Consider the following 54410-nt stretch of genomic DNA (forward strand, 5'->3'; position numbering starts at 1 on the left):
TGTATCTGTATCTGTATCTGTATCTGTAGTGTATCTGTATCTGTATCTGTATCTGTAGTGTATCTGTATCTGTAGTGTATCTGTATCTGTGTCTGTATCTGTATCTGTAGTGTATCTGTATCTGTATCTGTAGTGTATCTGTATCCGTATCTGTAGTGTATCTGTATCTGTATCTGTAGTGTATCTGTATCTGTATCTGTAGTGTATCTATATCTGTATCTGTATCTGTAGTGTATCTGTATCTATATCTGTATCTGTATCTGTATCTGTAGTGTATCTATATCTTTATCTTTATCTTTATCTTTATCTGTATCTGTATCTGTAGTGTATCTGTATCTGTAGTGTATCTATATCTTTATCTGTATCTGTATCTGTAGTGTATCCGTATCTGTATCTGTATCTGTATCTGTAGTGTATCCGTATCTGTATCTGTATCTATCTGCCACTCACCTTAGTACACCAACATTACAAAAACAAAATATACATCTGCAGTGCATTACAAGTACTGATGTGAATCTGGTTTCATGATTCAATTCTGACATCTGCATTATAATACATCATTGTATTAAGAAAATTCTCACACCTCCAACAAGCACTGTGCTGTATATCTGAACATTAACGGACAAATGGTAAAGTACAGGAAAAGCTTCATGAGAGTGGTCTCAAATGATGACAATGCTTGAGTGATTGATAATGAGTTAGCCTACGTCAAAAGTTTTATTTTTAAGCAATTTGCTGTTGTTTATTATCTAATTTAGCTTTTCCAAACTTTGCACACAGGTATGGTAATAATAATATTTCAACCTTGTGTTAAATTGTGTTTCTTTAATTTAATGTTCATAATTTTCATGTGTGATGATCCCCAAACCTCCACCCTGTTACCTAACATGCTAGATTTTGAGCTAATGTGGTAGATAGCACTCTCCACCATCATCAAACCAAAAGAGGTATTAACTTGTAGAACAAATTGTGTTAATACTTCTCTTTTTTCTTTTGTTCAGACAAGGTATACCTTTTTTTTTTTTTTTTTTTTTTTTTTTTAGATGTTACCTGCTTTCTTGGTTGGGATAGGGCTTTTTATGTTGAGGCTTGCTGGTGTTATATCCTCATCTCTGCATCGCAGGTTGAATTGTAGGTGGTTATTTTGGCGGGTTTGTGCTTTTTCCAACTTTTCCAGTCGGTGGAGAGCCTTGACACCGTCATGTCCAAAACTTTCCTGGATAAGGCTAAAGACGTTCATTTTGTCTTCTGTTTATGTAATTATACGTCTCTTTTTTCTTTTGTTCAGACAAGGTATAGCTTTTTTTTGGGGTGTTTTTTTCTAAAAAAAAAAAAAAAAAAGCTTTTTTGTTAAATTTGAGATTTGAAGGGTTTTTTTTTTTGCTTAATTGAAGATTTTTTTTACTTCATTGATTTTTTTTTTTTTTTTTTTTTGGCTCAATTGAAGTTTTTTTTTTTTTTTTTACTTAATTGAAGATTTTTTTTTTTTTTTTTTTGGCTCAATTGAAGATTTTTTTTTTTTACTTAATTGAAGATTTTTTTTTTTTTTTTTGGCTTAATTCAAGATTTTTTTCCTTAATTCAAGCTAAATTATTTTTTCCTTCATTCAGTTCAAGACTGTGGAATTTTTGCACTTGGCAAAAACATCCCAGGGGCTGGACTGGACCCTTTGGCGGGACGCATTTGGCCCCCGGGCCTCATATTTGACATCCCTGGTGTAGATCATTAGAATAATTTTTTTTTGACCAGATGTTAACCCTCCCTTGACTTCGCTGACTTCTTGAAGTTACTGAAACTGAACATGAGTCATTGATGAAGGAGCAGGAATCAGATACAGTCGTTGTGTCAGAATCCTGAAATCTTAGAGCTCTGCCATTGACTGACAATATTTGAGGTTTATTAATATACAGTAGTCCTTGTTTTCACATGTGAGTCTTGTTCATTGATAGTTATAGATTAGAACTGTAATCTAATCAGTCATTTGTCAGCCTGTGCAATTATACACAGTTGTCAGTAAAGTTGGAATAATAAAAAAAACCCTCTTCTCATGATGATAATGTGATTTACTCTTGATAGATAAAGTGTAACTGGGACTCGGTATGTAAACACTGAACCAGGTCAAAGGTGATTATTGATGTAAAAAGAAGAATGTGTCTGAAAACAAAATTATTCTAACCTTACAGCCACAGTGTACAATCACAAAAGACAGTTAAATAAAACAGAATCCAAATTAGTTTAGACTTTGAATGGAAATTTTAAAGCTGAGAAGGTAGAAAAAAATATAGGTAAGAACATAATTTAGAACAGGGGTGTCAAACTCATTTTAGTTCAGGGGCCACATTCAGCCCAATATGATCTCCAGTGGGTTGGACCACTGAAATAATAACAGAGGAAAAAAGTAAAATTAAATTATGATCATGTTAGCATCTACAAAAATCTGAATAACACGAACAACTGGAAGCATCTTAAGAAAAACAAGTCCAATTTTAACAATATATAATTATTATTAGATTTTTTTTGCTTGACTCAAGATTTTTTTTTTTTTTTTTTTTTTTTTTGCTTAATTCAAGATTTTTTTTTGCTTGATTCAAGATTTTTTTTTTGCTTAATTCAAGATTTTTTTGCTTAATTCAAGATTTTTTTTTTGGCTCAATTCAGGATTTTTTTTTGCTTTATTCAAGATTTTTTTGCTTAATTCAAGATTTAATTTTTTTTTTTTTGCTTAATTCAAGATTTTTTTTTGCTTAATTCAAGATTTTTTTTTTTTTGCTTAATTCAAGATTTTTTTTTTTTTTTGCTTCATTCAAGATTTTTTTGCTTCATTCAAGATTTTTTTGCTTAATTCAAGAATTTTTTGCTTAATTCAACTTTTTTTTTTCTTAATTCAAGAATTTTTTTGGCTTAATTCAAGATTTTTTTGTTTAATTCAAGGATTTTTTTTTTTTTTTTTTGCTTTATTCAAGATTTTTTTGCTTAATTCAAGATTTTTTTTTTGCTTAATTCAAGATTTTTTTTTTTTTTTTTGCTTAATTCAAGATTTGTTTGTTTTTTTGCTTAATTCAAGATTTGTTTTTTTTTGCTTTATTCAAGATTTTTTTTTGCTTAATTCCACTTTTTTTCTTAATTCAAGAAGTTTTTTGGCTTAATTCAAGATTTTTTTGGTTTAATTCAAGATTTTTTTTTTTTTCTGCTTAATTCAAGATTTTTTTTTACATCTACAAAAATCTGAATAACATGAACAACTGGAAACATCTTAAGAAAAACCATCCAGTTTTAACAATATTCTGCCTCACATTATCAGTTTATTATTTACACATGTGCATTACAACTTACATCACAATTACAAATGCATGAAACATTTAAGAACAGGCAGAATATTGGTAAAATTGCATTTCCTTATCTTAAGACATTTCAGGTTTTTCACATTTTTTTGTAAAATAACAGTTTTTAATACATGCATTTTCATATAATTTTACTTTTTTACACTAAAACAAAGGTAAAATTGGCTGTTTTCATTATTTATAGGTTTAGTATGATAGTGTTTTACTGGTTCTGACCCACTTGATATCTAATTGGTCTGTATGTGGAATCTGAATTAAAATGATTTTGACATCCTCAATTGTTAATATCTTCAGTGTAATTTTTGTATTTCACAAATTCATCCCACGGGCCAGATTGGATCTTTTGGCGGGCTGGATTTGGCCCCCGGGCCTCATGTTTGATACCTGTGATTTAGAACAACTAGTTTTTTGACCAAATCAGTTTAATATTATGATTATGTTGGTTTTTTTTGCCCTTAACATAGCCTGCACCCTGTGTATTCATTCAGGGTACTAAATATTGTATGCTATTGTATATTATTGAACAGATTTCATCATATACCCTGTATTTGTAACAAATACTCACTGTGTCCAGTCCCCTCATTTGCCGACTTAAACATTGAGAAATGGGACCACTATGCTTAGTCCTCTGTTTCAGTCTGATATTATAGTATCTGTTACAACTGACATCTCTTTAATGATTTACATGAGTTGGTGCCATAAATCCACAACCATAGTGAACAATATAGTAAACATGTTTACAGCTTGCCACTGTTTGTTGAAGAAGTACAGGATTCAGTGTTGATAATGAAGATGTTTTTCATTTTTCATCAGACAATTTTCCATTGTCGAAAAGATGGTGGCAGTATGACAAATAAGAGAGCAGTTTTATGAAAATGAGTAGTTATTGACTGCCAACAACTAAATATAGGTTTAACACCACCTAATTATGGGTTTTTAAGAAATTGTTTATTTTATACAGAAGAAAAGGGGACATTTTTATGGATTTTAGTAAATGTTAATGGTGTTGGAGCATGGACACAGACCCTAATATGATGTGAATTTATTTAAATGTAATTGTTTTTGGTCAGTGGCGTGCACAGACTTTTTGAAGGACAGGGGCGAAAAGAAAAACAGGTGCCTTTTGGCTCCCAAGAGGGCATTTTAGCATGCATTTCAACTCCCAAGAGGGCACTTTAGCACGCATTTTGGCTCCCAAGAAAGCATCTTAGCATGCATTTTGGCTCCCAAGAGAGCATTTTAGCATGCATTTTGGCTCCCAAGAGGGCACTTTAGCACACATTTTGGCTCCCAAGAGGGCACTTTAGGACACGTTTCAACTCCCAAGACGGCACTTTAGCACACATTTTGGCTCCCAAGAGGGCACTTTAGCACACATTTCGGCTCCCAAGAGGGCACTTTAGCACACATTTTGGCTCCCAAGAGGGCACTTCAGCATGGCTGTTGGCTCCCAAGAGGGCACTAGCATGCGTTTTGGCTCCCAAAAGGGCACTTTAGCATACATTTTGGCTCCCAAGAGGGCACTTTAGCATGCATTTTGACTCCCAAGAGGGCACTTTAGCATATATTTTGGCTCTCAAGAGGGCATTTCAGCATGCATTTTGACTCCCAAGAGGGTACTAGCATGCGTTTGGCACCCAAAAGGGCACTTTAGCATATGTTTTGACTCCCAAGAGGGCATTTTAGCTAGGGTTTTTCAACAATTGGGCCACAAGGGGGGGAAACCACCCCCCTGCCCCCCTCCTGTGCACACCACTGCTTTTGGTTAATTTTGACCTCACCAGGTTGTTTGTAAATGTAATGATCTTTTTTTTTTCCATTGTCCATGTTTTGTTGTGAAATTAGTTGTATAACTCTGCAGTTAGAATACAGTAAAAAAAAAAACAAAAAAAAAAAAACTGCATCTATAAATGTAGTTAGTGTTGGTGTTCTTGTAGTTCAGTGTTATGTAAGTGTTTTTGTGTTTAGATGTATTGAATAGTCAAAGTCCTCTGCGTTTTTTTCTTATCTGGGAATCAATTGTTATGTGAGGAGGTAACTGATACAGAAAACTGGATCACATTGTCAGAATAAATAATGTGATATCACTGTCAGTAAGCAAAAGTAAAGTTTAAAGTATATACCAATAATCGGTTCTCAAGATCTAATCAGTAAGTTTCCAGTTCCAGTTGTCAAAAAAGTTCTTAATAACTTCTAAAAAAAAATCTCTTAATAATTCTTTGAAATTATGGTCTATATTTTACTGTAGCATAACTTTTAGTTAAGTAGTTGAAGTAATAAATGAGTGAAGAAGAAAATCAAACATTAGCAGATTGTGTTCTCGTGTTTTATTGATGCTGTTAACTCTTCACAGACAAATAGATGACAGTAAAATGTTACAATTGCAAGGTTTACATACAATAACAGATGTACTTTAAGTAGAAACAATTGCTTCTAAGTTCTCATAAATATGGCAAAAGAGCAAATTGTTCATAGTCTTTCCAGTGAAGAGATGTTTAACAGATGGTAGTGTTTCATATGGACTTAGACTTCAGTCTGTGGGGGGGTCCTTATTGTTGGAAGGGAAATGGAAGGTCGATCTCAAGCCTTCCTTCATTAACCTTCACAAAGGCTTGGGCTTCCTCTGAAGCTTGCTGCAGGACACCGTAAACAGCGGTATTGAACTGGTCCACCATGTAAATGAACATGTCCATAATGTACTCAAATCTATTGTTAATCTGCTCCATATCAATTTCAGAGATCTTGTCAGCAACATTCTTAAGTACAGTGACAAATCTAAGGTAGAAGTTATTGAAGTTGACAAACATTGCATCTAAATAGTCTGACTTGAGAGAGTCAACAAACTCCTGAGTTTTCTCAACAACAGCCTTGAAGGTCTCACCTATTTTAACCAGCATTGTGTCAAGACTCTCCATATTTTTCACAAAGTCCACAACTTCATCAAAGATGGTCTTGAAAGTTGCTTTGATGTTCTCGATGATCTGGCCTCCATTAATTGCATCACCAATTGGCATGCGCACTTGGACATTTCTGAAGAACTCAACAAGGGAATCATAGAATGCTTCCATGTTCTCATACACATTCTGGATGGTTTTATCAAGCACAGCGGCAATGCTGCTAGTCAGCTTCTTAAGAACCTCAGGGAGAGTGGTCATCTCATCAGACCCAGGCAGTCTGAACTGGGTCTCCCTCAAGAGCTTAATGATAGCATCCAGGAAGACCTGAACAGTCTTCTGGTACTGGACAAAGATGTTCCTGAAGAAGATGGACAACTGGCTCATTTGAATATCATAGCTGATGGCAGCGTCGTAGGCCTCACCGATGCGAGTGACAACAGCATTCTTCAGCTCCTCCATGTTGCTTGTAATCTCATACTTGTCAGCAAACATTTTGAGGGTGGACATCATGGAGGGGAATTTCATCTTAATTTCAGACAGCATTGCCTTGGGTGCCTCCATGTTGTATGCGAACTGCAGGTTCATCTTGTCAGCATCCTTAGGAGTTGATTTTACCATCAAGATGTCAACATCAACCTCTGGTGCAGACTGTTGGATAGGAAGAACAAAAGAAAAAACAAAATAAATGTTTGACCTATGCTTTGATATTGTTGGTTTGTTCTTTTTTAATGAGGTTGAAAAGGTAATGACACTTACAGGATAACGACCGTAGAGTCTTGCACTCATCTGAGCTGGCATTCTGCCGTTGATCTGAAGACCCAGGAAGCCAGCAGATGGGGAAGATACTGAGGCACTGATACCATTTCTGCTAGCAGCATAACGCAGGTTCATGTCAGTGAAGGTAGGACTGTTGATATCCACATTCAGGGTGTGGCGAGAGATGCTGGAAGAAAAAGAAAGTATTTAAAATTATGCTTTTTTATCTGCAACTTGATATGAACAAGAAGTTATCTCTTACATGATTAAAAGCTAATGTTTAAAAAGTAAAGATTCAATATTTACCTATCATCAGCCTGGCGCTTTCTCCTGAAATGTGAAGAAATCAGATAAATTATTTATTACCTTAGACATGATAGGAAAATATTAAGCAAAGTATTAATTGTAAATCAAACCAAAAATGTTACCTTAAAGCTTGAGAAATAACATGGTTGACATCCATGTTCATGTCGGCATGTGTCAGGGTCATTTTGTTGATCATGTTCAGAGCATCATTCTCAAAGTTTGTGGTGGTAGTAGCTATTGAAAGAAACAGATTGTATAAGATTTAGTGTTCAATATTGCCAACAATAAACAAAATCATACATCTTTAAAAATTTCATCAACTCACCATCCATATCATATTCCAGGAAGGTCATGAAAGAGGTGGCAGAGGACTTAACGTTGACTTTGAAGACAGGGACAATACCTTCGACTTCAGTTACAAGGTTTGTTGTGTACACTGGGCTGACAAACTTGGTGTTGGTGGAGATCATTTGCTTGGCCGGTGTCACTTCAGCAACAGCCTTCTCAAAGATGGTGATGTCACCCATGTTGGTTGGCTGAGACATATCAATTTCAATATCAGCTGTCAAGGACTGCATTGGTACAATGTCAATGGTTGCCTGAGCAATATGCTTTCCCTTGGTGTTAAAATCGAACAGATCTGCTTCGTTGTTGCCAGTATACTTCAGCAGTGCGTAGACACGGCTCATGGAGGCTTCAACTGCAAGATTCTCATTTACATCCATGCCGAAGACTTTGACGGTACCACGGTTAAGCTTGGCATCTGCAATAACTTTGGAGGTGGAGCGCAGGCCATTTTCATTCAGGTACATATTAACCTCATTGTCCAGGACTCCCAGAACCAGATAATCTTCAAACACTGTGCCATCCATGTTTCCCCTGGTTGATGACTCCATAGAAACATACTCAAAGGTTCCCTCCATCTTCAGACTGTGATCTGCCTCAGCCTTTACAATTGCCTTGATCACTGGGATGTTAATGTCACCAGTCATTCTGAAAGTGGATACAGCATTGGGCTTGGTTTTGGTGTCTGCAACCAAATTTTGGTTTGCTTCCAGGTTGATGATAGGCAGTGCAATCTTTGCAACAGTAGCAACAGAGACTGCTGTTTCAAAAGTCTCAGGATTCACGCTGAAGCTGCTGTCATGAGTGCCTTCAATATGATTATTTTCAAGGGACAGGGAGTTGGCCAACTTGAGTCCTCTGCTGGTTGTCAGGCTGGTAGTGCCATCAAGTTTGGCTTTGAGGGCTTCAAATACTGATGCAGTGGTAGCTCCCAAACGGAAAACAATATCATCCTCAGTATACAGTCCAGCATTAATATTCAAATTGATGATGGCAGATTTCATGGACAGCTCTGTAACAAAGTCACCCAAACTGGGAATCTGGATCAGACCCATCTCAACAACGGGAGCATCCTTGCTCTTCTTGTACATAAGCTTGGCATCCACATCAACAGACTGTTCAGTGGTAGTCAAAATGTCCTTCAGTCCAGTTTGCTCATATAAGTTAAGATCACTGATAGCAGGAGTACGGAAGTCAATAAAAGGGAAATCAAGCTCAGGGATGCTGATGGGGGATGTCAGGAAGTCGAGATTGGCCTCACTTTCCATGGCAACAAAGACTCCAGCCTCATCTTCATTATTGTCAGCAGTGAAGTTGTAGAACACTTTGTACTGATTGAGACGAGCCATGGTCACGGTGTTCATCTTTTGGGTGTCAGGCTTGAAAAGGGCTGAGTAATCACTCTGCAAATCTATCTTGGCATTAAGAGTTTCAAAAACATTGACTCTGGTATTTCCTTTGTTTTGGAAGTCAAAGACAAACTCCATTGGACGGGCCAAAATGTTGATTCTGTTGGACAGGACTCCAGTGATGGCACCATGCAGTTCTGTGTCATGGTTGGCAGTGATGTCAATTTTCAGATCAAAAAGATTAGCATTTCCAGAAACCACAATAACACTGTTCTTTATCATTGGGGCTCCTGCCTCATTGCGGACGTTGAATTTGAAGTAAGTTAGAGTGCCAATTTCAGCATTAATTACCTGTTTCATCTTCAGCATGGCGGAGTCAGTGTCACCAGTGAAGGCGAGCGTGGTAATGCTGGGAGTGACTGTCATCTGCAGATTGCTCTTGTGAGTGCCCTCGTTCTCATTAAACTTGGTCTGGCCGTTATTGTCAACTGTTAGAGTGAGCTGGAGGCCATCTTGGCGAGCAATGACTTTCTGGCTTACACTGACTTCAGACCTGACATCAAAGACTTCACAGTTCAACAGATGATTGTAAGTTGTGTCAAGAGTGGCAGACATTCCTCCTTCCATTGCAATAAATGCAGTGTTTGTAAAGTCAGCAGTGTAAGGTGTAGTGGTAACCTTCAATCCAGTCTTGGCTTGGGCCTGGGCTGATAGGCCATAGAGATTCAAAGATGCTTGATGGTCAATTCCAACAATCATATGGTTAAGCTTCAGTGACTCTGCAACAACAACACGGCTCATCTTTGGGACTGCAATACGAGCAGTGGAGTCAAGTTTGTAATTAAGAATTTCAAACCTTGGAGATGTGGCCATGGAAGACAAGAATCCTGTGAACTGTGGTGTCATTTCATTTTCAGTAGAATTCTGGAACTCAGCGCTTGTCTTGACAGTGTAGATTGGAGACTGGAATTTAACTTCTCCATAGAGTTTGCCAAAGCATGGAATCATGAACTCACTTGGAATGGTTGGCAGCTTGATCTCAGGAATTTCCAGAGTCTTCACAAGCTTTTCAACAGGAACTTGAGGGATGGTAGGGAATGAGATCTCAGGAAGAGTGAATTCTGGGAAGGCTATCTCAGGCATTGCAGGAAGGTAGTTCATCCTCAGGTCTCCAAAGAAAGCATCCAGATCAATCATGCTGAACCTAAAGTTTACAATAAACTCAATAAGATCCATGATTTTCTGCTTCATTTCCATGTATGAAATTGTGGTGGCTGGAACAGTGTAGAAGTTCAGGATTGTAAACTCTGGGATTTCCACTTGTTCTGGGATTTCAATTGCTTGGACCTTATCCATGCTAAACTTCATGGAGGGCACAACAAGATCAGTCAGAGGAACAGTGAAGGATGGAATGTTAAGCTCAACTCTGCTCAGTTCAGTCATCAGCCCGGTGATCATCTGGTCAAGCTCGTCAATGATCTTTTGCTCAGGTACAAACCTCTTCATCATATTTACCAGTCTGCTGAACATAAATTTGGCACTGTCAATGGCTTCATTATAGCAGTCTTTCACCATGTCCAGAAAAGAGGTCATTTTTTCTTTGACGTCGAAATTGGCAATTTCCTGAAGTATAAATTCAGCAAACACCTTAGCATCATTCAGAACAAACTGGTCCAAGGTATCCTTGACAGACTTCAGAATGTCTGCAACTTTGACTTCTCTTAGCTGTTCAGTGAAGTCTCTTACAGAGGATAAAGCCAGATTGACAAATTCCCTTGTTGCCTCAAGTTTCTGGGGGATTTCAAGTGTCTTGATCATTTCATTCATGGAAGTTGTGTATTCAGCAATAACTTCATTGATGTAATTTACAAAGTCATTATATTCCATGGCCTTAAGCTTCTGAACAATGGTCTCAATGAAATTGTTCAAGTGTTCAATTATATCCTTAACTTCAGTTGCTTTTAAGTAATCAATAGCCTGCTGGAAGGTTTGCATGAATTTCACTGGGATGTCTGCATCTCTCACCATCTGGACAACAGAAGTGATGGTTTCATCAATTTTAAATTGCTTGATGAGTTCCACTGCTTTTTCCACAACAGCTTGGAGTTTTGTGTCAAGTTCAAACTTTACAATCATCTCTCTCATTTTAGCATAGAATGTGTTGATTTTACCAACAATGTCGAGGTCCTGGATCTTTTCCTTCAAGTAATCGGTTACTTTGGTGAACATATCTGTGGGAATGTTCATCATCAGCTCCTCAATTGCACGTTGAAAGTTAAAGCTAAGAAGGAACTCCTTCAAATCAACAACAATTCTGTGGATGTCAATGCTCTCAATAATGGACTTCACCTCATCCAAGTACTCCTGCATTTGAAGACGGATGTTGAATTTGTTGTCAATGTCAACAAGGAAAGCCATGCTGGTGCCCTTCAGTTTTTCCAGATCAATGCTCTCAAAGGCCATCTTCATGGTATCAACCACATAGATAAACATATTCTTGATGTCATACTCTTCACACACTTCCTGGATCTTCTGAATGATTGTTTCAGGCAAGGTGAAATTTTCCATCATATTTTTTGTCATTTCAGCAAACTTTTGAATGTAAAATGTGAGCTCTTTCAGCAGTTTTTGAACCTCATCTCTTGCAAGCCCTAAAAAGCCTTCCACGTCTTCCATGGAGATGGAGAAGTCTTGGGTAAAATCACTGACGAGCTGCTTCAGCTGAGTCACTTTACCTTCGATATTCATTTGAGAAACAAAGTTGCTTACATGCTGGGGAATAGCTTCAAGTCTAGCCTTCATTTCTTCATTGTTCATGATGTCCTGCAGGGCCTCAGCCATTTTCACAACAAAGCCCTTCATACTTTCCAAGACGGCAGGCACACTTTCAATCAGAGGGAACTGAATCACATGGGAATCTGTGTTCTTGTCATACTTGAGGAAACCAGCCATGGTAAATTCCTGATTCTCTGTGGTTTCTGCGTTGAGCATGTTTGTAAATACAGTGCTAGAGACCTCCATTCCGATTCTCTCAGCAGTGTTGTAAACACTCATGTCTTGATTGAAAGCATGTTCGTTCATCTTAGACTTCATTCTGAAGCTGGTCCTCTGCTCATCAAGAGACAGAGTTGTATCCATCTTGTTGTCGAAGGTGGTCTCAAGAGAAAAGCCATTTTCCAGCTGCTGTGTCACTGATGCTCTGCATTCATGGGAGCTAGCAAAAGCCAGGGGTTGTGCTTTAAGAAGGAGCTTGCCGTAGAGTTGAGCACTGTGCTTTCCATACATGGTCAGGTCTCCATCAGCATTGAAAATGGCATCAAGGTTGAAGTCAAATGGAACAATGCTGCAACGGATGCTGTGGTCAAAGCGCATTGGCTGTGAGTTGAAACGAGCATCATTTGTGAATCTGGCTGCAAGACCAATAACTTCAAGCTCAGTGTTGTGGTTCATGTGGGTTCCGAAAAGTTTTCCAGTGGTGCTGCACTTTGCATTAGCAGTCATATCAGCATAAGTTATCTGATAGATGTGCTTCATCTCTTCCTCACCGTAGATGGCTTTCATGCTTCCAGTCAGGTCAATCTTGTAAAGCTCTCCCTGCAGCTTAGCCTCATTAATGAAGTTGGCCATCAGGAGTTTCAGGTTGTTATTAACATTTGCAGTGACTGTGTAGGGTTTCATGTCAACAATGATGTCATGAGTGTAAGTGACATATTCACTGGCCACGGCTTCAGCCTTTGAGTTGAAATCAAGGCCAGAGGCAGAAATGGTAAGAGAGTTAGAATTATCAACCTTCATGTCATACATTGCAGCCTTGTTGGTAACGGACAGAGCAGCTCTGGAGAAATCAAATCCAGCATCAAAGGTGTTTTCAAGGGACAGAGGACTCTGGAGTGTGGTTGTTCCACTTGTGGTCAGACCATCCTTGTTCATTTTCATAGTAGCCTTGTGGGTAGCTTCATTGTCAAGGAACTTCATGTTGGCATCACTGTTTACAGCCAGACCATTGACATCAAGAGTGGCAGTCATCAGAGAATAAACACGGTTATCAGAGTAATCTGCGTTTGTTTCCATTCTCATGACAACTTCACCAGCACCAGCAGAAGCTTCAGCCTGGTTACGGATCTTCATGCCAAGAGCAAGGGCATTTGCATCGTATTTGACTGCCAGCTTTTGGTCTTTGAAAGAAAGCTCAATAACATGGGTCAAGGCGTCTTCAAAGGCATTGGTGTTAGACAGAACTGAGATTTCGCCATTAAGAAGAGATCCTGTAATTGTGTTCTGGGCTTTAACAAATGTGGAGTCAAGCTGAACAGAAGAATCAAGCTTCGCCTCTGGTCTGAATGGGAAGACGCTGAAAGACTGGGTTGAAAGGGTTTTGCCAAAGATAGGTCCGGCCTTGAACATACCATCAAAGTTGCTATCAGCAGTGAGTTCTTCAGTATTCACTCCAGCCATGCCAGTGTGGTCAAGTACAATATTGAGACCAAGTGGGCTAGTAGCTTCAAATTTGCTGACTGATTTCACATTGATTTTGTCAGTAATGGTTGCTTCCTCAGTGATAGTGAGACTGGCTTCCATGAATTTATGGGCCAAAGAGCTTTTCACTTCGGCTTTGATGGAGTCAGTTGTGGCCAACATTCCAGAGCCTAAAAAAGAAAAAAAAAAGAAGAAAAGGTAGATAAAAAGTGATTATTGTATATATAACAGTAGTTGAATTAATCATGGTCAAACATGTTCCTTTGCATATACACAACTGAACATAACTCAGCTGTAAGCACATTGGGTTATATTATTTAAAAACGACAACTATAACTAAAAATTTGTATCATCAGTGAAAGACACATTCTTAGAACTGTGATATAATTTAATGAGTTTGCATCTATTATTCACTTTTATGTACCTTCAAAGTGTACTGATAGGATTTCGATGGGGGAAGTTCCTGTCACATCAAACTTAGCTGAGTAGCTTGGTGTCTCCACTACATCTTTGCCAGCAGCCATTGAAGCCTCCATGTCATAAAGGTTGCTTTTCATCATTGTTGAAAGCTCAGCTTTGCCAAACAGGGGAATAGACAGAGTAATGCCCTCAGGGACAGAAAGCCTTGGGATGGGGATCTCCATGGAGACGATTTCCAGTCCATATTCAGGGAAAGACAGCTGTGGTGTGGTCAGCACTGGAGGGAAGTTGAAGTCGTTTGTTGACTTTCCTCCAAGAGGGAGAGGAATTGTAAAGATGAAACGTTCATTGTTGAAGTAATAGGTAGCCTTTGCCTCGCTGTGGAAAAAATCAAAATGAACATACGTTAACATTTTATTTAAGCTCTTTTGAATGCGGATAATTAAAGTAACAGCCATGAAATTGTTCACTTACGTATTCAGGAAGAGTCTCTCAGGCATGGACATCTCAGGCATATCAGGCACTCTCAAGTTCTGGATGTAAGGAATATCAGCGCCATACTTTTCCATGTAGTTGTTTGATGCCTAAGACATAAACATACTTTATTTAATACTTTGCTACCTACAAAAATCAGATTTGTATAATCCCAAAATTCCAAGATTCATACCTCCACAAACTTCTTGAAGATGTGACGGACTTTCATGTCTGTCTCTCCAACCTGAGTGTCAAGGTACTGATCAACCATGTCATAGATTGGCAAGTTAGTGGTCTCGGTGTTCACGTCAGATTTGAACTCAACCTCAAATCTGCTGGCATCTGCAACATGAGATTACAATAATTTAATCTTCAGAACTCAGGAAACATCTGTGATGGTCTGACATGTCTATAAGAAATTAACTGTAATGTTACATTACCATATTTCATTTCAATCTTCTGCTCAGATACAGCGTCCATGACCTTGATTTCACTCTTAAGCTCCATTTCCAATTCTTCCTCACGCTTCATGTTTGCTGTGAAAGTGGCATCAGCACGGATGGAGGGGACGAGGAGTTGAACTTGCATCATACCTTCCTTCATGGCCTTCAGACTGTGAAATATATGAATAAGTCAGTTTAATCTCAGTCAAGAGGGTAACATTAATGTTTATTTATCAGGATCCATGAATAATTTCTTACTTGGCACGGCCAACCAGGGAGAGCTGAGGGATGTTCTTGTTGATGAAGTCAAGAGAGATGGAGTGAGTGCCTTTGCCCTTTGTGTTACCATCAACAACACCCAGTCTGAGTCCGGCCTCCACATCATAGTCAGGGATCTGGATGTCAGCTGTGATGACATTCTTCCTTCTGTTGTATTTCATGATTGCTCTGGCTTCAGTGGGGTCTGCACCTGTTTTTGATAGGAATCATGTTACAACACTATACTTCTCTTAAATGAGACAATGACAAGATGGGAAGATTCATAATGAGTGTAATGTACCTTCAGCCCTCAGAATGAACTTAAAAGCGTCAACCTTCTGGCGACCCTCTTCTCCCTCCCTGAGGAGCTCATAGGCAACGGTGGCTGTGTACTCAGTGACTTCACCAGTAGGATGGAGCTCCACAGCAAATCTATTAAGATAATTTAATTGATTAGCCAATCTTCTTAGATAATCAATTTTAAGAGAAGACGTGTATTTTTTAGTGGGTTAGAAATTCTTGCTCACTTGCTGTCTCCAGTAAAGGGGAAGTAGGGAGCTGTCTCCTGAGAGAAAGCATCAGTGTACTGCAGAGCAGAGCAGTATTTCATTCCAGCGAAGAAGGGGGTGCACTCACTGAAGTCAACCTTATCCATCACCATGGAGGGGATTGTCATCCTTCCTGATCCAGTCACAGCCACCAGGTTGTTTCTAAATTTTAAAGACAAAATCAAAGTATCCCTTAATACAGGGGTGTCAAACTCATTTCAGTTCAGGGGCCACATTCAGCTACATTTGATCTGAAGTGGGCCGAACCAGTAAAATAATATCATAATAATATATAAATAATGTCAACTCCAAACTTTCCTCTATGTTTTAGAGTGAAAAAAAGTAAAATTAAATTTATGAAAATGTTTACATCTACAAACTATCCTTTCAAACATTGTGAATAACATGAACAAACTGAAAAAATAAGTGTAATTTTAACAATATCATGTTTCAGTTCATCATTTACACATGTACATTATATATAACTTACAGATCACAGTAGGTCTACAAATACACAAAATATTTAGTAACAGGTGGAATATTGTTAAAATTGCTCTTCTCTTAAGACATTTCAGGTTGTTCACTTTTTTTTTTTTGCGTAATTATACTTTGTTTTAGTGTAAATACATGAAAATATTTACATTTACAAAGAGAAAAATCTGGAGTTATGAGAATTTATAAGTTATTGGGTAGTATTTTACTGATCTGACCCATTTGAGATTGAACTGGTTCAATTGTGGAACCTGTGCTAAAATGATAGATAGATTGTTAATATCTTAGTGTAATTTTAGCATTTCACACATTCATCCCAAGGGCCGGACTAGACCCTTTGGAGGCCAGATTTAGCCCCCGGACTGCATGTTTGACACATGTGCCTTTATACATTTTAGCATTCTGCACATCTGATTTTACCAAGACAAACAGTCCATCCTTTTACCTTTCTGCCTATTATACATCGTTATTAAATGTTTTATCCTTGTTGCTAGTTGGGTTAGTTAAAGTGATTATTATGGATATGCTCCAAAATTTGTCCATGGCCCATGCCTTGAGCTTTGACTAAAGTAAAAAAAAAAAAAAAAACAAAACAACAAAAAACCAAAATACTTAGCTAATATTACACAGTTTCTACCTGTTGCTGTCTTCTTTACAAATAATCCTGACATATTGGTGTTGGTGGTCTTTAATGTATTAAAAATTGCAGATATTTAAAATAAATGCAGTCTTACGTCATCTTGATGAGTTTTGTGGGACCGGTTGGAGCAGGGATGGTCATCTTGAACTCCTTATCAGCCATGGAGATTTTGGCAGTGAGTCCACTTTCATGATAGATGTTGGTGTGCATTTCCAGTCCAGAGTCGACATATTCAGGAATGTGGGAGCCAATCTGAGTCACGAACTCAACACCAGCGGAGGGCATGAAGGTAACTTCGCTCTATGTGAAGACAAATACAAAGTGACATTTTTATTCACTGTGGGAGAAAAATGTACAGGAAGCATTACAACACATTTAAGGATGATTACCATGTCACGAGCAATCTTCAGCCCACCCTTGACGCCAGGGGTGAAAGTTCCAGAAAGTGCAATCCTCAGAGGGACACCAGTGAGAGTAGGCAAGAAGAATTCATTGTCCATGAAGATGTAATGGGCGAAGAAGGTGTTGTCGGTGGTAGTCATCAATGCCTTCATCATCTGTGGCAGATAAAGATGCACATAATTACAATTAGCGGTGCTTTAAATAATAAATACAACATTTTGTGGTTGACTCTGCTTCTTTAAGTTTGCTTACATCAGCAGGGAACATCTTCAACATGCTGTCAATCATCAGGGCAGCAGAGTAGGCCATCTCCTCCAAATCGTTGGTCCTCAGATATCCCAGCTCATTTCCCAAGAGCCTCAGGTACACCATTGCCTCAGGAGATTCTGCGCTCTTCAGATCCCTCACCAGTTTGTTGAAGTTGCGTCCAATCTCCCTCATCAGGTTCTGAGAAGTCTTAACAGTGTAGAGTGCACAAACTCCTTAAGTATCTTTGGTTTATTTGAAAATGTGTTATCATAATAGTGTTTCTCAAACTGTGGGGTGGGACCCCCAGGGGAGGTGCAAAGGCTAGCCAGGGGGGACATGGGATCACTTCTGGGTGTTTTTTTTTTTCCGTAGCAGGTGAAACTAATGTTTTAGCGTTGGAGCACCCTGGACTCTTTTTAGGGACGTACAACAAAAAATTTACTGCCATAGTGATCTGTGACTAGACAAAGAGTTTAGGTTTAGAGAATGGACAAGGATTGGACTGAAAAAGAAAAATGTGCAATGTTTCTGTTTTTGCACAGTTTGCACTTTAATCTTCTGAGATGTGCAATGTAAACAGGCTCATTGCAGCCACTGATATTGTTAAAATGTTCTTCTTTGTTACCAAAATGTGTTTGTTGTTCCAAAAAAAAAGTAACTTTATTGTCATAGTTGTAAGATAATTGCGCATTTTCTATTTTTATTTAGAAAAATATTATCTCTGGGAGGAGTCTTGTTGAGTTTATTTGTATTATTCAAGCAAAAATCATTAAAAAAAAAAGTTATTTTTAGTTTGTACAACAAATTATTCAAGGAAAAGCAAAAAATATTGTTCAATATTGAAGTTTCTTTCAATAAAAGTTATAACTGCACCACTGTTACAATGTTGTTGGGGTTGAGGGGGGGCCTAGAGATTTTTCATCCTCCAAAGGGGGGCCCGACAGAACAAGATTGAGAACCACTGCCATAATACAAGAGCTTAAACTTTAGAATATAATGCAACTAAATATATTTCACTGAATACCTGTCTCTTCATCCTGTCTCTTCTCATAGCTGGCAGGACGTTCTTCAGCATCTCGCTGAGTCTGACTGGCATGTTGTCGGAGACGAAGTACATTGTTTTCAGAGCAGTGTCTGGGAAGAAACCATTTGGTCCAAACAGGGCCTCAACAGTTGGCTCAAATCCCTGGCCCTCCATGCCAATCTGAAAGGGTTACAACAGTTTCACAGTTACAACTCAGCAAATAAAAAATATGCCTCCTGTTCAACTAAAACAGCCCAAAACCTTACCTCCATCATGTCAACATCATAGCCAAAGGCCTTAAGAGTCATGTCGAGCATGACCTCCTTGGGCAGGTAGCTAGAACCCTCAAAGATCATGTTGCCTTCCACGGAACCGATTTTGTAGTTACGAGAGAACTTGGAGGGATCCATAGTTTGGCCGATCTCATTGTCCTGCAGAGCATTAAGAATCCTTTGTCTCAGGCTGTAGAAGAGACAGAGAAAAACACAACGAATGGTTAAACCACAAAAAGTGAGCAAATGGGAACAACAAATCTTAACAATTAACCCTCTGGTATCCGGGTGTGCCTTTTATGCACACTTTGCACTTCGTGTTAAAAAAACTTCATATTATTTTTCACAATTTAAATAAGGTTAGAATTCAAAAGTTGTTCATTTTTGCATGATCTTTAAAATTCTGCCCACCAACTAAAATGTGCACCTTGTAAACAAAAGAAAATTACAAGACTAGCATCTGTCTCCCAAGTGTGCCTAAAACGCACTGTTTCTTCCATTTGATATGTATGATTAGGGCTGACCTTGATTTACAAAAATAAAATCAAATTAGAGCAGAAAAATAAATCAATATATAATATTTAATAGTTTGATTTATAGGTGTGCCTTTTTGGCACACTTGGTAACAGATGCTAGTATTTTTGAACATTTGACCTAGCGCCAAAAATAATAATGCAAATTAACCAATGTTGGAGTTAATCATTGACATATGCCAGGATGAAAAAATAAAATAATATATGATCCACTTCTTATGTAGTATGTCGAGAAAAAAAAATATTTTTTGTGTTTTTTGCATCCAAAAAAAAGGTTTGTTTACATTTCAAACACGGCATTTAAAGGGTTAAAAAATGTGACAATTATTGAGTATTTGGTATTTTTATTTACGGCTCAAGTTGATGAAATAGAAAAAAGTTTAAAAGAATGAAAAACAAACTGTATGAAAATTTTTTTGATATTATTCCACAAGTGTGTGAAAAAGGCACACTTGGTGCTCAGTAAGGGCCTTGGTGGATGGTATACCGGAGGGTTAAATACAAATCAGTTGTAGTTTTTTGCTTACTCGAGGGTCTCAGGCTCAGTTGAGGACAAAATGTTGGTAATGTGGGAGATCACGAAGCTCTTGAATTGTGTGTCCTGCTCACTGGGCAAGGCAGCAGCCAGCTGGGCCAGTTCGCTCTCTTTTGGATCCTTCATGAGAACCAGATATGCAGCAATGCGCTTCTGCACGGGGCTAGCACTGTCCAAGACCACCTGCATGAGAGCCTCTCTGCTCTGTGGTCAAAAAGAGAAGTAGTCTGAGAATGCTGCAAGAATAAAGATTTGCATCATTGCACTCAACTAATGAAATGATTTGTCTTACCTCCTCAGGGACAGCGGTCAGTCTGAACACCTGGATGGCAGCCTGCTGCACAGCCATGGCAGCTGCAGGTTGGCTCACACACGTCATTACAGCAGCTCTGAGTGCAGGACTGACAGGGACCACAGCTGGAGCCATGTTTCCAATAACCTTTAATCAGACAAAGAAGAGTTTTTGAAAAATGTTTTGAATGCATTATAGGTTTCCTCCTCAGGTTAGAGGTAATTAGCTAAAAAAAAAAAAAAAAAAGTAGACCTTCAAAATGTAAATTATTTTAAGTTTCTACTTAATTTTATCTTGACTTTGGTGTCATAGCAATTGTAATTTTACTTTCAAATACATTTTTAAAGTCAGTAAATCAGCTGTCAGTGTTTTTTTAAGAATATGAGTAATAATAAATAAAAAAGAAAAAGAATAATAAAAGAAAATGCCACAATTTAAATATTTCATAAATTAACAAAAACACATCTTACTTTTTTCTTGCGTTTTCTGTCTTGTGTTTGTAACGTAATTCAACCAAACATTGTCTTGTAACCCACTTGTCTTTGGGAATCAATGGCTTATGCTGCTCCTACTAGACTAGACTAGACTATACTATACTATACTATACTATACTATACTATACTATACTATACTATACTATACATACTATATACTAATAATACTAGTTTTCATTTCAGTTTTGAAATATTGCACTGGACACTTACCCTCAAAGTCATGAAAGTCTGGTCTTTGTCACCGGTGCAGTCACCCAGCTGGGCGGCCATGAACTCAGCAACAGCATTAATCTCAGGGATCATTTTGCCCTCTGCTTTGTAAAACCTGAAATTAAAATTTAAATCCCGTCAAGCTTATTTTACACACAGCAACATCACAAGTAAGGATGCACTAATTCACAGGTGTCAAACATGCGGCCCATGGGATACATTTGTGAAATGCAAAAATTACACTGAAGAAATTAACAATCAGTATAGTAAAAATCATTTTATCTCAGGTTCCACATACAGACACATATAAACCAATTAGATCTCAGTTGGGTCAGACCAGAAAAACACTATCATAATAACCTATAAATAATGACAACTGCAGATTTTATCTTTTTTTTTTTTCTGCAAAAAAGTGAAATTACATGAAAAAGTTTACATTAACAAAGTATCCTTTTACAAAAAATATGAATAACCTGAACAAATATGAACAACGTGAAATGTATTGAGAAAAGTAAATGCCATTTTATCAATATTCTACCTGTTACTAAAGGTTTTGTGCATTTGTAATTGTAATGTAAGTTGTAATGCACATGTGTAAATGATAAACTGAGGTAGAATATTGTTAAAACTGCACTTGTTTTTCTGAAGACATTTCAAGTTGTTCACGTTTTTCAGATTTTTAAGGAAACGTTGTAGATGTAAACATTATCATAACGTAATTTTACTTATTTCACTGGTAATATTTTACTGGTCTGGCCCACTTTCTATCATATTGGGTAGAATGTGGCCCCTGAACTAAAATGAGTTTGACACCCCTGCATGAAATTGGATGCAAGAAAGTGTGAAAAAATTGATAATTACTGTAGAAATCTTATTGAATTACACTTTCTTTGAATTTCAGCAGATGTTGTCATGAAGTTGAATCCGTGCTGTCACTATATAAGTCACTTCTTGTACATTTAACAGAGTTGGCATTTGTAACTGTAATATAAGTTGTAATGCACATGTGTAAATGATAAACTGAGGTAGAATATTGTTACCTCCGCCAAGGAGGTTATGTTTTTGCCAGGGTTTGTTTTTTTTGTTTGTCTGTCTGTCTGTTTGTTTGTTTGTCTGTCCGTTAGTGTGCAACATAACTCAAAAAGTTATGGACAGATTTGGAAATTTTCAGGGTTTGTTGGAAATGGGATAAGGAAGAAATGATTAAATTTTGGTGGTGATCGGGGGTGGGGGGGCCCACGGGGGGGGGCACTGATCAGCCTTGGCGGAGGTCTGCGCTCTCCGAGTGCTTCTAGGTAAAACTGCATTTGTTTTTCTGAAGACATTTCAAGTTGTTCACGTTTTTCAGATTTTTAAGGAAACGTTGTAGATGTAAACATTATCATAATGTAATTTTACTTATTTTACTGGTACTATTTTACTGGTCCGGCCCACTTTCTATCATATTGGGGTGAATGTGGCCCCTGAACTAAAATGAGTTTGACACCCCTGCATGAAATTGGATGCAAGAAAGTGTGAAAAAATTGATAATTACTGTAGAAATCTTATTGAATTACACTTTCTTTGAATTTCAGCAGATGTTGTCATGAAGTTGAATCCGTGCTGTCACTATATAAGTCACTTCTTGTACATTTAACAGAGTTGGCTATAATCCACTCACCTCTTGACCACGTTGCTCAGAGCGTACATGATGGCCTTGCTGGGCTTGTATTTGGCCATCTCAAGCATGTCATTGATCAGGAGAGCAGAAGGATTGGACACAAGACCCATAGCAAAGACGGCGGCGTCAACCTCGGGTGCGGAGTTGTCGAAGGTCCTGAGGATCTGCATGATGGCACTGCTGCACTCAGGGGTTCCGCACTGGGCCAGAACCTGGTAGGTCAGGACACGGGACACTGCGAGGGCCTCAGGAACTGCGGGGCTCAGGGTCTCGGCCTTCATTCCGCGGACCATGGTGACGAGTTTGTGGAAGAGGTGGGCCCTCCTCTCGCCTTCAGTCTCGGGCAGAGCAGCGAGTTCACCCAGGAGGGTCAGAGCGGCATCCTTGTCCTGTGTAACAGTCTTGTCCTCCACAACCTCCATGTTGAGACCCTTGATAATATCACCTGTGATAAATGAGTGGGATGATTGAGTTAATGAGTATTTTTTTTTGCTCTCACACTGTAAAAAATGACTGTAGAATTAACACCAAAAAGTTGTAAAATTGCAACATAAATAAACTGTGAGTGACAATACAATGCAAAGTTGTTAATTTGAAAAGATTTTTGTGTTAATGATTGAATGAAATATAGCTGTAGTTTTTACAGGATAAGTATGTGAACAAAATTAGATTTGTATGTAGAAATGATGTATTTGTATTGTTTTTAGAAAATAAAACTGTAAATTGAAAAACAATGTGGTGCTGTTTAAATTGCAAAGACTATAATGTTGAAATAAATTGTAAGAGCCAAAACATGATGGCTAATAGGAATTAATGTTTATAAATTTATTTGTGTGAAGTTGCAAATTTCTGATTTTCTTTGTTGCAATTTAATGCACCATCACTGTGTATGTGTGTCATATGACCTCTCTGCCGTAAGAAAAAAGAGAACTTACAGAGCTTATGAGTAAATAATTTTTTCTACCGTCTGACATGATGTAAATGAGCCTTTTTTGCTTTAATAAATTTTGGAACAGATTACAGTCTTGTCATTCGCGTCAGAATTCAACTCATATGTGATTTTTTTTTGGAAACGAACGGAAGATCACTACAGGCATATTTGCTTTTATATATAAAGTTATAAAAAGTAAACATTTAACAATGTAACATTTTAAATTTGTAAATTAATGGGTTGGCAGAGTTGGTAGAGCGGCTCGTCCAGTAACCAAAGGGTTGTTGGTTTGAATCCTGGCTCTGACTGCCCATATGTCGAAGTTTACATGGAAGACACTGAACCCTAAACTGCTCCCAGTTGGACCTGGTGGATTTGGAAAGCACTTTGGACACCAGGAACGTGGAGAAAATGTGTTAAATAAGTGCAGTCTTTTTACCATTTAAATCCACATGTTTAAAATGTTAAATATACTTGTTTAAAATGTTAAATATTCATGTTTAAACTGTTAAATATTCATGTTTAAAATGTTAAATCTACATGTTTAAAATGTTAAATATTCATGTTTAAAATGTTAAATATATATGTTTAAAATGTTAAATATTCATGTTTAAACTGTTAAATCTACATGTTTAAAATGTTAAATCCACATGTTTAAAATGTTAAATATTCGTGTTTAAAATGTTAAATATATATGTTTAAAATGTTAAATATTCATGTTTAAAATGTTAAATATATATGTTTAAAATGTTAAATATTCGTGTTTAAAATGTTAAATATATATGTTTAAAATGTTAAATATTCATGTTTAAAATGTTAAATATATATGTTTAAAATGTTAAATATTCATGTTTAAAATGTTAAATATATATGTTTAAAATGTTAAATATTCATGTTTAAACTGTTAAATCTACATGTTTAAAATGTTAAATATTCATGTTTAAACTGTTAAATCTACATGTTTAAACTGTTAAATCCACATGTTTAAAATGTTAAATATTCATGTTTAAAATGTTAAATATATATATGTTTAAAATGTTAAATATTCATGTTTAAACTGTTAAATCTACATGTTTAAACTGTTAAATCCACATGTTTAAAATGTTAAATCTACATGTTTAAAATGTTAAATCTACATGTTTAAAATGTTAAATCTACATGTTTAAACTGTTAAATCTACATGTTTAAAATGTTCAATCCACATGTTTAAAATGTTAAATCTACATGTTTGAAATGTTAAATATTCATGTTTAAAATGCTAAATCTACATGTTTAAACTGTTAAATCTACATGTTTAAAATGTTAAATCTACATGTTTAAACTGTTAAATCTACATGTTTAAACTATTAAATCTACATGTTTAAAATTTTAAATGTTCATGTTTAAACTGTTAAATCTACATGTTTAAAATGTTAAATCTACATGTTTAAAATGTTAAATCTACATGTTACTCTGTAAATATGTATACAGTTGGATGTGTTTTTTACAGTATCGTTCTGGAAACCACAGCTGCCAGTTTTTTTTTCTGTATAAACAACAGGATTTTTTTTTACAGTGCAGTTATAAATCTAACAGTAAGCACAGAGAATACAAAAAGAAACGAGTGTCTTACTGTGGTCGAAGACTCTGTCGTTGTGAGGAGTCACCTCAATCAGAGTCATCTGTTGCATTCCCATGTTGGTAACTCCAAATTCTCCCCTGTTGAGAAACAAAGCTGAATTGAAAGTTCTGTAGAGCCTTTGTATAAGACAGATCACTATGCACACAGTAGAACGCTAAAGAGTCCAAAGTAAAGTTTGATTTACTTGTGAGAGAAGGGGATCAGCATGTGTTTCTCAGTGCAGGAGCCGGAGATCATGTGTTTCTTCTCGTTGTCAAACTTGTAGTTGCAAGTCTGGGAGCTTCTGACCAGCTGGGCAAGAGGGTAGTGCTGCAAATACATGCATAGTCATAAATGAAAGCCCTTAAGTTTACAGAATGATAGTTGATTTTTTTTTCTAGATTTTAATTACAGCTCAATTATTTGCAATTTACTGTTTAATTCAGGGGCGTCAAACTCATTTTCTTTCAGGGGCCACATTCAGCCCAATTTGATCTCCAGTGGGCCGGACCAGTAAAATAATGTCAGAATAATATATAAATAATGACAATTCCAAATTTTTTATATGCAAAAAATAACATGAAATTATGAAAACATTTACATTTTACAAACTATCCAAACAAAAAAAGATGAGAATAACCTGAAAAAACAGAAATTTCTGAAGCAAAATAAGAAGAAATAATAAGAAAAATATGATCAATATTCTGCCTCAACTTATGATTTACTACATGTGCATTACAGATCAGATCTACCAAGGCACAAAACAGGCAGAATATTGTTAAAATTGCACTTATTTTTCTTTAGACATTTCAGGTTGTTCATATTTGTTCAGGTTATTGACGTTTTATTATTAAAGGATATCAGAATTTAATGTTCTTTGCAGTAAATTAAAGAGAAAAAAATTGGTGTTGCCGTTATTTATAGGCATGATGTCATTTTTTTTTCGCATTAAACCAAGAAGAACATTTGGAGTCATTATTTCTAGGTTATTATGCCATTATTTTTTGACTGTTCATATCTTCTGCACTTTGTAAATTCATCCCACGGGCCGGATTGGACCCTTTGGCGGACCGGTTTTAGCCCCCGGGCCGCATGTTTGACACCTGTGTTTGAATTGATATGTTTTGTATGTTTTTTGTTTTTTTTGTTTTTTTTTTGCTGCTTTCACCAACATTAAAATTATGACTCTGCGCTACACCATTTCCTTTCTAAAGCTATTCCAAGACTGGCTCTGTTTTAATGCCATTATCATACTTACCATGCCAGAGAAAACTGCCAGGGGGCTGGTGTAATCCTTCATTGGGACAAATTTGTCACATTTGGACAGATCTCTCTTCAGGGTGATGTCGGTTGGAATGTCCTCTCTTGCGTTGACAGTGGAATAGGTCTTGCACTTGCCGTGAACGGTGGGCTAAAGTGAACAATTAGAGGAGGAATGAATTTTTGACTCAACACCAAACTGTTAATATCAGACAGTGTAGATGTTACTGATACAGATAGTTTTCAGAATCATCTTCAAGTACATAAACACATACAAGGAAATCTTTGCCAGTAGGTGTTGTCTCTCTAGTATTTTATAGTAATTATAAATACAAGACATAATAAAAAATATAAGAAAAGTAAAATCAAAGCAACTCTATATGCATATAAACTCTATATACGTAAAGACACAGTAAGGTCAAAACACAGTAATGTCCCATCAGAGAGGGAACTTTAACCCTTTCATGCATGAATTATGAGAACCTTCGTCAATATTTTTTTCTTGAGTGTTTTTATTCCTCTTTAGGCATGAAAAAAACAATGCAAATGATTATTTTTTTTTTTATGAACCTATTTTACAGAGTTACAAAAATGTCCACTCAGCTGGACACCATGCATTTAATTTTTGAAGCAAAGAAACATGTATTTAAAACTCATCATCAGAAAGTGATAAACTGTGTGAAAACTATGAAATTATAACATTTTTAATGCCACTAATTGCTAAATTGCTAATGTTTTCTCACATTTTATCATACTCTAATATTTGTTATTACTCATTTCATGGAGATAATATCCTCCTGAGACCCAGGAATTTGACAGTTTTAGCTTTTTTACATTAAAAAATTGTCTTGATTGGAAACTGCATAATGCAACAGTTTTTTCATATACATTTTTAAAATAATTTTTATTTATTGATTGATTTTTTTTTAATGGAATGTACTTTGTAATACACAGCATTTTTTAAGTAAAACTGTCAAACTTTTGTCGCCTACAGAGGACAAAATGCATTGCTGGGTCTCAGGAGGATATGCAAAAAAAAAAAAAAAAAAAAAAGAAATTGTTTCAGAAAACTGTTAATTACAGTCTAATAACAATTAGCAACTGATTTCCAATAAAACATGTTAGTGCAGATCAGGTTTATCATGAGCAGCAAAGTTACAGTAATGGTATGAACTGCAGTGTTTGGGATGATACATAACTTTCCACTGTGTTGGCTGATATGGAACTAAAACAACAAAACCCATGAATATAGAAAAGAACAGCTGCAGAATATCTGTCCACTGTAGTGACCAGTATGCATGAAAGGGTTAATTGATTACCATTCCAACATTTATTTCAATATAAAGTATCTCCTCATTTTGGATAATCCCTTATGGTCCAACTAAAGCAAAAATGAATTTAAAAATAAAAATGTGGGTCATTTAGCAACACTAATCTGTCAAAATGTCTCTAAAATGTCCCGCCAAAGAGATTTTGAATACTGTGTTTTGACCCAATATCAACTTATATACAACTAGAAGCACTCGGAGAGCGCAGACCTCCGCCAAGGCTGATCAGTGCCCCCCCCCCCCCCATGGGCCCCCCCACCCCCGATCACCACCAAAATTTAATCATTTCTTCCTCATCCCATTTCCAACAAACCCTGAAAATTTCATCCAAATCTGTCCATAACTTTTTGAGTTATGTTGCACACTAACGGACAGACAAACAGACAAACAAACAAACAAACAAACAAACAAACAAACAAACAAACCCTGGCAAAAACATAACCTTCTTGGCGGAGGTAATTATAGTTCAATTTTTTGGTGCAGTTGTGAATATTAAGGGATGATGCATTACCATGTACTTGTTCTTGTCTTCTTCCACCAGAGGCACAGCCAGAGCGGAGATGATGCCCCTCTTGACGTTCAAGATTGTTGTTGTCTCGCCTTCCTCAGGGTACAGTTTAACATCGTACACACCCTCAACCACAACCTTCAGGGGGTACCTGCAACAAGACGGGCCATTATGAACTATTCATTTAGAGTGAATATTTAATGGTGCAAAATCTTTAAAAGCATCCTATGAAATTTCAAAGATTCTAGACTTGACGGAATGACATACTTCTCCATTTCAGCAGCAAAAGCGTCTGAGCCTGGTGCAGGTCTGAACACAGGGTTACCCTCTGCGTCCATTTCGGCCACCTCGCTCAGGCTGCAGCCTTTGGTGCGTACAATGAAACTGCAAGTCTGCGGCACTTCGATTTCAACCTGTGAGAGGAGGTCAGTTTGTATGTCATTTTTTTCCTTCAGCTTGAACTACTATAATTTGCAAAGGTAACATTAAAGCAGGGGTGTCAAACTCATTTTAGTTCAGGGGCCACATTCAGCCCAATTTGATCTCAAATGGGTCGGACCAATAACCAAAAGCAGTGGAAAAAAAGTAAAATTCTATTATGATTAAGTTTATATCTATAAAGTTTCCTTAAAAATCTGAATAACATGAACAATTTGAATTGTCTTAAGAAAAACAAGTGCAGTTTTAACATTTTAACAATATTCTGCCTCGGTTTATCAGTTTGTCATTTACACATGTGCATTACAATCGCACAAAACATGTAGTAACAGGCAGAATATTGGTAAAATTGCATTAACTTTATTTAAGACATACACGTTTGTTCATATTTGTTCAGGTTATTCACATTTTTTAATTGAAATATAGTTTGGTCATGTAATAATAATAATAATAATAATAATTAAAAAAAATAATAATAATAATAAAATAGTAATAATGATGATGATGATGATGATAATAATAATAATAATAATAATAATAATAATAATAATAATAATAATAATAGTAATAATAATAATAATAATAATAATAATAATAATAATAATAATAATAATAATGGATTGGATTTTATATAGTGCTTTTCTAGACACCCAAAGCGCTTTACATTATTGATCCATTATTTATTCGCTCTCACATTCTCCCTCTGGTGGTGGTAAACTACATCTGTAGCCACAGTTGCCCTGGGACAGACTGACAGAAGCGTTGCTGCCAATTCACGCCTACGGCCCCTCCGACCACCACCAAACATTCATACACCAGTGTGAGTGGCACTGGAGGCAAGGAGGGTGAAGTGCCTTGCCCAAGGACACAACGGACTGACTAGGGTAGAGCGGAATTCGAACCGCCAACCCTTCGGTTATTGGATGACCCGCTCTACCACCTGAGCCATGGCCGCCCCATGTAAACATTTTCATGTAATTTTACGTTCTTACACCAAAAAAACAAAGAGAAAATTTGGGGTTGTCATTATTTATAGGTTATTATGATAATATTTTACTGGTTCTGACCCACTTGAAATCTAATCGGACTGTATGTGGAACCTGAATTAAAATGATTTTGACACCATTGATTGTTAATATCTAAAGTGTAATTTTTGCATTTCATAAATTCATCCCTTGGGCCGGATTTGACCCCCGGGCATTAAAGCATTAAGGTCTTGTTTTTACCATGCAAGAAGCCTTGGGTCCATTTTTGAGCTGTGAGGCTCCAGTGATGGCGTTCAGGGATTCAGCTTCGTATTGGTATTCGTACTTGTGCAGGGTCTTGTACCGTTTAGCCACTGAAGAAACAATCACCAGGAAAAGAGACGATACATTTAAACCCAGATCTCAGTCATTAAAATAGTGTAAATGGAATATTTACAGACAAATGAAGGCATTCTGTTTTTTCTAGAGTAACTTACGCAGACAGGTTGGATGATCTTCATCTTGGGCAACTATTCAAAGAAAGACACAAAATTTGGCCTTTAAATTTAGCAGCTGAAAAAACTGAAAAAGTAAAATAAGACTCATGTTTTTAAAATTAATCATGGAATAAATTCAGTAAATTGAGCTTTAAAAAATTGAAAAAACTGAAGAAACTAAAATAATTAAAGCGCGTTTGTATGTTTTTAAAGTAATCCTGTTAAAGGTTTAAGGTTAAATGTAATATATCGAAGGCCAGAATACAAAACCTCCCATCTGAAAAAATCCCTTTTTTCAGGAAACAAAACAAAAAAAAAACTTTAGTTTTATTATAGTATGGTCTTTGTTAAAGATATCCAAGCATATTCTACTGTTCTCACACTCTCTTTCTACATTATGTGTTAACAACACATACTATATACTCACCATTTAATGTAAAACTCAAAATCTAAACATTTCAGATAGGATGTTTTGTTTTTTAGCCATCGATATGAACTTTTTGAAGTGGCAGCAAAACTACAGAAACTCTGAAACTCTTGAAAATCTTTAAAAAAAAAAAAAAAAAAAAAAAAAAAGGTTATTTTTTTTATTTGGATCTACTTTTAAGTTTTGTTAAATCTATACTAATCATTTTGTTAATATATATAAATGTGAAGCACTTATAAATGCTTGTTCCCTGCAAAACTGTCACATTCCACAAGCAAAGTGTAGTTAAAATAAAACAGTCAAATTTAACAGCTGAAAAAACTGAAAAGTAAAATAAGACTCATGCTTTTAAAATTAATCGTGGAATAAATTCAGTAAAATGAGCTTTAAAAAAAATTTGAAAAAACTGAAGAAACTAAAATAATTAAAACACATTTGTATGTTTTTAAAGTAATCCTGTTAAAGGTTTAAGGTTAAATATAATATATAAACTTTTTAAAGTGGCAGCAAAACTACAGAAACTCTGAAACTCTTGAAAATCTTTAAAAAACTTTTCTTTTTTTTTTTTTTTTAATTGTATCTACTTTTAAGTTTTGTTAAATCTATACTAATCGTTTTGTTAATATATATATATATATGAATGTGAAGCACTTATTGTTGTTCCCTGCAAAACTGTCACATTCCACAAGCAAAGTGTAGCTAAAATGAAACAGTCAAAAAAGCCACATTTAAAAAAAAAAAACTAATAATAATAGTTGGCACTTAAACAGTTTGTTCAATTTACATAACAAACATTATTTTATAAAAGAATTTGCTGCAACTATTCAGATTTCCACAAGCAAATGTAATTCTATTAAGCAACTAAAAATTTATCAAATTAAAAAAAAAAAAATTAGATTAATTTCAAAGTAGTTATGAAGGTTGGTAAAATAAAAACTGTTTTAATAACTAAATACAAAGTACTTTAAGAGGTTAGCAAAAAATAAATAAATTAAAAAAACAACAGCAGAAGCAATATATTGAAGAATTTTCTGCAAAACAGATTTTCTCAAGCAAAATCTAACAGTAAATTCTAGTGTTAAACTTCAAAAAAAAAAGTTTAAATAAGTTATTCCTCCACTCACAAGCCAAGGCAGATGTGCTCAGAAGAAGCAAAAGGCAGAGCTTTGAGTCCCCCATGATGGGTTCGTTGAAGCTCTCTTCCTTGGGTTGGCGAGTACTCACACGAGACTGATTTGTGAACCTGGAGCTGGAGCTTTTATACGTCCGTCCGGGCCGTCTCCGTGAACTGGGAGGCACAGACGGTGCTTGGAATGCTCAAAGTCCATCTCAGCCTTCTGTGTGGAGGGACAAAGGCAAAAGGTTTGAGAGATACTCATGGCTCAAAGCACAGGCTTACAAAACGCATTACGTTTGACAAATGATCCACATTCACCTCAGAACTGCATTTGATACTCCTGGATGTTTAAGTGCACACAGAACTTTAGTGATAGTTTAATTAATCCAAGTCTTTAATTTGAATTTTTTTGGTCTCTCAAACTGGTCTACAATTTATTTATGTATGTATGTATGTATGTATGTATGTATGTATGTATGTATTTATTTATTTATTTATATTTGGAAATGATCTGCCTGTGATCTATGCTAAATATTACTTACTTTAATAAAATGAATTGGAAAGTAAATGACAAAAGTGGGGGTTATTTCATGTTTTCAAAGTGTTTTTGCACATTTCTATAATAAATTTACAAATATTCCACTGGAAATAAAACCTGTAAAATGAATGTATTGTAATGTTCAGTGTTTTGAAGTAGATCTGTGACAAGCATTCCTTTAGATCAGGGGTGTCAAACTCATGTTAGTTTAGATGCCACATAAAGCCCAATATGACAGCGCAGTGGGGTGGATCATTAAAATAATAACAGAATACATGAATTATATCAATTCCAAAATTCATATGTCTAATTTCTATGTTTTAGAGTGAAAAATGTAAGATTATATTATCAAAATTTCTACATCTACAAACTATCTTTTTAAAAAAATATGGAAAAATATGAACCATGACCAAAATGAAATTTATTAAGAAAAAAAGTGCAGTTTTAACAATTTATGCCATTATTTGGCCTCAGCTTCTCATTTTCACATGTTCATTACAACTTACAGAACACAGTGGATCTACAAATGCACAAAACATTTAATAACAGACAGAATATTGGTACAATTACTCTTAAATCTCTGAAGACATTTCAGGTTGTTCATATTTGTTCAGGTTTTTCACATTTTTTGTGAAAGGCTTGTCTGTAAATGTTAACATTTTTGTGTAATTTTACTTTTTTTTTTACACTAAAAAAAGAGAAAAATATGTGGTTTTTGTTATTTATACTTTATTATGATAGTATTTTACTGGTCTGATTCACTTTAGATGGAACTGAACTAAATTTATTTTGACATCCTTGATTGTTAATATCTTCAGTGTAATTTTTGTATTTCACTAATTCATCCCGGGGGCCGGATTGGACCCTTTGGTGGGCCAGTTTTGGCCCCCGGGCCGCATGTTTCACACCCCTGCTTTAGAGTAAAACCCATTCCCTTAATGTATCTTGGAAACTACAGCATTTTTGACTTAATTTTTTTTTTATTAGTGACTCAAAGTTAGTAAAATTTTATTTTACTTGTAGACCAGTGATCAGATTTCTATCAAAACCAACTATCTGATGAAGCTAACTTTGATTGATGTTCATGTTTTTGGTGGTGGTGGGCTTGTTAAAGGAAACTGTATTTACATCACCCATTTATTTATGTGTAATAATACCTACTGAGATAAAAATGTTCATTATATAAAATGATGTTCAACAAATAAGTAAAAAGGACTGTGGCTTGATATTAAAGTTATGAAGTTAAATTGGGTTATGTTTGTCAAAAATATAGAATGTGGTCTATGTTCAGAGCTTTGGCTTATGATCAGGATGTTTTTTAATATTCTTCTCCCTTTCTGCTTAAATGCACAGTCAGTGAAGTCGAGTGTGTTTCTGAGAATTAGGTCATTGATCCTTGGAAAGACATTCTGAAGTGAACACTGAGTGATCAAGGCGTGCTCCGACACAAAGTCCCTTAAGATGTGAAAAAGATGATAAACTTATCAGCGGCATTATCTGCTGATAATAATGACCAAAAAAAAAAAGAATAAAAAACAAAACTTATGGCATAATTTCTCCTGCTGAGGAGATAATAATAATAATATCTATTTTTAATGTATTTGCTCTGCTGTTAGTTCCTTTTATACATAAAAGTTGACTTTTTTCTTCTGCTCCAGACAAATAAATGAATGAATATTTTAATGTATTTTGAGTGCATAGGCTCTAAATGTAAATATTCCTGCAAAATTTAAGGTATTTTCTAAAAACACCACAAAATACAGTGCAATTTATGCTATATATAAACTTGTGGTATAAGATAACTTTCTTGTTGTGCTTCACACTTCACAGTCACTGTTACAAAACAAAAATAAAAACATAAAAAAAAAATGTTTCATTAGCGTTAGATTGTGCATCTTGGTCAAAAAGACACTGTTTGATTTTCTGTTGAAATCAAAACTGTGGTCCAGTTCATGGCACTGGCAGCCATAAATAAATAAATAAATAAAACAAACAGACTTTGATTGGGGCTTTTATTAGTTTTTATATAAAAGTTTAAGAAGCTTTATGATTATAAGTACCACTTTGTGTGTATGCATATATATGTTTTTATGCATAATTTTCTTTGTCTTATTTCCTAGAAGTGTGATTGGTTATGTGTACAAACTTATTAATATCATTATTATAACCCTTTTTTTTTTTACTTACTCATTTACGTTATTTATATTACTGTTTGTTTTGTTTTTTTTTCTTGTTCTTTTTCTTCCTATCAGTGAGCATTATTGATACCTTTTTTTTCTTTGCAAAAAAAAAAAAAGTGAACAGTGTACTTTGTACCATCAATGTCCTGTATAATATCTTGTGAAACTGTTCTGAATAAAAATTGGAATAAAAAAAAGTTTAAGAAGCTTTATGATTAGAAATACTACTATGTGTGTTTACATATATATGTATTTATGCATAATTTTCTTTGTCTTATTTCCTAGAAGTGTGATTGACTATGTGTGCAAACTTATTAATATCATTATTATTACCCTTTTTTTTTTTTAACTTACTTATTTATGTTATTTATATTACTGTTTTTTTCTGTTTTTTCTCTTTCTTTTTCTTCCTATCAGTGAGCATTATTGATACCTTTTTTTCTTTGCAAAAAAAAAAAAAGTGAACAGTGTACTTTGTACCATCAATGTCCTGTATAATATCTTGTGAGACTGTTCTGAATAAAAATTGGAATAAAAAAAAAGTTTAGGAAGCTTTATGATTAGAAATACTCCTATATGTGTTTACATATATATGTATTTATGCATAATTTTCTTTGTCTTATTTCCTGGAAATGTGATTGGCTATGTGTACAAACTTGTCAATATCCTTATTATTACCCTTTTTTTTTTACTTACTTATTTACGTTACATATATATATATATGTATATATATGTATATATATATATTTTTTTTTTTTCTTGTTCTTTTTCTTCCTTTCAGTGAGCATTATTGATACCCTTTTTTCTTTGCAAAAAAAAAAAAAAAGTGAACAGTGTACTTTGTACCATCAATGTCCTGTATAATATCTTACGAGACTGTTATGAATAAAAATTGGAATAAAAAAAAAAAAGTTTAAGAAGCTTTATGATTATAAGTACCACTTTGTGTGTATGCATATATATGTTTTTCTGCATAATTTTCTTTGTCTTATTTCCAAGAAGTGTGATTGGTTATGTGTGCAAACTTATTAATATCATTATTATTACCCTTTTTTTTTTAAACTTACTTATTTATGTTATTTATATTACTGTTTTTTTTCTGTTTTTTCTCTTTCTTTTTCTTCCTATCAGTGAGCATTATTGATACCTTTTTTTCTTTGCAAAAAAAAAAAAGTGAACAGTGTACTTTGTACCATCAATGTCCTGTATAATATCTTGTGAGACTGTTCTGAATAAAAATTGGAATAAAAAAAAAGTTTAGGAAGCTTTATGATTAGAAATACTACTATGTGTGTTTACATATATATGTATTTATGCATAATTTTCTTTGTCTTATTTCCTGGAAATGTGATTGGCTATGTGTACAAACTTGTCAATATCCTTATTATTACCCTTTTTTTTACTTACTTATTTACTTTACATATATATATATATATATATATATATATATATATATGTATATATATGTATATATATATTTTTTTTTTCTTGTTCTTTTTCTTCCTTTCAGTGAGCATTATTGATACCCTTTTTTCTTTGCAAAAAAAAAAAAAAAGTGAACAGTGTACTTTGTACCATCAATGTCCTGTATAATATCTTACAAGACTGTTATGAATAAAAATTGGAATAAAAAAAAAAAAGTTTAAGAAGCTTTATGATTATAAGTACCACTTTGTGTGTATGCATATATATGTTTTTTTGCATAATTTTCTTTGTCTTATTTCCTAGAAGTGTGATTGGCTATGTGTACAAACTTGTCAATATCATTATTATTACCCATGTTTTTTACTTACTTATTTACGTTATATATATTTTTATTTTTTTATTTTTTCTTGTTCTTTTTCTTCCTATCAGTGAGCATTATTGATACCCTTTCTTCTTTACAAAAAAAAAAAAAGTGAACAGTGTACTTTGTACCATTGATGTCCTGTATAATATCTTACGAGACTGTTCTGATTAAAAATTGGAATAAAAAAAAAAACAAGTTTAAGAAGCTTTAACTGCAGATTTAAAGTGTGTGATGAAAGACCATCCAGCTTTAAAGAACATATTTTTTCTTGCTCTGATCACATAACTGCATTGGAACATTGTGCAACAGAATTTTGCAATATATCCCCAAAAGGAACTTCTAAACGTCTGTCAGATACTAACTGTTTGCACTGACAGACATGTACACAGAACAAGTCCAAAGGGGCCTTGAGCCTCACAACACTTGACTACATTTCAATTGGAAATACTCAGTCAACACTGTCAGTCAGTCAAATATAGTCACTTTTAGAAAATTACTATTATTGCACTATTGCCCATAAAGTTGTAATCATTGTGTTTTCAGACACTTTTGTCTTTTTAGTCCTATTTATACACATCGTTAATCACATTTAACCTGGTGCAATGATAACACACAGTTAAACTTTATCAAGACTAAATAATGTTGTCACAATCATTTCATGAGAAGAGGTGAAAATATTTTAGTCCAACTTCGTGGGTAACAGTGTGTTTACTGACATAGTTGCTAATGGACTGTAATCATAAATAATGTACAGGGATGTTTTTATGGGGATCATAAAAGGTATAATTCTGGTTAGACTGTGTATTTGTAAAGACTGACGTAACTGCGTAGAGAAAAAAAGGACATTTTGTACATTTAGTCAGTGTAGCAACTTTAAAATGTAGTAATAGTTTACCTGTTATCACCTCGCTAGTTTTTATTTTAGCTTAACATTTTATTAATATGTAAAAGTTTATTCATTCTTTCATTATCTGAACCCGCTTTATCCTCACTAGGGTCACGGGGGTCACTGGAGCCTATCCCAGCTACTTATGGCCTTTATTTAACCAGGTAAAAAGCCTCATTTAGATTGCAAATCTCTTTTCCAAGAGTGACCTGCACTGTAAAAAATGACTGTAGAATTAACATCAAAGACTGGAAAATTGCAACATACAAAAACTGTAAGTGACAATACAATGCAAAGTTGTTTATTTGAAAAGATTTTTGTGTTAACGATTAAATTAAATATAGCTGTAGTTTTTACAGGAAGAGTATGTGAACAAAACCATATTAGTATGTAGAAATGATGTATTTCTATTGTTTTTAGAAAATAAAACTGTAATTGAAAAACAATGTGGTGCCGTTTAAATTGCAAATTGAAATAATGGTGTATTTGCTTTTTAGATAGATAGATAGATAGATAGATAGATAGATAGATAGATAGATAGATAGATAGATAGATAGATAGATAGATAGATAGATAGATAGATAGATAGATAGAGTTATAGCTCTACAAAAGTAAACATTTCACAATGTAACATTTTAAATTTGTAAATGAATGGGTTGGTAGAGTTGGTAGAGCGGCTCGTCCAATAACCAAAGGGTTGTTGGTTCTAATCCTGGCTTCGACTGTCCAAGTGTCCATGGAAGACACTGAACTCTGAATTGTTCTCTGTCGGACCTGGTGGTTTTGGAAAGTGCTTTGGACACCATGAAGGTGGAGAAAATGTGTTAAATAAGTGCAGTCCATTTACCATTTAAATCCAGTGTTAAATCTACATGTTTAAAATGTTAAATCTACAGGTTTAAACTGTTAAATCTACATGTTTAAAATGTTAAATCTACATGTTAAAAATGTTAAATCTACAGGTTTAAACTGTTAAATATACATGTTTAAAATATTAAATATACATGTTTAAAATGTTAAATCTACATGTTTAAACTGTTAAATCTACATGTTTAAAATGTTAAATCTAAATGTTAAAACTGTTAAATCTACATGTTTAAACTGTTAAATATACATGTTTAAAATATTAAATCTACATGTTTAAAATGTTAAATCTACATGTTTAAAATGTTAAATCTACATGTTTAAAATGTTAAATCTACAGGTTTAAACTGTTAAATATACATGTTTAAAATATTAAATATATATGTTTAAAATGTTAAATCTACAGGTTTAAACTGTTAAATATACATGTTTAAAATATTAAATCTACATGTTTAAAATGTTAAATCTACAGGTTTAAACTGTTAAATCTACAGGTTTAAAATATTAAATATACATGTTTAAAATGTTAAATCTACAGGTTTAAACTGTTAAATCTACATGTTTAAAATGTTAAATCTACATGTTTAAACTGTTAAATCTACATGTTTAAAATGTTAAATCTACAGGTTTAAACTGTTAAATATACATGTTTAAAATATTAAATCTACATGTTTAAAATGTTAAATCTACATGTTTAAAATGTTAAATCTACATGTTTAAAATGTTAAATCTACAGGTTTAAACTGTTAAATATACATGTTTAAAATATTAAATATATATGTTTAAAATGTTAAATCTACAGGTTTAAACTGTTAAATATACATGTTTAAAATATTAAATCTACATGTTTAAAATGTTAAATCTACAGGTTTAAACTGTTAAATCTACAGGTTTAAAATATTAAATATACATGTTTAAAATGTTAAATCTACAGGTTTAAACTGTTAAATATACATGTTTAAAATATTAAATCTACATGTTTAAAATGTTAAATCTACATGTTTAAAATGTTAAATCTACATGTTTAAAATGTTAAATCTACATGTTTAAACTGTTAAATCTACATGTTTAAAATGTTAAATCTACAGGTTTAAACTGTTAAATCTACATGTTTAAAATATTAAATATACATGTTTAAAATGTTAAATCTACAGGTTTAAACTGTTAAATATACATGTTTAAAATATTAAATCTACATGTTTAAAATGTTAAATCTACATGTTTAAAATGTTAAATCTACATGTTTAAAATGTTAAATCTACAGGTTTAAACTGTTAAATATACATGTTTAAAATATTAAATATATATGTTTAAAATGTTAAATCTACATGTTTAAACTGTTAAATCTACAGGTTTAAACTGTTAAATATACATGTTTAAACTGTCAAATCTAAATGTTTAAAATGTTAAATCTACATGTTTAAACTGTTAAATCTACATGTTTAAACTGTTAAATCTACATGTTTAAAATGTTAAATCTACATGTTTAAACTGTTAAATCTACATGTTTAAAATGTTAAATCTACATGTTTAAACTGTTAAATCTACATGTTTAAACTGTTAAATCTACATGTTTAAAATGTTAAATCTAAATGTTTAAAATGTTAAATCTACATGTTTAAAATGTTAAATCTACATGTTTAAACTGTTAAATCTACATGTTTAAACTGTTAAATCTACATGTTTAAAATGTTAAATCTACATGTTTAAACTGTTAAATCTACATGTTTAAACTGTTAAATCTACATGTTTAAACTGTTAAATCTACATGTTTAAAATGTTAAATCTACATGTTTAAACTGTTAAATCTACATGTTTAAACTGTTAAATCTACATGTTTAAAATGTTAAATCTAAATGTTTAAAATGTTAAATCTACATGTTTAAAATGTTAAATCTACATGTTTAAAATGTTAAATCTACATGTTTAAACTGTTAAATCTACAGGTTTAAACTGTTAAATATACATGTTTAAAATATTAAATATACATGTTTAAAATGTTAAATCTACATGTTTAAACTGTCAAATCTAAATGTTTAAAATGTTAAATCTACATGTTTAAACTGTTAAATCTAAATGTTTAAAATGTTAAATCTAAATGTTAAAACTGTTAAATCTACATGTTTAAAATGTTAAATCTACATGTTTAAACTGTTAAATCTACATGTTTAAAATGTTAAATCTACATGTTTAAACTGTCAAATCTACATGTTTAAAATGTTAAATCTACATGTTTAAAATGTTAAATCTACATGTTTAAACTGTTAAATCTAAATGTTTAAAATGTTAAATCTAAATGTTAAAACTGTTAAATCTACATGTTTAAAATGTTAAATCTACATGTTTAAAATGTTAAATCTACATGTTTAAACTGTCAAATCTACATGTTTAAACTGTTAAATCTACATGTTTAAACTGTTAAATCTACATGTTTAAAATGTTAAATCTACATGTTTAAACTGTTAAATCTACATGTTTAAAATGTTAAATCTACATGTTTAAACTGTCAAATCTACATGTTTAAACTGTTAAATCTACATGTTTAAAATGTTAAATCTACATGTTTAAAATGTTAAATCTACATGTTTAAACTGTTAAATCTACATGTTTAAACTGTTAAATCTACATGTTTAAAATGTTAAATCTACATGTTTAAACTGTTAAATCTTCATGTTTAAAATGTTAAATCTACAGGTTTAAACTGTTAAATCTACATGTTTAAAATGTTAAATCTACATGTTAAACTGTTAAATCTACATGTTTAAAATATTAAATCTACATGTTACTCCACCAATATATTTACAGTTGGATGTGTTTTTTACAGTATTGTTCTGGAAACCACAGCTGCCAGTTTTTGTTTTTTTTTTCCGTAAAATCAACAGGATTTTTTTTTTACAGTGTGGTCAAGAAAAGCAGCATAACACAGTTTCTGACAAGACCAGACAAGACCAGACATAATCAACACATAATTTAAAAAACTTACAATCGATAGTTACAAAACAGTCATTTGTGCAAGTTTAAAAACAGTTACATTGACTAAGCTCATTGATTTCACACTCCTTTAAAACAGCTTTAAATTCACCTGTAGTAACAGTTTGATTACTTTGTATAAATGTGTCGTATATACTTATATTTATATATTTATCGTTGCCACAGTAATTATTTTTGTGGATTGTGTGTGTTTTTTGTGCAGTTCTTGTTCCGTGCCTTTTCCATCCTCCTCCTCTTTTGTCCATTGTGTGGTGTTCATATTTGTGTTCTTCAGCCAGTGTTCGTGGGGGTGGTGGTCCCACTGCATTTGTGGGTTTCTAACAGATGTTTACTTCATCCCAAGTACAAGCAACATAAAAAGCATATACGTTTAATATTTAGCTTTTGTCTTTGCTAGATCACATTTATAAATTAAAGAACTACTCGTTTTGTTTGGGTTTTTTTAAAATATAATTAGGGATGTCCGATAATATCAGCCCGCCGATATTATCGGCCTGATATTGGCATAAAAATGTAATATCGGTGAATATCGTTATCAGTTTTTTTGCCTATCATTAAAACTGATAAAATAATGCCTTGATTTCACCGGCATTTACCGACGCGTAAATGAAGCATTGTTTGTAGCTGAAAGAAATGTGCAGTTTTCAAAATTGTTCAGTAGAGTTGCCACACTGTAATAGACTCATAGAGGGAGAGAAAATAAAAAAATATGGCATTTTTTTCCACAACTTAAGTTGAAGTATGTATTCTTTGCACAGACAGTGTTTACATTTTGAAAGCCTTGTTGCATTTGAGAATGCATCCAATGGGGCATCACAATAAAATTAGGCATGATGTGTTAATTCCATGACAGGAGATATGTGATGTTACCTAAAATTAGTTTAATATCACACATATATCGGCAGCAGTATCGGTAGATATCGGAATTGGAAATTAAGCGTTGGACAATATCGGCATATCGGTTTTTGGCAAAAAAAGCCAATATCGGACATCCCTAAATACAATGTAATATAATCAAGATATGTATGGAAGAGGACTAAAGCTGCTTGGAAAAAAAAAGAAAAAAATTAAGGTCCAGTATTTTATTTTATTATTATTCTGAGGAAAAAAAAGTCTGAATTCTGACTTTTTTCTCAGAATAATAATAAAAATATATATATTGGACCTAATTTTTTTTTCTCCAGTGGCCCTAATCCTTTTCCATAAGATATGAGAGGAAAAAATTCATAACAAAAAATTACTCATCATTAGCCCTAATTTTTTCCCCGTGGGCCGAAAAAATTATATTAATATTCATCTACTATAAAAATATAATAAATCAGGACAATGGATGCTTTTTTTCAACTTTTGCTCAAAGTTTAGACCCTAATGTTAATAAAAGTACATCAAAAGTGTATTTTAGTGCAAACTTTAATGTTCAAACATGATTTTTAATCTTTGTGGGGTGAAATATTCGCTATTAAAAATCTCCGACACGAAAATTAATTTGTGCATATCATCGTCAATCCAGCCGAAAGAAAAACAGGCGAGGATAAAAAATTCTAATTTCTCTTTTAGTTTGTTACAGTTTACTCAGGCATAGTTATAGATACAATATTTTAGACAATGGGAATAGATTCTGTGAGGTCTGTAAATGTCCATAGACACCAAGAACATCCATATGAACCTTATTATTGTGAAGTAATTCTTCATTTACTTTGGGTATGTCTTTTTAGGCGTTTTTCCCCTGAAAATATGGCCAGGGTTAAACAGGTTAATAAAAATTGAAAACAGGTCCCACAGACCCAAACACCATACAAGGCTCCAATGCAGTGTCTAAGTAAAACATATAAAAAGAATAAAGAGAAAGGCAACACAGGGAACAAAATCAGAAACACAATATGCCACAGTCAACAAAAGGTCAAGCCAATTTTGATCTTTTCATCAGTGAATGTGTGAAAGAGTCCCATCCTGCTGTCCCCGTCCACCTGATGAGACCCATGAGTCTGACGTTAAACTCTGTGACCCAGCTGACAGGAGGCATGTGCAGCCCTGTTACCTAATCAATCACAGAGAGTAAAGGTCGTTCATTTAATCCACTGAAAATACCAGAATTTTTTATTGTACAGGGTGGGGAAGCAAAATTTACAATATTTTGAGGCAGGGATTGAAAGACAGTGTATGATCAATTAGTTTATTGAAAGTCATGTGAATTTATTTGCCACAAGAAAATTGACATAATAGAAAATGTTTTTATTCTATGTGTCCTCCTTCTTTCTCAATAACTGCCTTCACACACTTCCTGAAACTTGCGCAAGTGTTCCTCAAATATTCGGGTGACAACTTCTCCCATTCTTCTTTAATAGTATCTTCCAGACTTTCTCGTAATAGTTTTGCTCATAGTCATTCTCTTCTTTCCATTATAAACAGTCTTTATGGACACTCCAACTATTTTTGAAATCTCCTTTGGTGTGACGAGTGCATTCAGCAAATCACACACTCTTTGACGTTTGCTTTCCTGATTACTCATATGGGCAAAAGTTTCTGAAAAGGTATGGATAATAGTGTTAGGTATGATTATGACATCAATATATGTTTGGTTTCAAAACAATTGACGTAGTGCCTGCTGAGAAAAAACAACTAAATGTTCAGTGTAAATTTTGCTTCCCCACCCTGTATTTATTTATTTTTTTATTTCTATTCATAATGTAGTCTGGGGAGCACATGCAGCTTCCTGATACTGTATGATCAAGCCGCTTGATAATGTAATTACACATGACGAGTTAAAAGAAGTGCAGGAGTGCAGATAAAATATCTACTGAATGCTTCCATCTGTGTAATCACTAGTTATCTCATTTCCCAACCCTGGAGATTGGTGCACTGAGTAGTTCAACAAATCAGTTTTACAGCAGCGGTTTTATCATGGCAGACTGTAAGATTAAACCAGACTGTTGAAGTGATTGAATCTGAAGATCACACATGGAATCTTTTTTTATTAGGAACTGCTAATCCTGCATCCTTTCAAATCTTAATCATGATGTGAGATCAGACTATGAATGTAAAATAGAACCACAGTATTGGCTATAGAAAACATGGATCAGGGTTCCAGAATGAAAAGACAAAAATAAATAAATAAATAAATAAATAAATAAATTTGGTGGAGTACCTGTCAAACTGCAGCACCATATTTCATCTGTTGTGCGCTAGTTTAATCTATTTATTTTGTTCTATTTTGGGGAAGATAGGCTTTAGAGGAGTGATATTTTGCTTTTTTTTATGGAATTATGTATTTTAAAACATTTCCCTGTGGTTTACATAAACTATGAATGCTATACTTAGGTCTGAATTCTTCATTAATTCAACTCCACAGGTCCATCTTCAACCCTATTTCTGAGTAATGACACCAGAAAGGTCATTTTAACCCTTTCATGAATGAATTATGAGAACCTTAATCAAGATTTTTTTCCTGAGTGTTTTTATTCCGCTTTAGGCATGAAAAAAAAAAAAAAAAAAAAAAAAACGTGATTGAATTTTTTTTTTAAATCAACCTGTTTTTCATGGAGTTACAAAAATGTACACTCAGCTGCACCATGAATTTTATTCTTGAAGCAAAGAAACATGTATTTAAAACCCAATATTATAAAGTGATATGAAAACAGTGAAATGAAACCATGTTTAATGCAGCTAATCTGATGTTCTCTCACTTTTAACATATTCTAATACTAGTTATTACTCATTTCATGGAGATAATATGCAAAAAATAAATATTAACAATTGATTTCCACTCAAGAACCAATCAAGAACAGCAAAGTTACAGTAATGGTATGAATTGCAGTTTATGAGATGATGCATAAGTGTCCACTGTGTTGGTTGATATGGAACTAAAACAACAAAACCTATGAATATACAAGAGTAAAGCTGTAGAGTAACTGTCCACTGTAGTGACCACTATGCATGAAAGGGTTAAATGCAAATAACTTGTGTTCGTTAATACAACCAATAACTGAATATTTGAGGAAATCAGCTCAAAGTTTGGACATATTTTCAGTTTTTAGCTTAACGGCTGACAGGCTGTAAGTTATTATCGTCATGTGGCGTCCGTCGGCGTCATTGGCGTCTGTCGTCCGTTACAAAAATTTCAGTCGTCTTCTTCTCCGAAACTACAATTCCGATTGACTTCAAACTTGGTATACAGCTTCTTTATAATGATGTCAACAAAAGGTAGCGAAATTATTTGGATCCGGATCTGATTCTAGATTTGGTGCGACTTTGAAAAATTTCCCCATTATAAGAGATAGGAAGTGCGATCGATGCAATAACTCAGTAAATATAAATGATACCCAGTGTAAATTTCTACAGTCCAGCCCTGATGGGGAGATGACCAATACATAATGACCACATGCTGATCAGGATCTTCTTCTGGATCCGGGAACTTGTGGAAAATTTAACATTTTTGAGCTGATTTAGGATAATTTTGGTGTGCTGAATCCAAAAATCACATTCATTTTACTCAATCAGGTCAACTTTCTGAACTATGCTACATATTGGCTTTTTAACATTTTTGCTTACATTTATGGGCATTTTCACATCATATGATACAAAATTATTTCATATTTCTTGCCATAAACGAGTTCTGAATATTTTACTTTTACCAATTTATGATTAACTTTTTTTTTTTAATATTACAGGTGAATGAAATGGCTTCGACTAGAAGATCTTGCAAAAATAAGCCTGACGTATTCTGCTACATCTGCGGTGAATACACCATTGTACCTAACAGGAATCAAGTCACAAGTTTCATAAAGTGTGCTTACCAATCTTATTTTGGTATTAATTATTATAGAAGAAGATCAAATTTTTCAAAATCAAATTAGCAAAAACAACCTGACCTGATTGAGAAAAACAGATGTCATTTTTTGATTTAGCGGTGCTCAGTTGAAAAAACCTAGACAACTTGCAAAAAACTTTTTTTTTTTGTAACCCAGTGTAATTAGACTGCAGTTAACACTTTTTGAAAAGAAAAAGATGGGGTTTTTTTGCACATTATCTGAGTGTGTAGTACCTAATATAATAATAATAATAATAATAATAATAATAATAATAATAATAATAATAATAATAATAATAATAATAAACTTTATTTGTATAGCACCTTTCATACAGAAATTGTAGCCCAAAGTGCTTCACATTGATTGAAAAAATACAATATTAATATACATTAAGATTTGATTAGAAATACAATAAAATAAAAATAAATATAAAAACTGTAGAATATTTGATTATGCATAGAATTTTTGAAGTGGAAGAAATAAGATGAAATTTGAAATACAATAAAATAAAAATAAAAACCGCACATTCCTGGTTCCTGAATTGTGAGCCCATTTTTATCTCCTTTCAAAGGCTAATGAGAATAAAAATGTTTTTAATTTGGTTTTAAATATATTCAGTGAACTGGCTTCTCTTCTCTCTATTATAGTATATTAACCCTTTCATGCACAAATTATGAGAACCTTAATCAAGATTCTTTTCCCTGAGTGTTTTCATTTCTGTTTAAACATGAAAAAAATAATGTGATTGAAAAAGTTCCTATTAAAAAATAAATAAATAAATAAATAAACAAATAGATAAATAAATAAATAGATTAAATAAATAAATAAATAGATAAAATAAATAAAAAGTAAAAAAAATAAATAATAATAATAATAATAATAATAATAATAATAATAATAATAATAATAATAATAATCAGCTGGACACCATGCGTTTAATTTTTGAAGCAAAGAAACATGTATTTACTGATAAACTGTGTGAAAATTATGGGGGGGGGGGGGGGGGGGGGGGGCGCTTGTGATTCTGGGGGTTTATGCTCAGGGGAGATCTACACAAGGTTACCAGTTCATGTCAAATGATATGTAGTGTCTTAAAACTTTAATAAAGATATTTGTAAAAAAAACAAACAACAACAACAACAACAACAACAAGAAAAAACAACAAAATCCATGAATATACAAGAGAACAGCTGTAGAATAGCTGTCCACTGGAGTGACCACTATGCATGAAAGGGTTAAAATGTGAGAAAGCGTCAGATTAGCAGCATTAAAAATGTTTTATTTCATAATTTTCACACAGTATGTCACTTCAAAATTGAAACGCATGGTGTCCAGCTGAGTGGACATTTTTGTAACTTCTTGAAAAATAGGTTCAAAATAAAAATTCAATCACATTGTGTTTTTGTCGTTTTTTTGTTGTTGTTGTTGTTGTTGTTGCTTTTTTTGCCTAAAGAGGAGTAAAGAGACTCAGAAAAAAAATCTTGATTAAGGTTCTCATAATTCATGCATGAAAGGGTTAAAATGGAAAAATAAAGACATAAGGGGTTACAAGATAATGACAGAACACACACAAGATGATATGAAAAATGGGGAAAAGGCAGGTGTTTAAAAGACGTGCAGTATTTTAAGATTTAATTAAATGTCAGCAGATTTAGATCTCATCAGATATTCAGTCTGTTCCATAGCTCAGGGGTGTCCCAGTATAACCCACCTTTAGTTCTAACCTCAGGAACTATCGAAAGGTCTCGAATCTGAGGATCTGAACGACCAGCTGGCACACAGTTTGTCTTAACCATATCAGAGAGATAACATGGGGCAATTCACAGATTTGAAACCCAGTGAAAAAATGTCAAATATAACGCTGACTGTCAGCTGGTGTCATGTTTTCAAGATCAGAGGGATGTGAACTCAGAACACGTGCTGCTGGATTCTGTGGGAGTTACACAGACAAAGCAGACGGAGGGACGTCAGACCGGTCCAGCCTATGAGAGGTAAAGCCACAAGTGTCAAACATGCGGCCCGGGGGCCAAATCTGGCCCAGAAAAGGTTCTATTCCGGCCCATGGGATGAAAGTGCAAAAATGAACCTGAACAGTCCAGGTTGTCCAAATCCTTTTGGTTCAGGTTCCACATACAGACCAATGTGATCTCCAGGCAAACTAACAACACAATAACCCACAAATAATGACAACGACAAATGTTCTTTGTGAAAAATTATGTGGAAAAAATGTAAGTGAAAAAAAAAAAAACATTACACTGTGAAAATACTTACATTTACAAAACTATTCTTTCACAATAAAATGCAAATAAATACAAAAATAAAAACAAAGATGAACAACCCAAAATGTGCAATTTGAACAATATTCTGCCTGTTACTAAATGTTTGGTGCATTTATGGATTGTAGAAGCCAATAATGTAATAACAACCGATAACGTAATAACGGCCAATATCTAGGGATGTCCGATATTTGCTTTTTTGCCAAAAACCCGATATGCCGATATTGTCCAACGCTTAATTTCCGATTCCGATATCTACCGATACCGCTGCCGATATTTGTGGGATATTAAACTAATTTTAGGTAACATCACATGTCTCCTGTCATGGAATTAACACATCATGCCTAATTTTATTGTGATGCCCCATTGGATGCATTCTCAAATGCAACAAGGCTTTCAAAATGTAAACACTGTCTGTGCAAAGAATATATACTTCAACTTAAGTTGTGGAAAAAATGCCATATTAATTTATTTTCTCTCCCTCCATGAGTCTATTACAGTGTGGCAACTCTACTGAACAATTTTGAAAACTGCACATTTCTTTCAGCTACAAACAATGCTTCATTTACGCATCGGTAAATGCCGGCGAAATCAAGGCATTATTTTATTGGTTTTAATGATAAATAAACGATAACGATATTCACCGATATTACATTTTTATGCCAATATCAGGCCGATAATATTGGTGGGCCGATGTTATTGGACATCCCTACCAATAACGTAATAAATTTGCCATTTTTAAAATGTAATAGGCCAATAACGTAATATCTGGCCAATATTGTAATAAAAGTCCTGAACCGATAACGTAATAGCTTTTTGCCAGTAACGTTATAACTTATTACGTTATTGGGTCAGTTATTACATTTGCAAAAATTTTTTTTTTACCAGGCTGATAACGTAATAACCAGCCAATAAGTTATAACGTTGTTAACTAAAAGTTATTACGTTATCGGTTCAGTACTTTTATTATGTTATTGGCCAGATATTACATTATTGGCTTCTACATGGATCCACTGTGATCTGTAGTTGTGTTAATAATAAGAGATGGAATATTGTAGAAATTGTTCAAATTTTAGTTCCAAACTCCAAAATTTTAACAATATTCTGCCTGTTACCAAATGTTTATGGAACATTGTGTGTAAATGTGCATGTATAAATAATAAGTCGAGACATAATATTGTTAAAATTGCACTAATTTTTCAAATTAAATTTCTGTTTTTTCAGGTAATTCATATCTTTTTTGTAAAATGTAAATATTTTCATAATTTAATTGGGTTTTTATTTGTACTTAAACAAAATGAAAAACTTGGATTTGTCATTGTTTATAGGTTATTAAGTCATTATTTTACTGGTTTGGCTCGCTGCAGATCAAATTGGGCTGAATATGGAACTGAACCAAAATGAGTCTGACAGCCCTGGATAAAGCCATGCATTAACACTTTAACGCCTGGGAAAAAAGTATCTGAACTGAGCAATGTTCCTTTAACGATAAACAGGCTCTAGTTAAATTACTAATGGGACTCTCAGATTTTCTATCCTGTTGAAGTGGCGAGTTTTTCCTTTAGGATTTTTCTACCCAAGTCTAAAACTTGGAAGTTTTCTTTGACACTTTACATCTGTGGTTCCCAACCTTTTTAGTCTTGTGACCCCATTTTAACATCACAAGTTTCTGGCGACCCCAGACATTCAAAATGGAGACTTGATCATGTAATAGTTTGTTATAGTATGCTGCAAATAAATGTTAATTTTAGACGACATTTAGTCTATATAACGTATATCCTCCTGAGACCCAGCGATGCATTTTTATCCTCTGTAGGGAACAACATTTCACAGTTTTACCTAGAAAATAAATCACTGCAAAAGACATTCCAGAAAACAATAAAAAGATAAATAAATAAAATTGTATCTGGAAAAACGGTTGCATTTTGCTTTTTCCAATCAAGATAATTATTTAACCTCCTAAGACCCAGCTATGGGTTTTTTTTTGTCCACATTTGTGGACAAGACTTTCACGACTTTATACAAAAAAAAAGCAAAGAAAACTGTCCACCACAAAGGACATTCCATAAAAATTGGAAAAACTGCATCTGAAAAAACTGTCACATCATGATGTTTCCAATATAGGGACTTATTTAATAAAAAACAAAAAAAGCTTGTACTTCGCTGACATTTCCTGGGTCTCAGGAGGTTAATGTAAAAAAGCCAAAACACTTAACTTTCCTGGGTCTCAGGAGGATATTATTATGGATGGAGGCAGAAAAGCCAGGTGTAGATTACTGCACAAAGTGAGAATTTGATTTTCCTTGGTCAGGATATGTACAGTCAGTCCAGTTTGGATTTACAAGGCTGATAATTAATACTGAACAAACAAGAACTCAGACTATGAATTATGAAAGAGCTGCAGCATCTGAAACTGACCACAATGAACATTTGACAGATAAACAGAACCACAGTGCTTCAGTTTCAGACTCACAGTTTGTCATGTCTTTTATGTGTTGGGAATGTCTCGCTCAATTCACCATATATTTTTTATTAGTAAGGCTTTTATTTTTATCAATTACTGGAAATTTTAGGTGGCCCCACGTGGGGTCCCAACCCCAAGGTTGAAAACCACTCCTTCACATTCTTTTCACAGAGAAAGCTTGAACATTTACAACATTTTCAATCAATTATTGTGCATTGTTAATATCTATATAATACAGGTATAAGGCCAAATACAATTTCCAACCTTCACATATTTCATAATATTTAGACTTTTTTGCAGCCTTGGATAATTTTTGCATGAACTGAAAGTTTTTAACCCATAAAGACCCAAACAACCACTGACCACCAAAATCATCTACCAATATAAAAGGTTTAATACCTTCTGATCCACTAATCCTATCAGTTCATGTAAATAATTGGTGTAAAATGCAGTTTATCATCTTTTCATGGTCATCAGATATGACCCATTTAGACGTTCAGGGGCTCCATGGTTACCATGGAAACACTGTCATCATCTACAACATTGATTCACCAGTAAAACCCATGGAGTTGGATCACTGACAGTGGATGGAGACACTTGGTTTATGTTCAGTTAATGATAAATTTTGTTGAAAAAGTCACATTTTCATCATTTTTCTCTGTTTCTGATATTATAACAGTTAACTTTAACCCTTTCATGCATGAATTATGAGTGCCTTGATTAAGATTTTTTTTTTTTTCTGAGTGTTTTTATTCCTCTAGGCATTAAAAAAACACAATGCAATTACCATTTTTTATGAACCTATTTTTCATGGAGCTGCAAAAATATCCATTCAACTGGACACCATGCATTTAATTTTTGAAGCAAAAAAACATATTTACTGATATACCGTGTGAAAACTATGAAATAAAAACATTTTTAATGCAGCTAATCTGATGTTTTCTCACATTTTAACATACACTAATACAGGTCATTACTCACTTCATGGAGGTAATATGCAAAAAAGAAACCATTTTGTTGAAAAAAACAACAACAAACTGTTAATTACAGTCTAATAACAAGAACAAGCACTTGATTGACTCTCAAACATGTTAGTGCAGATCAGGTTTATCAAGAACAGCAAAGTTACTGTAATGGTATGAATTTCAGTGTATGGGATGATGCATAAGTGTCCACTGTGTTGGCTGATATGGAACTAAAACAACAAAATCTATGAATATACAAGAGAACAGCTGTAGAATACCTGTCCACTGTAGTGACCACTATGCATGAAAGGGTTAATGTGAGCGTTTATGAACATCTACATGATCAGTAAATTAAACATGGGAAAAAACCTGATTTTTATTGTAGAAATGCAAAGTACAGAGGATAATATTATAATAAAGGGTGTTAAATCACTTAAGAAAGGTTAAATAGAGAGAAACATTCATTTTGGAGCTGCTGCAAAAGTCTTTATGGGTTCATTTTCATTTTAATATATCTACATTTTGCACTGTTGTTTTGTGTGTATTATGTGCTGCATGCAATAAGACGTCATATTCAGTTGAATCCTGTTTCTCCATTAAATCTGCAAAAGCATCATAAAACAGAATATGCAAGACGTTCTACAGTTTACTGACCTATTAGTCAATCTTGTTGAGCAAACATTGGCTGAAAGTCCAGACACAATGAAATCATGCACAGGGTATCGCTGTGTCATAAACCTCTGTGGCGATCGCTCCAAGTCATATTGTTCTGGAGCTTTATCAGGAACTGACAAAGAGCAACTAATAAAAACTTAGACAACTGATAGATCGGATCAAAGTTTATCACACTTTGTACAGCAGAGAGAACGCTTGCATGTCTGCATATGTAACACAACCCAGTGTCGGATGTTTTCTGTGCTTTTAGTTCATTGACATTCATGTGAGCAGCCACATTTCATATTAAAAAGATCAATTAACCAGGAGATGGATTTCTACTGAAGCTCCTACACTTGAAAATTGCATGGTGATCCACGAAATTTTTGTGATGGAGAAACTCACATTTTCTTTATGCCTTGAACAAGAGAATTTTTTTTTTTTTATATAACTTTAGCAAACCTGACTTTAACTGAACATAGAAGATGATCCTAACGCTCTTCCCTCAAGTTTTTTATTTTTTTATTTTTATGTGCTACTCCTATGTTCATAGTTACCTTTTATACTTGAATAGCCAAATACTAAATGTTCATGTGCACTGTTATGCTCCTTTTTTTTGTACTGTGATTATGAATACTACTTTGTGTGTATACATATATGTGTATTTGTGCATAATTTTCTTTGTGTTATTTCCTAGCAGTGTGACTGGCTATGTGTACAAACTTGTTAATATCACTATTATTATTATCCATTTTTTTACTTACTTATTTACTTTATTTATATTACTCTTTTTTTCCTTTTTTTCTCTTTCATTTTCTCCCTTTCAGTGGGCATTATTGATACCCTTTTTTCTTTGCAAAAAAGAAAAAAAGAGAACAGTGTGCTTTGTGCCATTGATGTCCTGTGTGGTATCTTGTAGTATCGTATATATATATAGATATAGATATAGATAGATAGATAGATAGATAGATAGATAGATAGATAGATAGATAGATAGATAGATAGATAGATAGATAGATAGATAGATAGATAGATAGATAGATAGATAGATAGACAGATAGATAGATAGATAGATAGATAGATAGATAGATAGATAGATAGATAGATAGATAGATAGATAGATAGATAGATAGATAGATAGATAGATAGATAGATAGATAGATAGACATACATACATACATATATATGTACATTTGTATATGTATATAATATATGTATATGTGTAAATGTATATATATGCATATGTGTATGTATTTGTATATGTATGTATGTATATGTATGTGTATGTATATGTGTATACGTATATGTGTGTGCATGTATATGTTCATGCGTATATATGTGTATGTATGTATGTATGTATGTATATGTGCATGTGTATGCATATGTATGTATATGTATATGCATATGTATGTGTATGTATATGTATGTGTATGTATGTGTGTATATATATACATACATATATATATATATATATATATATATATATATATATATATATATATATATATATATATATATATATATATATGTATATATGTATATGTTTCTCAGTAGTTTTTCATGTAGTGTTTGATTCATATCATTTTCATTCTAATCAAACCTTTCCTTGAACCCTCCTGTTTGTCTTTCAGGCACTATTATATATTATATTATACTGTACTACATATATTATACTGTATGTATATGTTCATATCAATGTGCTGCCATGCAAATATAAACTTTCCATTATTAAGTGAAGTGAATAATAAACAAACTGGAGTGAATTCACTCTGTTTTCCATTATTGCATTACAAAGCACTCCTTTGTTGAATCCATGCCAGTCTTGTACCTGACACAGCAATGTACAGAACATACACAGTGTCTCCACAGGTTACATACTTGGCTTCCCTCCAGGAAACATATACGCAACGTACATCTGCACACAGACATACACACTGATTGGACTTTGATTGGAACATTGGGTTAGATCCAACCTTTGTTCTACTTTTGAAGAACTCGACAACCACAGGCCTGCACACCCCAAGTGACTGGTATAAATACAGAGCACCAGTGGACAAACAGAGGGGAAAATCAGAGGAAACACCATCCACTGATCTAAAGTGTTGAATAACTTTACAAGCACTAATCCTATTCATATATTGAAATAACTCATGTAAAATACAGTCTCTCAGCTTTTCACTGGCATCAGATATGACCCATTTGGACGTTCAGAGGCTCTTTAGTGAACACTAACACACATCTTACATCATATTAAATCATCTATAAAACCCATGTAGTTTGATAAATGACAGTAGTTGCAGACTTTTCTTTTTACATGCAGTTAATGATATATTTTGCTGAAAAAGTCACTTTCACTTCAGTGTTCTTGGTTACAATATAATAACCCTTGAGATTTCTCTGAGGTTTTATCAGCGTATATGACCAGTAAATGTAATTATCACTTTAAATGCAGAGAATAAAATAATAAATAGTCATAAAAGCCTTAGGAAAGGTTAGATGTAGAGGAAA

At 33.7% G+C, this 54410-nt stretch overlaps 1 protein-coding gene across 1 annotated transcript; it reads right to left on the reverse strand.

The window, feature by feature from the left end:
- Window positions 1-5754: 5754 nt before the first annotated feature.
- apobb.1 (apolipoprotein Bb, tandem duplicate 1) lies at window positions 5755-31564 on the reverse strand. Its single transcript, XM_030128835.1, has 29 exons — window positions 31495-31564; window positions 29944-29976; window positions 29708-29820; window positions 28311-28456; window positions 28047-28194; window positions 26206-26358; window positions 25153-25277; window positions 24960-25045; window positions 22417-22861; window positions 20757-20871; window positions 20053-20199; window positions 19753-19964; window positions 18687-18882; window positions 18421-18600; window positions 17400-17603; window positions 17135-17302; window positions 16840-17045; window positions 15593-15775; window positions 15367-15497; window positions 15066-15276; window positions 14805-14977; window positions 14558-14706; window positions 14365-14474; window positions 13895-14268; window positions 7626-13640; window positions 7423-7534; window positions 7301-7324; window positions 6995-7181; window positions 5755-6886 (listed from the first exon to the last, which is right to left on the reverse strand). Exons 1-29 carry the CDS (start codon window positions 31547-31549, stop codon window positions 5891-5893), a joined length of 11397 nt encoding a protein of 3798 aa, XP_029984695.1. The 5' UTR covers window positions 31550-31564; the 3' UTR covers window positions 5755-5890.
- Between the last annotated feature and the right edge of the window lie 22846 nt (window positions 31565-54410).

Source organism: Sphaeramia orbicularis, chromosome 24 (assembly GCF_902148855.1).
Source record: "Sphaeramia orbicularis chromosome 24, fSphaOr1.1, whole genome shotgun sequence".
NCBI classification, from domain to species: Eukaryota; Metazoa; Chordata; class Actinopteri; order Kurtiformes; family Apogonidae; genus Sphaeramia; species Sphaeramia orbicularis.

What these genes read in the sequence shown, in the direction of transcription:
- apobb.1 (XM_030128835.1), bottom strand. Translation starts at nt 31,549, where the DNA reads ATGGGGGACTCAAAGCTCTGCCTTTTGCTTCTTCTGAGCACATCTGCC. An exon ending in TCCCTGGTTGGCCGTGCCAA is followed by an intron (nt 14,978 to 15,065) that starts GTAAGAAATTAT and finishes TATATTTCACAG; the next exon opens with TCTGAAGGCCATGAAGGAAG. An exon ending in CCTATCAGTACACTTTGAAG is followed by an intron (nt 13,641 to 13,894) that starts GTACATAAAAGT and finishes TTTCTTTTTTAG; the next exon opens with GCTCTGGAATGTTGGCCACA.